The 72089-nt window shown below is 42.7% G+C and overlaps 3 protein-coding genes and 1 pseudogene across 6 annotated transcripts; 1 reads left to right on the forward strand and 3 right to left on the reverse strand.

Annotated features, from left to right (window-relative positions):
- Positions 1-12479: 12479 nt before the first annotated feature.
- On the reverse strand, positions 12480-30625 carry LOC106589390 (phosphatidylinositol 3,4,5-trisphosphate 3-phosphatase and dual-specificity protein phosphatase PTEN). Of its 4 annotated transcripts, none has more exons than XM_014179297.3 (10): positions 29685-30624; positions 26650-26734; positions 22096-22140; positions 20715-20758; positions 20346-20584; positions 19840-19981; positions 18347-18415; positions 17773-17939; positions 17317-17541; positions 12480-17101 (listed from the first exon to the last, which is right to left on the reverse strand). In XM_014179297.3, exons 1-10 carry the CDS (start codon positions 29761-29763, stop codon positions 16916-16918), a joined length of 1281 nt encoding a protein of 426 aa, XP_014034772.1. In that variant the 5' UTR covers positions 29764-30624; the 3' UTR covers positions 12480-16915. The 4 variants fall into 4 exon arrangements, with proteins under 4 accessions (XP_014034772.1, XP_014034773.1, XP_014034774.1 ...); XM_014179298.3 differs by having other exon boundaries at positions 17326-17541; positions 29685-30618; XM_014179299.3 differs by lacking the exon at positions 18347-18415 and having other exon boundaries at positions 29685-30625.
- A 915-nt stretch (positions 30626-31540) lies between these two features.
- LOC106589392 (outer mitochondrial transmembrane helix translocase) lies at positions 31541-39322 on the forward strand. Its single transcript, XM_014179301.3, has 10 exons — positions 31541-31619; positions 35195-35380; positions 35512-35610; positions 36202-36322; positions 36449-36649; positions 36778-36884; positions 36976-37065; positions 37192-37242; positions 37328-37464; positions 37641-39322. Exons 2-10 carry the CDS (start codon positions 35207-35209, stop codon positions 37759-37761), a joined length of 1101 nt encoding a protein of 366 aa, XP_014034776.1. The 5' UTR covers positions 31541-31619; positions 35195-35206; the 3' UTR covers positions 37762-39322.
- Positions 39323-40230: 908 nt separating this feature from the next.
- LOC106589189 (bifunctional 3'-phosphoadenosine 5'-phosphosulfate synthase 2-like) lies at positions 40231-43849 on the reverse strand (annotated as a pseudogene).
- Positions 43850-56133: 12284 nt separating this feature from the next.
- Positions 56134-62382, reverse strand: LOC106589393 (multiple inositol polyphosphate phosphatase 1). The gene is made up of 5 exons (XM_014179302.3): positions 61467-62382; positions 58364-58558; positions 57873-57970; positions 57621-57751; positions 56134-57252 (listed from the first exon to the last, which is right to left on the reverse strand). Exons 1-5 carry the CDS (start codon positions 62056-62058, stop codon positions 56877-56879), a joined length of 1392 nt encoding a protein of 463 aa, XP_014034777.1. The 5' UTR covers positions 62059-62382; the 3' UTR covers positions 56134-56876.
- Positions 62383-72089: the final 9707 nt, after the last annotated feature.

The raw sequence follows: 72089 nt of genomic DNA on the forward strand, positions 1-72089 counted from the left end.
CAAGACTCTTCCTAGTACTGGCCGCCCGGCCAAACTGAGCAATCGGGGTAGAAGGGCCTTGGTCAGGGAGGTGACCAAGAACACGATGATGGTCACTGACAAAGCAGAGTTCCTCAGGGGAGATGGGACAACCTTCCAGAAGGACAACCATTTCTGCACCAATCAGGCCTTTATGGTAGAGTGGCCAGACGGAAGACACTCCTCAGTAATAGGCATATGACAGCCTGATTGGAGTTGGCCAAGATGTACCTAAAGGACTCTGACCATGAGAAACAAGATTCTCTGGTCTGATGAAACCAAGATTCAACTCTTTGGCCTGAATGCCAAACGTCACGTCTGGAGGAAACCTGGCACCATCATGGCAGCATCATACGGTGGGGATGTTTTTCAATGGCAGGGACTGGGAGACTAGTCAGGATTGAGGGAAAGATGAACGGAGCGAAGAACAGAGAGATCCTTGATGAAAACCTGCTCCAGAGCGCTCAGGACTTCAGACTGGGGCAAAGGTTCACCTTTCAACAGGACAACAACCCTAAGCACACAGCCAAGACAACGCAGGAGTGGCTTCGGGACAAGTCTCTGAATGTCCTTGAGTGGCCTAGCTAGAACCCAGACTTGAACGCGATCGAACATCTCTGGAGAGATCTGAAAATAGCTGTGCAGTGACGCTCCCCATCCAACCTGACAGAGCTTGAGAGGATCTGCAGAGAAGAATGGTAGAAACTCCCCAAATATAGGTGTGCCAAGCTTGTAGCATCATACCCAAGAAGACTCGAGGCTGTAATCTCTGCCAAAGGTGCTTCAACAATGTAATGAGTAAAGGCTCTGAATACTTAGGTAAATGTGATATTTAGTTTAAAAAAAAATTATACATTTGCAAAAGAATTTACAAACCTGTTTTTGTTTTCTCATTATGGGGTATTGTGTGTAGATTGATGAGGGGGAAAAAAACTATTTAATCCATTTTAGAATAAGGCTGTAACGTAAACAAAATGTGGAAAAAGTCAAGGTGTCTGAATACTTTCCGAATGCACTGTACCCGTGCTGTTGACCAATTTTCAGAGTGCTGAGATGAAGGTAATGCCTAGAGGAACAGGGGCCAGAAATATCTGACAGCTGTTCCAAGCCTGTAATTGTTCTTTAATCTGCCTGGTTATGATGCATAGCTCTCCCCGGGCTTTAAACAAATGACATGGCTGCTTTTCCAGGCTACACAATCATCCTGGTACACTCCCCCAGATAAATAAATAATGGAAATTAATGTACACTGGCTGAGGCTACGGTACAACTGCTTGATTGCTCTCTCTCTCTTCTCTGTATTTCTTTTTTTGACAGTGTTTTGGCCCCGTGAAAATAGTATTTTCCACGAGCTGTCAGAAGACAGGTTCCTACATATTTGATAACTTACAGGACCCGGTTTTTCAGCCCCTTGTTTAATTTCCACTTCCTGCTTTATTCTTGGCTTAATCCAAACGCAAGACAGCTGTGCAGTGAGGCGGCAGGGGGAGGGTAGGGGAAGGGAGAGAGGAGGGAAGAGGGGGCGAGGAGGGCCGTCATGGGGGACGCTGGGCCGAGGAGCACGCTTCAACTGCTTTAACAGATTGTGGGAACCAGGGAGTCGTAGTGAGAAGAGCAGCACTCACAGTGCAAGTGCTAGAGAACCGTGCACGCCATGCTACTGATACAGGCCCTGCCGCAAACACTCACCAGGTTAGAGCTAAGGGCCCAAGGGTTTTGTACTGCTCACTCACCATATGTAGGCTGGCTGAATAGCCCACAAGGCTTTTTCACTGGAGTCTGAGGGGTCCATCTGGGCTACAGTGATCTTAAAGATTTAGGGGACACTGATGTTAAATCATTTTGTGATCTAAAAGCAATACAGTATTTATATTTTAGATGTTATCTGCCATTTCGCAATGTAGGAGTGAACTGATATTGTCTCATTTCACATAGACTTATCTATATTTTGAGACAATGTTTTATTCGTTTGAGTGGATAGATGATCTTGACTCAAAACAATTCAATTGGTTGAGAATAATACAAAACCTTCTCCATGCTGTGAATGTTTCCCTGCTAACGTCAATGTTCTCGCAGGGAATTCTCAGCCAATGACACAGAAACCAGTAGAGGGAAAATATATTACCAGGGACATAGGTCTTAAAGGCAGGGAGAACAATTGACTCATTGAAAACTTCAGCGACTAACACATTTCTGCTTGAAATACGAGCCTCCTGTCTGTTCCTATCTGCTCCGTCTCTCACAGAGCTTTTGATCCACTGCACTGCCAAGGTCATACGCATGTAGAAAAAGAACGATAGAGAGTGGGGGGAGGGGGGAAACGAGAAAAACACTGCCACACAAGTTTCCCCCTTTTCCCTATTCATGTTTTCTATTCATAGCATGCCTTCATAGAAACAAACCAAGATAAATGGTCTCTTGCCGAGAAGTTAAAAGGACTGCTGTAGGACTCCTTAGAGGGAAGCTTCTGTGGAAAGTCTAGGATCCTCCTACCCTCCATTGGCTGCAGCCATACCCATTACCCTCTTCAGCTTCTTCCTCGGGTTACTGGGGCTGCTAGGGCTGGGGCAGGACCTGGTAGAGTTTTGGCCAGACAGGACTATCTCTCAGGGGCAGCACTAAGGGGCCTCCTCAGACCTCGGGGTCCCATCACACTGATATATGGCCTACAGAGGAATCCAGCCCACTGGGCCCTGGCCTGGCCTGCAGCAGATGTTCCTGTTCTGGATAGAGACTCCTGAGCTCACAGCTCCTGGGCCACTAGAGGTCTGTATGGTCTTCATGGTCCTTATGGTCAATCACAAGTCACTTGGTCTCCTGGTTAAATAAAGATTACATTTCAACAACAAAAAATCTAACAAGGATTTGCCAAGTAAGTAGCTGTGGTGAGAACCTGTAGAGGATCGTAAACAACAGGCAGAAACACAGAATGCAACCATATGGCTCCAGCCGTTTGTTGGGGGGATGCATAGAACATGTGACATTATCCTAACAAGTCAGTGTTGTAGGCTGCTTTCTGTAACCATAGCACCATCTAACAGGGAGTCTCAAGGCGTCACGGAGAACAGAAAGAACATCAAAACTAGTTATCGGATTCCTTTACATGTAATTACAAAAAGTTGCTGCACAAACACCCGGAGAAAGCAGATCAGAAGAGATTATTGCTCACTCAATGTGCAATAATCAAATGGCCATTGTGCCTGATGAAGAATTGTCGATAAACAGACGTGGTGAACTTCAGCAGTCAGTCACATCAGCGTTGCCCTGCCTGCGCTCTTATTGTGCAGTAAATGAGATTCATTGAGGCAGAGTAATGATCAGGATTGACTTTGACGTTGCTCGTCTGTCAATTTCGTGCATCGAGCTCCCCTCTGCTCATGAGGTGCAACGATTGGGCCAGTCAGGACAGTCAATAGCGCCCAGGGGCACACGCCTTCCACAATCCATACCCGAGCATGGCAGGCTTCTCAACAAAGCTGCCAGCGAGAATTGATCTCACTAGGACGCGCAGGCGGGCGTACAAAGTGATCTTAACCTGATTTGTGAACTCATACTCAATCTTCAGGCTCAGCATACAGCACATCTAAAGCGTTTCATCTCAGTACGAGATAGAAATGTTGTTTTGTAAATGCTACAGAGTGAGATGACTGGAGAAAACAGACATTGGAGAGCCGGTACATAGTGACTGTCTTCTGTCTAATTAAGTATAGTACCTGAGGTCCGGTTCTAGACTGTTCACCAACCTGTGTGAGTTGAGCTATGTGTGCGTTGCCAGAGCCCCTGTGAGCAGTATGTGTAGAACAGCTGTGTGTGTGTGTCTGTTTCTATGTGTGTGTTGCCAAGGCCCCTGTGAGCAGTTAGCAGTGTGTATAGAGCGGCACAGACGCCGGGCTCCCTCCCAGACTTCCGCCATGCTGGCAGCCGGGAACTCTGATGACTCGGCAATGTTCTTTCGACAGCAGGATAGGGGAACAGAGAGGGACTGTGACCTACCTGTGTGTGGTCTGGCGGGCACCTGACCCGCCCCTCTGCCAAGTTCTTCTACTGTGCCATAACACACACCATTAAACCTGGCCAACCATGCTAGGGGATGCAGGGGTGTTGACAAAAACACCAAGGTGCAGGTAAAATGGTTTACTTTATAAACATGGGTGAGCGATGACACAGTGTCTAAAAACACACCCAGTCACATACGTGCACGGACACACACACAGTCAGAGATGTGCAGTCGTACACACACACACACACACACACACACACACACACACACACACACACACACACACACACACACACACACACACACACACACACACACACACACACACACACACACACACACACACACACACACACACACACACACACACACACACACACACACACACACACACACACACGGTTTAATCCCTAATACCACGGGAGGGGCATCATAAAGATAAAGAAAGACAACATTGCCCATAAATGAATCTTCATTCTTAAAGGGAGCCCATACTGTACATACAGTAGGCTACACGTTTCATTGACAGTTGCTACAATGGACCTCAGCAGATGCTTGGAGAATCAGGTCCGCACGCAGCAGATGGCTTTAGCAGGCTCTCTGGATCTAGACTTCTGCATGTTCACCCTTCCCCTCCCCCACTCTCTCTATTTATCTCTCCCCTCTTTTTCTCTCTGCATACATCTATCTCTGTATCTCTCCCACTCTCTCTCTGAGCCTGTGGATGCTGGATCGAGCAAGGCGTGTGGGAGTCAGTTATGCCACAGGCCTCTCTGGGAGTTTACTTAGTTATGCTGCTGCTTTCAGGGCCGGCCCTGGGGATAAGCAACATAGACTATTGAGCATTAGAATAGTATACACAAAGTGCAATTTCGAAATTTGGTTGTGCATCAGCAGTTTTTCTCTTGTTTTTCCTCTTATTATGTCGGTCACTCATGTCAGCCAACACATTTTTGATTGGTAGTTTAGTCAGCTATCTAAACTTGTAGTAATCATGGCCAACTTACCAACCGGGAACGAAGGACATGTGCCCAGGGGCCCTGACCTCCAGCAGGCCCCCATTGATTTTGTTGGTCACTCTCAGTCAGATATCATATTAACATGGCATATGTCATGGCAAAATGTGTCGAATTTAGGGGAAATCAGCTGTAGAACTTCAACATTTTCTCTACGCCCCATGGCAAAATGTGTAGAATTGCAGGAAATTCAATTTAAAACGCGAGAGCCGTCAAGAGGTTGGCCACTAAAATGTTTTGCATGTGAGCTGCCCACCCCACAACCAAATCTCACATAGGGCCCACCAAAAGGCTAGAACCGGCCCTGGCTGCTGTGTTTGGTTAGGTAACTCAGCCTAGCCTAACTCCGTCACCTCTCAAACCAAACATGCCTGACTGCATCGGGAGGCAACCAGGCCACATTTTATTCGGAGGCTGCAAAGCAGCATATACTAAAGACACCCTGCTCTGTTTTGAACTTGGTAGGAAACCATAGAAATAGAGGGGGGAGACAACATTACCAGCCAGATTCCATGGAGGGTTAGGTTAATTGAAAGCTAATTTGCTGTGACATGGGGACTTCTGTTGTGTCCCCGTGTACCAGTGACTTCCATTGTCATTCCCTTTCATCCTCCTCAGTCAAATCAAATCACATTTTATTGGTCACATACACGTGATTAGCAGATGTTATTGCGGGTGTAGCGAAATGCTTGTGCTTCTAGCTCCGACAATGCAGTAATATCTAACAAGTAATATCTAACAAATTACACAACATATACCCAATACACACAAATCTAAGTAGGAATGAATTAAGACTATATACATATGGATGAGCGATGTCAAAGCAGAATGGACTAAGATACAGTAGAATAGTATAGAAAACAGTATATACATATGAACGAGCGATCTCAGAGTGGACTAAGATACAGTAGAATAGTATAGAAAACAGTATATACATATGAGATGAGTAATGCCAGATATGTAAACATTAAGTGACTAAGATACCGTAGAATATTATAGAATACAGTATATACATATAAGATGAGTAATGCAAGCTATGTAAACATTATTACGTGACTAAGATACTGTAGAATAGTATAGCATACAGTATATACATATGAGATGAGTAATGCTAGATATGTAAACATTATTAAAGTGAATAGTATTCCATTCCTTAAAGTTGACAGGGATTTCTAGTCTATGCCTATAGGCAGCAGCCTCCAATGTGCTAATGATGGGTGTTTAACAGTCTGAAGGCCTTGAGATAGAAGCTGTTTTTCAGTCTCTCGGTCCCAGCTTTGATGCACCTGTACTGACCTCGCCTTCTGGATGATAGCGGGGTGAACAGGCAGTGGCTCGGGTGGTTGTTGTCCTTGATGGTCTTTTTGGCCTTTTTGGCCTTCCTGTGACATCAGGTTGTGTAGGTGTCCTGGAGGGCGGGTAGTTTGCCCCCGGTAATGCGTTGGGCAGACTGAACCACCCTCTGGAGAGCCCTGCGGTTGTATGTGGTGCAGTTGCCGTACCAGGCGGTGATACAGCCCGATAGGATGCTTTCAGTTGTGCATCTGTAAAAGTTTGAGGGTTTTAGGTGACAAGCCAAATTTATTTAGCCTCCTGAGGTTGAAGAGGCTCTGTTGCGCCTTCTTCACCACACTGTCTGTGTGGGTGGTCAATTTCAGTTTGTCAGTGATGTGTACGCCAAGGAACTTGAAGCTTTCCACCTTCTCCACTGTGGTTCTGTCGATGTAGATAGGGGGGTGCACCCTCTGCTGTTTCCTGAAGTCCACGATCATCTCCTTTGTTTTGTTAAGTGAGAGGTTGTTTTCCATGCTCCACACTCCCAGAGCCCTTAACTCCTCGCTGTAGGCTGTCTCATCATCGTTGGTAATCAAGCCCACTACTGTTGTGTCATCTGCAAACTTGATGATTGAATTGGAGGCGTGCTTGGCAACGCAGTCATGTGTGAACAGGGAGTACAGGAGGGGGCTGAGTACACACCCTTGTGTTGCCCCAGTGTTGAGGATCAGCGGAGTGGAGGTGATGTTTCCTACCTTCACCTCGTGGGGGCGGCCCGTCAGGAAGTCCAGGACCCAGTTGCACAGGGCGGGATTCAGACCCAGGGCCTCGAGCTTAATGTTGAGCTTGGAGGGTACTATGGTTTTGAATGCTGAGCTATAGTCAATAAACAGCATTCTTACATAGATATTCATCTTGTCCAGATGGGATAGGGCAGCGTGCAGAGTGATGGTGATTGCATCGTCTGTGGATCTATTGGGGCGGTAAGCAAATTGAAGTGGGTCTAGGATGGCAGGTAAGGTAGGGTGGCAACATGAGGGTGACTTGGGCGTTTGCCTGAAAATCAGACACCATCCAGACAGGCAGTGTCTGTGACTTCTGCTGAGACTTTGGTAGCGTTGCTGCAACAAAACATCAACCTGGAAACTTTTTATGGGCTCCAACAGACATCAATAAACAGTCTTCTGACAATATTTAATTTACATTCTGTCCATATGGATTGTAAAGACATACAGTTGAAGTCGGAAGTTTACATAGACTTAGGTCATTAAAACTCGTTTTTCAACCACCACAAATTTCTTGTTAACAAATTTTTGTTTTGGCATCTGTTAGGACATCTACTTTGTGGATGACAAGTAATTTCCAACAATTGTTTACAAACAGATTATTTGACTTATAATTCACTGTATCACAATTCCAGTGGGTCAGAAGTTTACATAGACTAAGTTGACTGAGCCTTTAAACAGCTTGGAAAATTCCAGAAAATGATGTCATGGCTTTAGAAGCTTCTGATAGGCTAGTTGACATCATTTGAGTCAATTGGAGGTGTACCTGTGGATGTATTTCAAGATCTACCTTCAAACTTAGTGCCTCTTTGCTTGACATCATGGGAAAATCAAAAGAAATCAGCCAAGATGTCAGAAAAAACAATGTAGACCTCCACAAGTCTGGTTCATCCTTAGGAGCCATTTCCAAATGCCTGAAGGTACCACGTTCACCTGTACAAACAATAGTACGCAAAATATAAACACCATGGGACCAGGCAGCCGTCATACCGCTCAGAAAGGAGACGCGTTCTGTCTCTTAGAGATGAACGTACTTTGGTGCGAAAAGTGCAAATCAATCCCAGAACAACAGCAAAGGAGCTTGTGAAGATGCTGGAGGAAACAGGTACAAAAGTATCCACAGTAAAACGAGTCCTATATCGACATAACCTGAAAGGCCGCTCAGCAAGGAAGAAGCCACTGCTCCAAAACCGTCATAAAAAATAGACTATGGTTTGCAACTGCACATGGGGACAAAGATCGTGGTTTTTGGAGAAATGTCCGCTGGTCTGATGAAACAAAAATAGAACTGTTTGGCCATAATGACCATCGTTATGTTTGGAGGAAAAAGGGGGACGCTTGCAAGCCGAAGAACACCATCCCAACTGTGAAGTACGGGGGTGGCAGAATCATGTTGTGGGGGTGCTTTGCTGCAGGAGGGACTGGTGCACTTCACAAAATAGATGGCATCATGAGAAAGAAAAAGTATGTGGATATATTGAAGCAACATCTCAAGACATCAGTCAGGAAGTTAAAGCTTGGTTGCAAATGGGTCTTCCAAATGGACAATGACCCCAAGCATACTTCCAAAGTTGTGGCAAAATGGCTTAAGGACAACAAAGTCAAGGTATTGGAGTGGCCGTCACAAAGCCCTGACCTCAATCCCATAGAAAATTTGTGGTCAGAACTGAAAAAGCATGTGCGAGCAAGGAGGCCTACAAACCTGACTCAGTTACACCAACTCTGTCAGGAGGAATGGGCCAAAATTCACCCAACTTATTATGGGAAGCTTGTGGAAGCCTACCCAAAACATTTGACACAAGTTGAACAATTTAAAGGCAATGCTACCAAATACTAACTGAGTGTATGTAAACTTCTGACCCACTGGGAATGTGATGAAAGAAATAAAAGCTGAAATAAATCATTCTCTACTATTATCCTGACATTTCACATTCTTAAAATAAAGTAGTGATCCTAAATGACCTAAGACAGGGAATCTTTACTAGGATTAAATGTCAGGAATTGTGAAAAACGGAGTTTAAATGTATTTAGCTAAGGTGTATGTAAACTTCCGACTTCAACTGTATCCGATGCTAGAAGATAACCACAGACGCACAAACCCATAACTCACATGATGCGCAATCATTGGTTGCTGCCAACGTGGATCAGTTGAAAAAAATGCATTGGGAAGAAAGGCAACAAGGAAAGGGGAACTGACTTGAGCTGAACTGGTGCAGTTGAGTTGAGGGGAGCTGCATGGGGAATTTGATTATCAACAGGCTAGAGAGAGAGACAGTCTCGTTCGTTAATGAGAGGCACACCACAATGTTCAAATCTCACTTCTTCTTTTTCACGCTGCTGAAAATATCAGCTTCCACCGGGGCTGTGGTGGTGTTGTCTAACGACAAACGGACGCAGAGCAGTCAGTTCTACATTTTTATACAGGAGGGGAACGTTCATCTACTGACTGTCTGTATCAATGTCTTTAACACCATTTGGGGGTTTCTGTACACATACACACTAGTCTGGCAGCACACACTTCACCACATACTTGGTATTCACAAATCATGTCTGTACGGAAATGTCACAAATGACAATGCCATAAGAGATGTCTGTCTTTCCTATCATTTCAAAAGATCAGGCCACACAAATCGCTGTCATTTGTGGGAAAAGCATAGTATAATTTCTGCCACATCATAGAACAAAGACAAACAATATACAGAATGATGAATCCTTCACACTGACAATAGGAACCCTCGAGGATATTAGCAAACAAAGAGAACACAGTTTCCTGTGTTAAAGAATCAGTGGAGGACATTCGATGCATATATTACCAAGCAACGAATGTGCTCAATATCACAGCACTGTCCTTGAAGGTATGAAAATGTCATCTGTATTCTATTATCAGATCATACTTACAAAGTACGGTGATAGCACCATTATCTTTGGATAAAGAGGCTTAATGTTTCCAAAACAGAGGTCATTCAGATTTACAGGGCTTGCAGTCAGAGTATACAACCACTTCATTACCCCACTCATATGTTGACTAAGCGAGACCATTGACATGACTGCTCGCAAACTTCTGGCATCTTAAAAGCAAGCTATTTACACACAGCAGTAAACATTTCCCAGCCTTGAGAGAATGCGACGCCACAATGACCATGGCTGTCCCAGCCCTGGGACCTAGAGGCTTTGCACACAATCTCACACTTAGGGTCATCCTACAACCCTCTTCTCCATAGCTAGCACTGCTCATTATCCATTTCTACTTGAATCAGAATGCATCAATATACACTGCTCAAAAAAATAAAGGGAACACTTAAACAACACAATGTAACTCCAAGTCAATCACACTTCTGTGAAATCTAACTGTCCACTTAGGAAGCAACACTGATTGACAATACATTTCACATGCTGTTGTGCAAATGGAATAGACAACAGGTGGAAATTATAGGCAATAAGCAAGACACCCCCAATAAAGGAGTGGTTCTGCAGGTGGTGACCACAGACCACTTCTCAGTTCCTATGCTTCCTGGCTGATGTTTTGGTCACTTTTGAATGCTGGCGGTGCTTTCACTGTAGTGGTAGCATGAGACGGAGTCTACAACCCACACAAGTGGCTCAGGTAGTGCAGCTCATCCAGGATGGCACATCAATGCGAGCTGTGGCAAGTAGGTTTGCTGTGTCTGTCAGCGTAGTGTCCAGAGCATGGAGACGCTACTAGGAGACAGGCCAGTACATCAGGAGACGTGGAGGAGGCCGTAGGAGGGCAACAACCCAGCAGCAGGACCACTACCTCCGCCTTTGTGCAAGGAGGAGCAGGAGGAGCACTGCCAGAGCCCTGCAAAATGACCTCCAGCAGGCCACAAATGTGCATGTGTCTGCTCAAACGGTCAGAAACAGACTCCATGAGGGTGGTATGAGGGCCCGACGTCCACAGGTGGGGGTTGTGCTTACAGCCCAACACCGTGCAGGACGTTTGGCATTTGCCAGAGAACACCAAGATTGGCAAATTCGCCACTGGCGCCCTGTGCTCTTCACAGATGAAAGCAGGTTCACACTGAGCACGTGACAGATGTGACAGAGTCTGGAGACGCCGTGGAGAATGTTCTGCTGCCTGCAACATCCTCCAGCATGACCGGTTTGGCGGTGGGTCAGTTATGGTGTGGGGTGGCATTTCTTTGGGGGGCCGCACAGCCCTCCATGTGCTCTCCAGAGGTAGCCTGACTGCCATTAGGTACCGAGATGAGAAGCTCAGACCCCTTGTGAGAGCATATGCTGGTGCGGTTGGCCCTGGGTTCCTCCTAATGCAAGACAATGCTAGACCTCATGTGGCTGGAGTGTGTCAGCAGTTCCTGCAAGAGGAAGGCATTGATGCTATGGACTGGCCCGCCCGTTCCCCAGACCTGAATCCAATTGAGCACATCTGGGATATCATGTCTCACTCCATCCACCAACGCTACGTTGCACCACAGACTGTCCAGGAGTTGGCGGATGCTTTAGTCCAGGTCTGGGAGGAGATCCCTCAGGAGACCATCCGCCACCTCATCAGGAGCATGCCCAGGTGTTGTAGGGAGGTCATACAGGCACGTGGAGGCCACACACACTACTGAGCCTCATTGTGACTAGTTTTAAGGACATTACATCAAAGTTGGATCAGCCTGTAGTGTGGTTTTCCACTTTAATTTTGAGTGTGACTCCAAATCCAGACCTCCATGGGTTGATAAATTGGATTTCCATTGATTATTTTTGTGTGATTTTGTTGTCAGCACATTCAACTATGTAAAGAAAAAAGTATTTAATAAGATTATTTCTTTCATTCAGATCTAGGATGTGTTAAGTGTTCCCTTTATTTTTTTGAGCTGTATACTTAATGACACTTAATGATCATTTGACGTGTCAAGGACCATAATAGGATACTTCTATAATTAACACCTTTCATCTAAAAGCAAATTTATGCTTGAGCCGAAAATCTGTCCAGTCTCCGTACGGAGGGTGTGATGCAATTGCGCGGACCCTCCGTTGGCATGCAGAGACCAAATTGAGTTCTGTACCGCGTCGCCATGCACATCCCAAATTTTCCAACAATGCGGAAGGCTACGTTTAGCTCCGCATTGACATGATTGGTTGATTGTAGGTGGGGGGGGCGGGAGGTCCTGTATAAACACAAACTCTCTTCCTTGACAACTTCCTTCATAACAGCTCTGCTCAACTCCACGAAGCATAAATGTAATGTAAATGTAATGAATGCCCTGCTATCTGCTGAGGCCGTATCACCGTAAACACTGTCAACGCAGATGTCGGATTGACCATGCAGCACCTTTTAATAATGGAGATGAATAATTCTCATCTTACTGGTCAGCATAAGATAACAGTGGATCACAAATCAGGTATCTCACACAAACAGACAAGAATGAGACTTTATTGGACTTACGTGAAGTTTATAACACTAAGATAATGGGCAGTTTACACATACAATAACAAACAGACATCTGATTTGTATGAGCATAATTATAACCTGTACAAGTCTTTCCATACATTGTTGGTTGTGTATTCTCAGTGCATAGCATTACACACAGAGCAACTGTTGCACAGCACAATAGTATCCGAACAGGCTGAAATGGAATAAGGCTGTTTTTTTTTTGTTTTTTTTTAAAGACTGAAAATAGAGTGAGTTAACATACCTTTGCACAAAATTAAACCCAGGGAGAAAAAAAATCCTAAACAAAAAAAAATGGCAAGTGGCAGGAGCCAGGCGGCTAGCCCTTGCCCACTTTTGCAGGTAAAGCCTATTTTGATTTATTGCACCCCTTCCATCTGCATGCATGACATGTCCTACAACAGTATTTAACAAGCACTTTTTTTTATTTTTTATTTATTTTTCTCAATAGTAAACAAGAGGCACTTTGTGGCAACCACAGACAGGCATCATAACATATTGCACAAATCAGCTAAAAACTAGTGACATGAATCTTACACACTGGTACCTTTAAGATGATTTTAATTCTTTTTAGAGCTGAAACTAAATTTTTGATGCCGCCCGTGAACTCCACACAGGTTTTAGCCCGTGCCATATAAAAAAGGTTCCCGTAGGTTTCCCCTTTACTATATTTGTACTTTATGTTAAGGTACTGTGGCAAAATGTTTTTCAAGTGGGGCTACAGATGTCTAGGGGATGGCTTATGGCCTTAACTTGAAGTAACTGTCCAGTGTTTCCACATTTCTATGAATGATGTCCTATAATTAAATTACAATGAATGAAATACTTTTCCTTACAAAAATTGGTAATTAAGCATGTTAAAATGTAGCTTTTCTGTGTTGGAATGGTGTGGGCATGTACCGGTCATTAAAAATATCAAAACGCAAGTAGACAGCTGATTGGCCAGCTCAGCCAATAAGGCAGGATGACATTCTCTGAGGAAATGGCAAGCATTTTTTAAACAGTCCGAGACAAGTTTTAGGTGTTGAGTATTTTTTTCCCTCCAATGTATGCTTTTGCCACAAATGAGTATAAGACGAGTCAACATTTTACGGATAGGAGTTAACTTTTTTTTTTAAAGTTAGAATTTCACTGGACAGTTACTTTAAAATAAGCTCGTTAACAGGGATGCCCTTGAATAGATTCATACATTTAAGCTGCTGAACATCCAGAATAGTAGCACATGATCCAGATCTAGTAACCGGGCTAATAATAAATACTACCTGCAGACTGTCTTTAACAGAATACTGTCAGAAATAGTTTATTCATTTTTTTACTCCAGATTTTTTTTCATTTTTTAAAAATGTTTTATATAATAAAAAGGGTCAGGACGTTTTTCATTCAAAGTAACACCTTTTGGTTTCTATGGGGGGATGCATGGATACAAGATTGAGGTACAACTAGCCATATTATTCCACCTTCTTTCACTGATTGCAAGGCATTTGTTTTACTGAGGGGAACAACGGAGGGGGGGGTGAAATACTGTGGACCACTGACTGAAACCCTGCAAAAACCTGTAACAGTGCAAAAGTCTAGTACAATATGTTGCTCTAATAATAGTAGCTTTAAATACGTACTTGAACTATCAAGTCAGTGCTTGGGCAGAATGGTAGATTTCAAAGCAGTAGCAGAGTAAGCATTGTCAACTTCAAGTAAGGCAAAGAATACCTCCATAGGCCCCGCCTCCAAGAACAAAGAAAACGTTGAATAAAATAAGCTTACTTTTGGCAGGTTTTCAGTGAAGTAATAAAATGTAAACAAAAATATAACATCTAGATTAAGTGTTCCTGGGTTAGCTAGTGTACATTTAGCAATGAAGAAGTGTCTCTTTTCGACACCTTCGGGAAAGTATTCTTTCGAAAAACAAGTGGAGATAAAACAGAATGTGTGATGGGGTTGTGAAAAGAGGGAAGCCTTAATGTCAAAAGTACAAGAAAAGGCAGCTTACGTCACCACCCACTGAAGATTCTGGCCCGTGGCATGCCACAGGTCAGGTGTTACAGTTTTTTTTTTTTGGCATGCTTAAAAAGAAATGATGCATAATTAAATATGCTCATACAGTTTTAGGGATTTTTTTATATATTTCTGAAGCAAGCACAAGACTTTCTGTAAAATCTGTAGCTGCGCTATTCTCATACCTCCACGAAATGAAACCTGTTTGTAAAAAGGAAAAGAACAGAACAAAAAAATAAACTGAAAAAGAACCCCAGCCAGTTAGGGACAGCAACTGCAGAAGTGTGCACGTGGGCGTGCACGTTAACAGTTCTCACACACAGAAGTAGTGTGCGCCACTGAAGTTACTTGCACCATATGATTGGAACAGATTCTTGGCTCTGTTGGTATTATTGATCTTAAGTATGCAGTTTGGCAGTTTGTAAGCACCTTTTGTTGGATATACAAGTGCAATTCCACGGTAACAGAATGATGCAGAGTCTAAGAGTTTTCACTTAGAATGTCCAACAAAAACCAATGATTGCAAAGTTAAACAGACAATACAAGTCTATGGACAAGGACAACTTAATTTCCACTGAATTTTACAAAAACATATTTACTTGAAGGAAAGGCTTGGTAACAGAATGATTTGTGATGTTGGCGCAATCATTCTGTTAACAAACTTTACACCTGCACTTCAAGTAAATGTGTTTTTGTAACATTTTCTGTGGAAATCGTTAAGTAGTCCTTGTGCATAGAGTTGTATGGTTTGTTGAACTTTGCAATCATTGGTTTTTGTATGACATATTTTAAAGTGAACAATTTGAGTCTCAGCATCCCTCGGTTTCCGTGGAATTGCCAACAAGTGATCCGGATCTCATTGGACCAAGTACGATAAGGCTGCAAACAAGTCAGTCAAGGAGCCAAAGATTTCACAAGAGAAAGATACCTAGAGAGCCTAAGTTCACATATTATCCACTCCTGGGTTGATCAAAACCTGCATTAACACCCTTGGATCGGTTCAGAGACAACGCTTTACATTCAATACCTCTGCTCCCACGGTCTCTGACCAAGCATCAGCTCTAAGCCTATGGGCCTTACAGAACTCAGAATAGGTCAACATCACCACCACTTCTGGTGTGTCCAGACACATACTAAGATGACAAAAGTGCAGATTGTCAACAACAACAAAAAAGACACTTTCTAGAGACTGGGGAGAAACCGACACAATCACTAATGCAGGTTTTGATACATGTTCTAGTACGGCATGTTAAAAAAGGTACACATTTGGAACAGCTTACCTCTCTATAAGCACATGACACACTGAAGTAGTCACCAATTCAAAACATGAACCATCAAGTCAGTCAGCACTCTATACTATTGTCTTCTGTGATGATCCCAAAACTATCTGGTTACCATTAAAATGAGGGGAAACGCCATGTACTGTATCATAAAAACAAGGCCCTTCTAAATGGCTTGCCAAAAGACTGAAATCATGCCTGCAGATACCATGAGAATAAAGTATGTCATTTTTTACCTCCTGGCTAAATACAATCAGATCTTAAATGACTTTAGAAATCTTCGTTTTTTTGTTGTTGAAAAACATTGTATACAATTTATTAAACAAGATGGACATTGATTCCAATAACATGCACACTGTTTGTCGTTTAACTATAGTGTTAACGTTATTGCAACACTGGCTTCCCTGCAGTTCTCTGTTATATTATTTATCTTAACATAAAAACATCAACAATACACGGGATACTGCTTTTCTGCATACCTTGAACAGAAATGGTAGAAGGAATGGACATTGGTTAGATGTCATGTAGCTTAATAATAATGACAATAACAATAATCAAAATTCAACTGGAGAAATTCTAACATGCAGTTTATACTGCACAAACTCATGTGAGACAGCCTGCAAAAAGCACAAGAAGCATTCACAGTAGGTAGGATGAAAGGGGTGGTAAGGGTGTGGTGGAGGACAATGGATGAAGGGGGAGAAAGTGACAGAAGCACTGGCCTTGGTTTCCACAGGAGATGGAGCAGCCAAATGTAGATTTCCAATAAGCCTCTCCCATACCAGATCTCCCATCTCCTGATCGTGGAAATCTTCTCTAGTCTTTGACAACAAAAAAGGTATATTACATTACAGCTACTGAACCTTTTTCCACTCAACAACGGTGTCAATACTTTTCGGATGAAAGAGTGGGGGCGGGGCAAAAAAGTAAAAAAATAAAATAAAATTGGTCAGCATTATTGTTCTTAAATTGGTGGCATTTTCCATGACGCAAATGTCTTGCTGCCATAGGTTGGTGAGGAAAAAAAGTACTTGCTTTTCAGTTTATATTCAAGTTCTCTTTTTTCCCCCCTCTTGAAAGCAGTATTTTTTTTCTCTCTTTTTTTCTTTTTCACTTCCCATAGAAATCTCTCACACTTTTGTTATTTGTGTGAGTTGCTCCTCGTCAAATGGTTCATTCTCTGGGTCAGAGTCTGTGGTGTCAGAGTATCGGTAATGGTCAGGCTCGTTGTCACTAACGTCTGGCGTTACCGAGGTGGAAGTGCTGGCCTCAGAGTTGAAGGGGTCCTCCACAGTCTTGGTAAAGTACAGCTTCACCTGTAATACCAGAGAAAACAATGTCATTATCCACATTCTGAAACATGGTAACAGAGCTATCCCAAGCGGAAACATTTTAATCTAATTACAATTTTTTGCTCTTATGAACTGCGGCAAAAGTTCATGAGAGCAATTATCTTGGCACAGTCAAATTCTTTCCCAATTATTAATCAAAAGGGTATTCCCCCCCCCCAATGAAATTAAGTCTTAATCACCTGACTGACCTTGAAGTTGGGGGAGAAGTATCTGTTTGCTTTATCCTTGTTGGCCTTATCCAGGTCGTTCTTCGTCAGTGAGAGGATCAGGCATTCCTTGTCGTTGTCTCCCGTTCCTCCTGTGGTTTGGATTCCTTCCTGCTCCTTCGGTAACGTCCCGTTCTCCACCTTCTCGTCTGGTCCAGGGATGAAGAAGGTGTTCACCCAGAAGTGAAACATCTTGTCCTGATAGAAAAATACATGGGGGAGGGATGAATACAGGTAAGACATGACTCCAAAAAGCAGTTAGATAATCTCAACCGCAAAACAAATGTAGGCTATACTCCAAATCCAAAACCAGAACGTGTTTTTCAGTTAAACCCTGACATTCCTCATAGTGAATCGGAATAGGCTGCTAAAACACCTCGTTTAATATGCACATAGAAATCAAAATCATACAAAAATCAGGAACCACACCTTTTTCATCATTTTGTTCTGTTTGTGGAAGAACTCCACCTTGATGTCTCCACACACGGGCAGCGGCTGGGGCAACTCGAAGAACACGTACTTCTCCTCCCGCCGCGTGTTCACCGGGTTGGACGTGTGGATCTTTACCTTGAGCTGGAACACCACAAACTGAGGATCTGTGGGGGAGCACAGCAAGTTAACGCCAGTCACTCTCCTGGTGGGTGGAGAGACCACATCACAGCAGCTATAACCAGGTATCTATTATTTACATCTAGGCAAATGATGTTAAGAGGACAGCAGAGAAAGGGACAGAATTACATAGTACCACTGCCAGGAATATTAAATATAGAAAAGACTTACAGTAACATGCGATAAGGGCCCTACTCTGAGAAGAGTGGAACAAAACCAAGCTCATTTAAGGGAGCACTTCTAGTCTAGAATCAGTCCACTGAGTTGTGCGGGATGCAGAGTTGATTGTTACCATATTAAAAAGTTCCACCTAGTCCAACAAACACTGACTTCTAAATCTACAACAACCTCCTAGTGAACATGTAAACATTGGATGAAAGCTGCTTATTATTACCCCAGTGCCAATTCCCTTTTCTGAAACCATGTGGAATCTGCTCACTCTTGTTTTTAACGGAAGTGTCCCCTTAGAGAGAGAGAGAAAAAAAAATAATAAGAGATTAAACACAGAGTTCTGCTGCCCTGCCTGGGGAGGGAGTCGGTTGTTATCACCAGGGCTCTGTACCAACATACTGTATACAGGCTTACAACCACCCATAAACCGATCCTGACTCACCATTTCAACATGCGAACAGCAACTTCCTGTTGTCAAGTTATTAGGAGCTTAACCAGTAGAATAATAATTACATAATGGCCCTTAAAAACAAATCCTAATATTCAGATTAATGCATCTCCTAACATATAGGCCTAAATAAGCATCAGCTAACATTCTTCTAAGAAACGGACAGAAAACACAACTTTTACATCGCTCCTACTCACTAAGATTTTATAAAAAGGAGAGGGGCGGGTGCTTGGCCGTTGATTAAATGAAACCACTTCAATATTTTGTGTGTTGTGTCATGGGACCTGACCACGTCATGCTGTGTGTGTTCAGAATTGGGCCAGGGATTGACAAAGTCTGAAAGGCACTTGCCAATCGAGCAAAGTCAGGAGTGTGTTTTGATTTGCCCGAAAATGTCAATTCATTATTTACAGGAAGAAGTGTCATATATTGCTTGCCTATCACCTACACACAGTGGGGAGGAATCAGAAATATTATAACTGGAATTCTTTGTATTTTGGTTGTTATCAGTCAAATAAATCTCAGAGCTGGCTCAACTTGCCAGACTGATGTAAGTTGTCCGTATTTCGCTTAAACAATGGAGAGGAACCAGAATGCTCAGTTTCAGGCTACTGGAATTCTTTGTTGCTTAGTCGTTTTCTCTTTTTGAAAAAATATCACCTGCCCAAAGGTGCAACCTCAGAGCAGGCTCAACTTGAGCGACTGCTCAGTTCACTTGCCCAAGGCATTAGGTCATCCCTGTAGGGCCCGCTAAAGGGACAGGTGAAGTGTCAGAAAAATGTGGATAAAGGAAGTGAAGAGGTGAAATGCCAGACACAGCTGACAAGAGCAGCCACTGACGACAGACTCACGCAAAGGGAGTTATATCATAGGTCCTTATAGGTCTGTAGTCGTCTTCTGGCTATCCAGCAAGGTATAAAACCCCTTATCTGATGATGCATGCAGCCAAGTCAAATGACCAGTGAGCCAAGCAAATAATAGCAGTGAAAATAGACCATGCTGTTTTGACTAGCATAACCATAATTGCAAAACGATACACTCCACTGTGATTAATGTCAGTGTTGCATGGAGAAAATGGTTCAAAAATAAAAAGAGAAAAGAATATGCAACATTGAGAACCAAAGCTGTGCAGAGCAAAGGAGATAGGAGCAGGACAATCAACTGAAGATCCCATTGTGAAAGTGTGTGAAAGCCAGTAGCACACAAGCCCAAGGTAAGACAGGATACAGAAACAGGATTGAGACCAATGACAAGGGGAAAGCTCTTACTACACGTTCCACCACTGAACATGGGCACCGTCTCGAACACCATCTTGTGGAACAGCAGAGCCACTGGTTTGTACTCCAGCTGGTTCTTCAGAAGGTGGCTGTAGTAGTAGACATACCGCCTCTGACTGGGGATTGTTACTCCCTGTGGAATGGGAAAGAGAAACACTTAGTGAAACTGAAGATTTTCACTGGCAGTAAAGGGGATGACGACAAGCCTTTATGTGATCCTAAGAAATGTTTAAAGCCTGCAACTATTCATCATGTAGCCTACAATTAAAACAAAGATTAGCGATACTAGCAACACCCATGATGAACAGATCTATGGTGTTGATATTATCATCATTTTATCGGTTTAACCCTTATCTTACCAGCGAGGTAAGTTGAAAATGGCCTTGGGGACGAGTTTGAGTGTAGATGAGAGGGGTTGAATGAGCCAACTAGAAAATGGGGATGATCAGTTTCCATGACAGTAGGATGGCCAGACTGGAACAATAAAAATGTTTTACCTTCTTATCTCTGGTCCTGACTTCGCCGTAGAAGTCGAGAGCATCTTGTGCTTTGAGGAACTTGCCCCGGTGTAACAGGTAAGCACAGATCATGACACCCGTACGTCCCTTTCCAGCTTTACAGTGAATCGCCGCCACATGATTGTCGTTTTCACTTAACCACTGGTCAAGATCTTCGCAGAACGGTTTGATCAGCTCCAGCTGGGGCGGATTGTGATCCTCAAACGGATATTGTGCAACTGGAGAGAGACGGACAGAGACCGGGCTCAGTTAGTTATTGTCACACGTGGGTTTTTAGTGAAAGATTGATTCATTCACTGACTGCCTGAAAGACAGTGATAATGGTTTCACTCTGATGTAATATCTAACCTCTGCAATTGAATTTGGTTGCGTCATAATGTCGCTCAGCGCACCTATAAAAAGGGACAAACAAAATACGTTGTTATAGTACTGGAATTCAAACGGCAGCCTTCTTTCTTTTGTACAATCTGTCAGCATATTACATGTTGATGTAAGATCCCTCTGATGTATGCTAGAGTGTTACAGCAACCTCAACTTCCACACAGATTCATGGAAAACTTCAATATATATTTTGTGTCTACTGCACTTCCCCTCTGATTCTCATGACCACTAATAAGATAAATGTGTTAACCAGTAGATATGTTTCCATCCAATTGCCAACAGATTTTCAGGATTATTTTTTTTTTTTTATTATTTTTAATCTGTATAAAAACAATGACAATTTTTTCATCAGAATTTAAATTGTTGCAGATAAAATGATGATGTAGTGCACGTAAAAATAACTTGTGGTTAAATTCCCATGTACCAAACAAAAAATACAAGTTAAATGGGGTTCAAATCGTATTTTCAACGCTACTGATGGTTTTGTCCCCCCCAAAAAATTGGTCTTGGCACGTGCATTTTAGCCAACAGCTCAGTGCGAGTATAGCATACAAGATGAGATTGTTATAGACAAAAATAGCAAGATTTGTATTTGTCAAACAGCAACCCAGCATTGATAATCATGTCACCAGAATAAGACCTTCAATATTTATTGAAAAGGAGCATCAAGCTCATCAACGTTCACTTTTACCGCCCTGTGAAGTTCATCTTAACTTATCTGTAGCATAATAAGCTGCAAGCTTGTAGTGGGAGGACCACAATATATCATTGTGTGACTCCAAGTTTACTTCAATATGGTTATTTTATCAATATTTGTGCATTAAAAAAAAATCCCACCATGTCTAGCGTGTTTTGTTTTGTCGACATTTGGAAAGCTCACGATAGATTTGCTGTTTCTTTTTTATCCGGCATATACTTTACTACGGACATAAAAAAGTTGGATGGAAACCTGGTTAATGAGAAACCTGTGGTCTTTAGTATCTTTGTAGCGCGCAGTGAGTCATTCAGTTAATGCCAGTCTACTAACTAAACGACTTTATACTGAGTGAGGAAGACATTGTCGTAAATTCCCTTTCCAGGGTAAAACTATGGCAAAGGTTACCATGATATGATTGTTCTACCCCTTCATCACAATGCCTAGGCCTATCCATCAAGAACCACTGATGACTAAAGGCAAATAAGTGGCTACTGCGGTTTGCATTCTCAAAAACATGAGGACTTTTCTTCCTCCAGGCCTATACTCCACAGACATTTTCTGCATGCATCAGACATAACTTTGCAGCACAGCAACCGCCGCTGACCATACTGCATATGCACAAGCAAAATAGTCAGATACCAGGGTACTCACAGATTATATATCTTGTAATGATGTTTGTGTTTAGAGTCCAGAAACCTGAGGAGAGAAAGGGAGGAGAATTACTTTTCCATCAGGCACAACAAAAAAAAAATCACAGATTCTGGTCCGATCTAAACCTTTCAACACTAACTAACTGCCGTCTAAATCACTAACTTACACAGAATGTAATGACAGCATGTCATAGGAGCAGACTGACAGGCTCTCAGAAGAGCTAAATAATAGTGTTACAACACTGACTATCCAGGGTTCTACATTAACTTTTTCCAATGGCGACAATGGTGCTACCAACTTTTTCAGTTTGTGGCACCAGCACATGATTTGGTCTCACAAGTTTTTTTAATATACACTGCTCAAAAAAATAAAGGGAACACTAAAATAACACATCCTAGATCTGAATGAATGAAATAATCTTATTAAATACTTTTTTCTTTAAATAGTTGAATGTGCTGACAACAAAATCACAAAAATAATCAATGGAAATCCAATTTATCAACCCATGGAGGTCTGGATTTGGAGTCACACTCAAAATTAAAGTGGAAAACCACACTACAGGCTGATCCAACTTTGATGTAATGTCCTTAAAACAAGTCAAAATGAGGCTCAGTAGTGTGTGGCCGCCACATGCCTGTATGACCTCCCTACAACGCCTGGGCATGCTCCTGATGAGGTGGCGGATGGTCTCCTGAGGGATCTCCTCCCAGACCTGGACTAAAGCATCCGCCAACTCCTGGACAGTCTGTGGTGCAACGTGGCGTTGGTGGATGGAGCGAGACATGATGTCCCAGATGTGCTCAACTGGATTCAGGTATGGGGAACGGGCGGGCCAGTCCATAGCATCAATGCCTTCCTCTTGCAGGAACTGCTGACACACTCCAGCCACATGAGGTCTAGCATTGTCTTGCATTAGGAGGAACCCAGGGCCAACCGCACCAGCATATGGTCTCACAAGGGGTCTGAGGATCTCATCTCGGTACCTAATGGCAGTCAGGCTACCTCTGGCGAGCACATGGAGGGCTGTGCGGCCCCCCAAAGAAATGCCACCCCACACCATGACTGACCCACCGCCAAACCGGTCATGCTGGAGGATGTTGCAGGCATCAGAACATTCCCCACGGCGTCTCCAGACTGTCACATGTGCTCAGTGTGAACCTGCTTTCATCTGTGAAGAGCACAGGGCGCCAGTGGCGAATTTGCCAATCTTGGTGTTCTCTGGCAAATGCCAAACGTCCTACACGGTGTTGGGCTGTAAGCACAACCCCCACCTGTGGACGTCGGGCCCTCATACCACCCTCATGGAGTCTGTTTCTGACCGTTTGAGCAGACACATGCACATTTCTGGCCTGCTGGAGGTCATTTTGCAGGGCTCTGGCAGTGCTCCTCCTGCTCCTCCTTGCACAAAGGCGGAGGTAGCGGTCCTGCTGCTGGGTTGTTGCCCTCCTACGGCCTCCTCCACATCTCCTGATGTACTGGCCTGTCTCCTGGTAGCACCTCCATGCTCTGGACACTACGCTGACAGACACAGCAAACCTTCTTGCCACAGCTCGCATTGATGTGCCATCCTGGATGAGCTGCACTACCTGAGCCACTTGTGTGGGTTGTAGACTCCGTCTCATGCTACCACTAGAGTGAAAGCACCGCCAGCATTCAAAAGTGACCAAAACATCAGCCAGGAAGCATAGGAACTGAGAAGTGGCCTGTGGTTACCACCTGCAGAACCACTCCTTTATTGGGGGTGTCTTGCTAATTGCCTATAATTTCCACCTGTTGTCTATTCCATTTGCACAACAGCATGTGAAATTTATTGTCAATCAGTGTTCCTTCCTAAGTTGACAGTTTGATTTCACAGAAGTGTGATTGACTTGGAGTTACATTGTGTTGTTTAAGTGTTCCCTTTATTTTTTGGAGCAATATATATATATATATATGATAAAAGCCTGGCCTGTCCCCCATAATGTGCCTGCATTCCTTCCAGAACCTGGCTAACAATGACTAGATCTTTTAACTTGGCATGCCCTTGTGTTCTTACATTGATTCGGATAGATTTACTGTAACAGCAAAGAAGAGACTTCAAATAAAGTGCAAAATTAATTTATAGAAGATTTCAAAGTGCCATGTGTTCTTTACTGCTAAATCCTCTAAGGGCAGAATTTGACAAAACGATACTTAACGACTGCAAAAATAAAATAAAAGCGGGGAGGACTGATTTCCCTGTTTTGGGGCGCCAGTGTTTGGCACCAGTTGAGCGCCAGTGTTTGGCTAGCAGTATTTCTTATAGCGCACTTGTGCTACATAAATGGATACTGGATTGATGCAAATAATCATGATTCTGCCAGGTAGGCATAAAGGCTATTTTGTAGTTACATTTGAATTGCCTTTTCATCTATCTGAAAACGGTTAGGCCATCATTAGCATCACTAACAGCTACACAAAGTGGTAATGTATAGGCCCAACATGCACCACACACAGCAGGGCTTGACATTCAGGTAAATTTGCCGGTGGCACACCGGGCCAGTGTCAACTTAAAGCTACTGGTCCAAATGAAAAAAGAAAACTGGCCTGGGTCAAGACCTGACAGGAAAGCGAATGATGTGTGTATAATTTCAAAAGCAGGTGATTTTCATATTTCATTTGCAGGCTGAGAAAGAAGCCTATACAGGGTTCATACAGACATTGGTAAGTCAAATTCAAGGATTTTCAAGGACTTTTCCAAGCACTTAATTGAAATCTTCAAGGACCTACATTTATTTCATTGTTGTAATAGCCTAAAGAGAAAAAAAAAGCTCCCTCCAATGTATGCAAACAAAAGTATGCATTGCCACTAAGAATAATGCATTTTTAATAGGCCTATCCCAATGGCATTATGCATTGACATTTTTACATTCTAAAATATGCCAGAATAATGTGGGCATTGCCTGACGAAATGGACAGCATGCTCCCAACACACTAATTATATCTCCATGTGGTAGCTAGTCAGTCTCGCCATTTGAAATGTTTAAGAGTTATTGAGGGGTTACTGTATCATGTTTTAAAATGAGAAGGCAACAACAACAAAAATCTGGGTATCCTTTGTAATGGAACACTTTGTATGGAAAACCAAGTTGAAGCCAACATTTGTTGTGATGCTCATAACTGCACATGGATTTACCACAACAGACTAGTGCAACACTCTTCAATTGAAACGGCGGGAAAACAAATGAAAGTGCTTACTACTCTCAGAAAAACTGATTTGTAATGAAATCACGGAATAAGTATATTGTAGCAGTAGAACTTCTAAAATCAGCTACCATAAATGACTTTTCAAGGACCAAAGAGCCTAGAGGAAATGTCTTATTTTGAAGGTGGGCTATTCTATGATGACTAAATTGCACTTGGCAAATATTCTACCAAGACTTCAAACTTTTTAAATACCTTTGTTTGCATACCCATTCTTGCCTTAGCATTTACTGGTAGATATAACTTGGAACATATTTCCTACCACTACCGCTGTTGGTCTGCTCCACGCAACAGCCAGCTGTTGGAGAGCTGCGCGCTCTCTTTGCCTGACAGATTATCTATAGGCTGTGTGTGCGCAGCAAGCGTGTGATAAATAAACAGACATAACGAACGCTTCGGGAATCCATCTGTTTTCTTAGCAATTATAGCCTAGATTAAAAATAGCATTATTACAATATTTTTCCTCACTGGCCCAAGCGGGCCTCTGACGGGGATGATCGACTGGCCCGTAGGGTTTCCAAAACCGCCCCTGTATGTTGAGCCCTGACACACATACAGACAGACAGGGGCATTCCCGTGCCGTTGTTGGTTTATTATTGGTCAATTGAACATCACTGTTTGAATAAATCATGATAAAAAAAAGCTAATCGTGAACCAAAGACTAAACGTGACCAGGTAAAAAAATAAAAATACTGGCACCCTTGCAACCAATTAAAAATGTGTGTCGCTCGGCCAAGTCAAACGGTTACAAATGCGACTGTTTTGGTCGCAGTATTGAACCCTGCTATCAGTAGGGCATGTTCGTTATGTCGGTTTATTTATTTAACAGATTGGTTAACACATCTAAAAACTACAGCGTCGGGGAAATGACGAAGGCTGCTTTTTTCTGTTCAGATTTCCAAAAGCCCACAACTTTCTGTGTCTACTACAGTCTGCGTAAATCGAAGGAAATTGTTTGGACAATACAACAAGAAGGGGCAGGTTAAGTTCACAGGTGGCTTGCAGGTCACGCTTTGGTTTTAGTTGACTAATCAGGTAAACCTCTGCAGCTGGGATGACAGAATGCATTTCAAACATCCTATTCTGACCACTGTCGCCCATATAATGATAATCCGTGAGAAACAAGATGAGACCAAAGATAGGCCTAGTTTACCAAAGGTTGTGCAAATTCTGTTATAGAATGGGTTTGGTTAAGGTAGTTAGGACATGTTAACTACCTGCTGTTTTCATTTACATGTAGCCCTTCTCATTGCTTTACATTCTAAGAAACCCCTTCATTATTTTGACTGGGACATCCACATCTTTTTTTTTTCTTTTTTTTTAAGTACTTACCGTACTACGTCATCGATGTTGTTTCTGTAGACACCCTCAAGTCTTTCAGCAGGAAAGCCCATAGCAATTATGTTTGGATAAATATCTGAACGCAGGAGTCAAAGAAACCAGGAGTTTGGCTGCTGAGGTCAGAGACTAAAGGGAAGAATCACACCTAGGCCAATATTAATCACCAACATACACATACAATTATGATTGTCTAGCAATCGTCGTTCAAGTCGCATATCTCGACAACCGTCGCACACAAAATCAAATCACATTTATTTATATAGCCCTTCGTACATCAGCTGATATCTCAAAGTGCTGTACAGAAACCCAGCCTAAAACCCCAAACAGCAAGCAATGCATGTACACACAAACAACTCCTTGATTTGCCCAAACATAGATATCGTATATATCACATCTTACACCATACTGTACATGCATTGCTTATTATGCCAGACCAATCATGACAGAGCTGTATGGAGAACAGGACAGAGCATGTGTAATATGGAACAGATGGTGCTCTCTCTACGAGACCCAGTGACGGACATCTAACCTACCAGGCCCCACAAGGGCACCAAATAAATCACATTGTGCCACAGCCAACGGCCCCCGCCCTTCCCCATCATCTCTCCGAAAGAGCATTACATCACTCACATCATCACTTAGATATATGTATAATATAAAACGCTCACGTCGGTCTAATTTCCTCATGTCACTTGGGAAATATATCCATGCACAAAATAATTGAATTCTTCATACTAAAAAAAATGACCTATTTTGTCAAACAATTCATCAGAAATAGGCTACTACTATATGAAATACAAAACGTGATCTCTAAAATGATTATTCTATTAATGTTAATTTACTGAGACCCGGGCCGTCTCGTCACGCACTCAACTCCTCCGATAGCGTACTTTACATTTGAACTGGCATAACATCACAATGACATCATGCTCAAAAAGTACCCGAGACTACTGCAATGACAAATGCAACGTCAGCATGAGCCTCACATCTAACTGTTCCTATCAAATAAATAGTCAAATGGACTGAATGGGATCAATTAAATTGTTCCAGAACATAGGTCGTTTATAGGCCTACTGCCATTTTCCAGCAACACCATTTAGGAAATTAATGTTGAATTTTCATATTCTTAAATAGCATAGACGTAGGCCTATAAAAAAATATTTAAAAAAAACCTAACATATCATTACAAAAACCTCTTCGAGTCCCATGAAGACGAGGAGTTTCAAATGGCAGTTAAGGCCTAAAGGCTAATCTTTAAACCTCTGCTACTAGTGTGGTGGGAAGGCATTGCTGCTGATGCGAAATCGCATCACAATTTTAAGGCCAATCCCTAGAACTGAATTCATTACATAACCATGGCTACATTGCCTTCCCAAACACTGACCAACAATGCCTAGCACTATAGATATATCACATCAAAACAAAGTGATTTAGCTATAATACCACGTTTCACTCATAAAATATCTAACTCACACATTATCATAGTTGCTTAGTTAGGAAAATCCTAATCCCTTGGTTCCAAAATTTGGGGTCCACTTAAGAAATCTGTACTCTTATCAAACAAATTAATAACTTTCTCTTCAAAATGGGTATAGAATACAACCTTTTAGTGTCAACCAATGGCGTTTTACAATATGTTGGGATGGCCTACAGGAACAACAATTTTGTGAATATGAACACAGGGCGTTTACTAGGGAATATAATGTTTCCAAATGGGGTCCCCTGCATTTTCTTACATCAATTTGTGTTCGAGTGCAAAAAATATGGGAATCCCTGCCCTAAACCCAATTCCAGTTCTGGTTTTTGTACAGAGCTTTCTGAGACCACTGAACCAAGGGGCCACAGGCACAACAAAATGGCTTTGACCATTTCAAGTGCAAGACAAGAAGACATGACAACTGAACATGCCAATATTGCACTACAGTAGTACAAGGCACTTCCTCCAATCACGCTCATAACCTTTACCTGGCTTTTATTTGTGCATTCTACATGCACCTATACTTTCACCATTTGATTGCATACCTTGGTTAGGTGACCCATTTCAGACAAATCTAACATCTGAACACTTGTCTTTTAGAGAATGCTCTTCTCCGGTCATTCGTAACTAAACACTTTATCCCTAACACTGCTCAAATCAATACAAACAAGCTGACCTCATTAAGACGTCAAGACAAGCAAACCAACGGTCTACTGATTACGTTCATTCTAGCACCATGAAATTAGTACATCCCACTAATGAGCAAGTACTATTACCATTTCCCCTCACGCTGATAATGATTCAATGCTTTTGGTCTTTATCTGGCTAGCAGCAGCAACACTGATTGTGAATATAACGTTAATCCATTAGCTATAGTTTGCTAGATTATTTTGTAGGCCAGAGAACTGCAATAATGCGTCGCAAAGGTTGATCTCTTTGTTCCCCATCCAGGAGTTAGCTGGCTATATTAGCTAACTAACCAGTTGACCAATTTACAGTTGACAACTAAATAATTAATCAAGACTTCACATTATCAACATCAATTAACTAGACAACATTAGCTACCACGGGATTAGCTAGCCTAGCTACATTTTCCTTATGTTATGATGTTGAATCTCCCATTCAATCATGATGATGTGCAAACTACTAGCTAGCTAGCTAACGTTATGCAAGTTATGGGATATATTTAGCTATCAAGACGGCATTTAATTTAACAGGACAGACACCTTTATCAAATAGCAATTTAGCAAAGAGTAGGTTAGTGTCATTAGCTCCCTAACGTTAACTAGCTAGTTATTATTTCACATATAACGTTAGCTAGCTAACGTTTTAAATAATATATATATAAGAAGTAATGTTCACCGACTACTAGTACGTTAGCTAGCTAATCATCTTATGGATAAAGGTTAAGTTATCAATATAGGCATTCATGTGTTAGCTACAGTAGCTAGCTAACTGGATACAGTAGCTAACAATTTAATATAGACAAAGATGAAGAGACAAATTACTGTAGCTAGCTAATAATACAGACATTGAACAAAAAGGATACAAGTCAAGTCCAAGTCAAACCCATCTTCCTGGTATCTCCTTTTGTTTCGGCTGACAATTTCCTTTATGATTGCAGCCATATCTGTGGCAGGAGTCTTTAACGTTTTTAAATTAAGAGAAAGTATCGTTGCCTTTGTATGAAATGTTGCCAATATTTTTCTCCCTCTCAATCCCCTTGGTGTCAAACGTTGACAGCTAGCTAAGCTAGCCGTGCTAGCTAGCTAGAATAGTTTCTGCTGCCGATAGGTCATAAAGGAGGGCCTCACTCCGTTCCGCCACAGGCCCGGCTTCACAGGTCCCGCAATTTCACATAAAATCCCCCTGATGAATAGGTGATTAATTATCCAGCCCTCGGAACGTTGTATTTCAAGAGAATACCAAGTATCGGATTTCGCCAAAAGCGCCGTGATTATGCCAGAAAAGCGGAGAGAAATCTCCCCGATGTTCCTTGCCCAGAAAAGTGACTGACACACTCGATCTCAGCACACACGTAGCTAGATATGGCTAGCGCATAGCATGTCAATTCTTAAACCAAAAAAAAAAAGCTGTCTTCCGAAAAAAAAAAATCACAGCCTCCAGTTCAAAGACTACAAATGTGTTTGATTTTTTTTACATTTCATAACACGCCTGCCGTTGTTCCCTGAAACGTCCCTTTCCCAGTACTGACTCGTTTCTCCCAGCCCCAGGCTGCACTCGCGAGCTTCCATCATGGCTTCCGTAAATTCCGTTCCAATTGAAAAACGCTACGATTGGACAGAACGTTATGCCGCAGTGTAAAATAGTTCATCAAAGGCGTCTCTCCGACAAAACGTATAAAAGTGTAGAATACATTGACAAAGGTATCATTAAATGTCTCTTTAATATAATCATTTCATTTAGAATGAATTGTTTTAATCGGTGTTGGAAGGACATGGGCACTGAACAGCGACCCATCTTCTCTATCTCGTGTTTCTGTAATTGGGGAAGTTACCAATATTTAATTTAGGATTCATGACATTGACATTGATATGTATATAATCAAATCAGAGACTTTGCGTTGTGCAACTATATACTCGATGTGCTGGATGCATTTGATGTAGCCTTTTTAAATAAGTAAATTCCATTGTCTCATGGCATTGTATAAACTAGATGTCTATGGAACAAATTGCAGGTGTATTTGATGAGGAATAAATACATTGTCTGTTGCCTTTTCACTATGCATAGACTAGGAAACAAAAACAAACAGTACTTGTCACTCACTATGCATTGCGCTTCTCACCATTTCAATGTTTTGATACTTGACAACTTCAGAGTTGTTGCACATTATGCATATTTTCCACAATGCATTACAGACTAGGAAACAAAAATAAACACAGTTGTTGCAGTGTGAGTATCTTGACTTTCCCTAGTTCTCTACCCGGACAGGAGTTTGTAAGCCAGTGTTGATGACAAGTACTAGTTATGGTCACTGGACTTGCTGTGTTAGGGCGCCTCCTGTCAGATTTGCATGGAACATGATGTAAAGTACCTACATACACATTAAGTAACAATAAAAAAAAAAGACGTTTTATGAGACGGGAGTACCTTCATTTGCACAATATGTGTTGTAGCCACCTCATTAAATCTAGTTTAACTTGTGTTGTTATTTACCTTAAAATTGCATCGGTCTGTACTTTACTATTTATATTTTTGACACCTTTTACTTTACTACGTTCCTAAAGAAAATAATGTACTTTTTACTCCATATATTTTCCCTGGCACCCAAAATTACTCGTTACATTTTGACAGGAAAATGGTCCAATTCATACACTTATTGAGTACTTTTTTCCATCAGTCCCATGCCACAGAAATATTGAGGAAATTATTTTAGTGTCTATTCCAAAACAGTAGGGGGCACCTATCACGCCGAGCCTCATGCTGACCACCCTCGGACAAGAGTAAGAGTCGGAAGCGAGAGGTGAGTGTCACACCAGTCCACATGAGCAAACTGTGATGGTTTATTTGTTTTTCTAAACATGTTAAATGTTCGTATTAGAAATAGATGGATTAATCCAACACATTTCACAAGGTGTCCGGGCTAGCAGGATTTTTTCCCCCTACAAAGTAACGACTAATTGTGGCACGAGGCTGCATGCTAACTGGAAGGTCAAAGCTAGCTCTCGAAAACCCTTCTCCATTTGTAGGGTTTTCAGCGGTTATTTTCGCCCACATTTGGCTCCATGTGAACTACAATTCCGACGCTGTGTTTAACGTTTAGAAAAGGGGCATATCAGTAGATTGACTTATCTTTCATATCAGCAAGACAGAATCATTCAAATAAAAAATATACTTACTGCACAGAGCCACAAGCTGTGTGTGCCTCCAGTTGACGAACTAACTTGGGTATACACAAAGGTGTTCGGCTCATGGTAGATATCTAATTAGCACAGGTGGCCGCCTATGTCTTCCTTAATTAAATAAGCGATGTAACGTTAAGATATGGCCATGTGGGAATACTAATGCCGTGTTTACATGGTAGTAGGAGGTAGATGGCAAACCGGATGTCATTGTTTTCAATGAGAGCACGACTGTAAATGCCGGCGGTGAATCCCGTCAGCCGCCACGGTAGACTGGACTTGCCGCCAAAGTTCAAATATTTAACGTCTGCTGTCAGTGGTAGCATTGTTTTCTACCGATGTTGATTTGCACTGATTGTTTACTGAAATCACTATAGCAACACATGCCTTGTGTTGGCTTGGCTTTGCTGTCACCCTCTTTCTTACTTGCTTGATCCGCTATGCCAACAGGTATGATGGTTTTTGCGTCCCTCGTCTAAACGCAGCATAACCCTAACCTAGCTTTCAAACTCTGAGGCATTCTGCATTCTTCTTACAGTTTTCAGCCATTAGCTTCGCCCACTTCTACCTCTTGTGAACTACAATCCGATACTTCAATAATCATTGCTTTCAAAACACATGGCCCTTATCTTTCATCAGCGAGAAGGAATCCTTCAAATAAAAAAATATGAACTTACTGTAGCAGTTTTGCATAAATCCATACAGATTAAGCATTTCCAATCCAAAATTAAATCTAGAATCGGCTTCCTATATCGCAACAAAGCATCCTTCACTCATGCTGCCAAACATACCCTCGTAAAACTGACCATCCTACCGATCCTCGACTTTGGTGATGTCATCTATAAAATAGCCTCCAACACTCTACTCAACAAACTGGATGCAGCCTATCACAGTGCCATCCGTTTTGTCACCAAAGCCCCATACACTACCCACCATTGCGACCTGTACGCTCTCGTTGGTTGGCCCTCGCTTCATACTCGTCGCCAAACCCACTGGCTACAGGTTGTCTACAAGTCTCTGCTAGGTAAAGCCCCGCTTTATCTCAGCTCACTGGTCACCATAGCAGCACGCGCTCCAGCAGGTATATCTCTCTAGTCACCCCCAAAGCCAATTCCAATTCCTCCTTTGGTCGTCTTTCCTTCCAGTTCTCTGCTGCCAATGACTGGAACGAACTTCAAAAATCTCTGAAGCTGGAGACTCATATCTCCCTCACTAGCTTTAAGCACCAGCTGTCAGAGCAGCTCACAGATCACTGCACCTGTACATAGCCCATCTGTAAACAGCCCAACTGTAAACAGCCCATCTATCTACCTACCTCATCCCCATACTGTATTTATTTATTTATTGCTCCTTTGCACCCCAGTATCTCTACTTGCACATTCATCTTCTGCACATCTACCATTCTAGTGTTTAATTGCGAAATTGTAATTACTTCGCCACCATGGCCTATTTATTGCCTTAACTTACCTCATTTGCACTCACTGTATATAGACTTTTTGTTTTCTTTTGTTCTACTGTATTATTGACTGAATGTGTTGTTTATTCCATGTGTAACTCTGTGTTGTTGTATGTGTCGAATTGCTATGCTTTATCTTGGCCAGGTCGCAGTTGCATATGAGAACTTGTTCTCAACTAGCCTACCTGGTTAAAGGAAGGTGAAATAAAGTAAATAAACAGCTATGGGTGCCTCCATCCTACAAAACTACACTTCTGCTACACTTCCAGAGTTACGCTTATACACAGGTCTTCAGAGCATGCTAGGTAGCTAATTAGCACAGCTGGTCGCCTCTTGTCTTCTGTAAACAAGCGCTGTAACATGGAGATTTGGCCTTGAGGGAACACTAACCCGATAAATGTGTAGTAATTTAACTTTTCGTTTTTTTAAGTATTAATTGGGGACTTATTTGTTGGGGGGTGTAACTGTTTTTCTGGGTGATTTGTGATGTTTTATGTAGAGGTCGACCGATTATGCTTTTTCAACGCCGATTATTGGAGGACCAAAAACAGCCGATACCGATTAATCGGCCAAATTTGTATTTTTTTTACGTTTATTTATTTGTAATAATGACAATTACAACAATACTGAATGAACACTTATTTTAACTTAATATAATACATCAATAAAATCAATTTAGCCTCAAATAAATAATGAAACATGTTCAATTTGGTTTAAATAATGCAAAAACAAAGTGTTGGAGACGAAAGTAAAAGTGCAATATGTGCCATGTAAGAAAGCTAACGTTTAAGTTCCTTGCTCAGAACATGAGAACATATGAAAGCTGGTGGTTCCTTTTAACATGAGTCTTCAATATTCCCAGGTAAGAAGTTTTAGGTTGTAGTTATTATAGGACTATTTCTCTCTTTACAATTTGTATTTCATTTACCTTTGACTATTGGATGTTCTTATAGGCACTTTAGTATTACCAGTGTAACAGTTTAGCTTCCGTTCCTCTCCTCGCTCCTACCTGGGCTCGAACCAGGAACACATCAACAACAGCCACCCTCGAAGCAGCGTTACCCATGCAGAGCAAGGGGAACAACTACTCCAAGTCTCAGAGCGAGTGACGTTTGAAACGCTATTAGCGCGCACCCCGCTAACTAGCTAGCCATTTCACATCGGTTACAACTGCCTAATCTTGGGAGTTGATAGGCTTGAAGTCATAAACAGCGCAATGCTTAAAGCACAGCGACGAGCTGCTGGCAAAACGCACAAAGTGCTGTTTGAATGAATGCTTACGAGCCTGCTGCTGCCTACCACCGCTCAGTCACACTGCTCTATCAAATCATAGACTTAATTATAATATAATAAACACACAGAAATACGAGCCTTAATTCATTAATATGGTCGAATCCGGAAACTATCATCTCGAAAACAAAACGTTTTTCCTTTCAGTGAAATACGGAACCATTCCGTATTTTATCTAACGGGTGGCATCCCTAAGTCTAAATATTCCTGTTACATTGCACAACCTTCAATGTTATGTCATAATTACGTACAATTCTGGCAAATTAATTCGCAACGAGCCAAGCGGCCCAAACTGTTGCATATACCCTGACTCTGCGTGCAATGAACGCAAGAGTAGTGACACAATTTCACCTGGTTAATATTGCCTGCTAACCTGGATTTCTTTTAGCTAAATATGCAGGTTTAAAAATATATACTTCTGAATATATACTTTTTTCCCCCATCCTGCAGACATCTAAGAAGATGGTGTTGAAGGAGATTCCAACTGAAAGTGTTGCCCGGCCCTTGGGCCGGAATGAAGTTATTGGTTTACTCTTCCGACTGACTATATTTGGTGCAGTCACCTACTTCACCATAAAGTGGATGGTTGATGCCATTGATCCCACAAGGAAACAGAAAATGGAAGCACAGAAACAGGTGAAGTTTTCAAATATAGACAAGTTTGACCTGTTTGATTCTGAGCATCTTCTGTGGATTATGTATCATGTTTGTTGGGACTGTATGGTAATGTGCAAAGGTAGATGGCTATTTACAGTTGGGGTTTTTAGGCAGAGAAACTCATGAAGCAGATCGGTGTGCAGAATGTCAAGCTCTCAGAGTATGAGATGAGCATCGCAGCACATCTGGTGGACCCATTGACCATGCAGGTAAGAGAGCTGCATCAATACACAATTTCTTGAACCCAAAACTTCATGACAATATTCTACAGAGTATACGAAACATTAGGAACACCTTCCTAATATTGAGTACCCCCCCAATTCGTTGATGCATGAACTCTACAAGGTGTCGAAAGCGTTCCACAGGGATGCTGGCCCATGTTGACACCAATGTTTCCCACAGTTGTGTCAAGTTGGCTGAATGTCCTTTGGGTGTTGGACTATCCTTGATACACATGGGAAACTGTTGAGCGTGAAAAACCCAGCAGCGTTGCCGTTCTTGACAAAAACGGGTGCACCTGGCACCTACTGTTCAAAGGCACTTAAATCTTTTGTCTTGCCCATTCACCCTCTGAATGGCACACATACACAATCCATGTGACAAGGCATAAAAATCTTTCTTTAAGCTGTTTCCTCCCCTTCATCTACACTGATTGAAGTGGATTTAACAGGTGACATCAATAAGGGATCATAGCTTTCACCTGGTCTGTCTGTCATGGAATGAGCAGGTGTTCTTAATGTTTTGTACACTCAGTGTATGCTTATGCCTCACAACTAACCAATGTGATGCTCTCTCTACAGATCACATGGAGTGACATTGCTGGCCTAGATGAGGTCATCACTGAGCTGAAAGACACTGTCATACTTCCCATACAGAAGAGACACTTGTTTGAGGGATCCAGACTGCTTCAGCCACCAAAAGGTGAGTCTCTTGTTTCATAAAATATTAGCTTATTGAGACCGGTAATGATAGACACAATGCATAAGAAGGTTAAACAGACCACCGTCAGTCTTTAACACTCCTCGTACATATTCATTATGATAACAGGTGTGCTGCTGTATGGACCACCTGGCTGTGGAAAGACGCTGATTGCCAAAGCAACTGCCAAGGAAGCTGGCTTCCGCTTCATCAACCTGCAGCCTTCCACCCTCACAGACAAGTGGTATGGAGAGTCCCAGAAACTGGCTGCTGCCGTCTTCTCTTTAGCCATTAAGCTCCAGCCCTCAATCATCTTCATCGATGAAATTGGTAAATGCTTATTTTACCATTGCCCTTCAGTTGGTATACAGTACTTTGAAATCTTGTCTTGGTACTTCAGTTAAGCCAGTTATGTAGTGATAACCACCTCCTGTTGGTCCTGTAATTTTCTGTTCCAGACTCTTTCCTGAGAAGCCGTTCCAGCTCTGACCACGAGGCCACAGCCATGATGAAGGCTCAGTTCATGAGCTTGTGGGATGGGCTGGAAACTGACTACAACTGCCAGGTGGGTCCATCATGAATGAAATACAAGGATCACGTGACACCTGTCTGGTTGAGTTTGTTTCTCACTTGGCTCTCACCTTTTCCACATGCAGGTCATCATCATGGGGGCCACTAACCGTCCACAGGATCTCGACTCTGCCATTCTGAGGAGAATGCCCACAAGATTTCACATTAATCAGCCTGTGAGTATATTCACAAACTGTACACATGTTTATCAGTACTATGAATATGTTCTATGATTATACAGTACTATATGAGATTACCTGAAATATATTTAATTCCGGCTAAAAAGTATTGTTTTCTTGCAGAATGTCAGGCAGAGGGAAGAAATCTTGAAACTCATATTGGACAATGAAAATGTAAGTTCTACATCTAAGTCAGGCTAATTAAGTTATGCTTTTTGGCAGTGTGTGTTTTCACTAAACTTCCCCTTGCATTTCCCAGGTTGAGCCCACTGTTGACTTTGTTGAGATAGCGAAGGAGACTGATGGATTCTCAGGGAGTGACCTCAGAGAGTTGTGTAGGGACGCTGCTCTGCTCTGTGTGCGGGACTTTGTCCATAACACCCATGCCAATGACAGGTACCACGCCCCTTATTGAGCCCTTACTCGATGACCATTACCACCGTCTTACACTGGCTTTACATATGAGCATTCATAGTGATTAGAGATTTCACACAATTACAGTGCCTTCTGCAGTTACCAGCAATATACTGACCTTTTCTTTGTCTCCTGGCTCCCTCCCACCCCCCTTCCAGTCTAGAAGAGGATTGCATCCGGTCCATCCAGCAGCAAGACATGCAGAGGGCCATCCAGAAGATGAGGAAGTCCAAGTCTGCAGGGGGACAGAGTGTACTGATGCATGCTGCTATGGATTGAGTCTTGATGTGCAAAAGAGAACTATTAAGCCTCTGGATATGTTTTCCTTATGTATAAAGAGTACTGATAGAAACCATGAAGAGATACACACAATGTAATGTCTATCATAAAATCACTTTGTAACATTTTACTTCAATAATTAATTTAGAACATTTGGTTCATTGCATTTACATTAAATATTTTGGTCAAAATGCAATTTATTATCTTGAAGTTAGGTGTTACATGATACTTCTGTTGGTATTAGTTTCTTATCCATATCTGCTCAACCAAGGTCTCACCGAAGCATGCTCTCAGACTGCAAAATATGAGTACAGCTTTGGATCCGTTCAGGTTTGACAATACACATGCTTGTCCTTATTACACGCACAGCCATATTGATTTAGCCTTGGGCTTTCACCTTCCATTTTTATCTGAACATCAAATGTTTCTTTTGGTATTGTATATTTAGGGATATTCAGAATTTATTTTTATTTTTTCCAGGAAAGCTGTTAATCAAACTAGCAAGTGTAACATCTGTAATAAAATGTGCTACTTTTAGTAGGCACTCATCTTTTGACTATTAGCTAAGTGTTATACAATGAGTGGTTCTCGGATGTCTGAATTATATGAGTTAGATCATACATTTTATCATGCATGATAAAAGTTTCTATATCAGAAAGAGCAATTTTTCATCGAAAGTGAATTATCGCTGTGGATGTTGTGAAGAGATCACGATGCAAAGATGCTTGGGGTAAAGATTACAGTGTCCTGGCCTTCCATTTCTTTCTAGTAAATACATAAGAGTAGGTTAGAGCTGTAATATCGTGAGCTGCTAATGTTAAGGTATTTATTATTCATTTATTATTCAAGTTTACTTTTGTTTTTAAAACTTCAATAGATCAGGAAACCTGTGTGACAGGTTGTGTGTCTGTTGTGCTTTCAGGTCCTTTTTATGTCCCCTTGTCAGTCCAGGTTTCATTAACAGTAGAATATAGAAACTGCTTGTGAATACTTCCTGTGCTGATTGTCGTGTCTCTTACGCTGCATTCATGTGCTAGTCGGAACTAGGAAACTCGGAAATGTCAGACTTGCTAACTGGTTGTAGTTATATACGTGCCGCCTTCAACCAGTTAGCAAGTCGGAAATGTCAAGAGTTTCCTAGTTCTGACTAGCACGTGAACACAGCATTATAGTTTCTGTTTATCTCTTATGGTGACCAGAATGCTTAATTGTTGGGTGATTGATTATTTATTCATGACAAACTTCTAGTATCTCTCACAAGCAACAGCCGTTGGAACTTGTAAGTCTATTGAATGTGTGATTGCCAATTCATAGTTTACTTGAATGACATGTTCTGTGGACATAAAGTTTCGAGGATTGGTGGAAATATATATTTTTTAACTTTTGTTTAGATAAAATATGCTTGCTTTTCTTTTTTCTTTTAAATAATGGTATTGTTGATAAGTTCCTGATTGTGACTAATATGTTGAATAATGTTTTTTCAGTTAACAAATCGGCCAATGCGCTTCGTTTGTATTACCCTGCATTCTGGTGTCTGCTAAAATATATTACACAAAATACATCTTTTGATGTCATGTAATTTATTTGCTTGACATTTCCTATACTCTGAAAAGTATTCTGAAATATAAAAAGGTAAATACAGTCTAAGAACATGAGTTAATATGGCATCACTTGATATAGTTTCATTCTATTATACAAGGATAGTTAAAACCCCTTCCACTCACATACCACAAACTTCTTGGTCACTCATCTATGGAATTACATCATTTGTCTTCTCACAGCTTAAAAAACATCTATCATAAATGTTTTAAGTTACTACCTTGGTTGTTAAGATGCATAGATGGGAAACAAAAGTGATCTGTTAATAAAATATTCATTGATTTCTCCACAACTCTCAATGACTTCAACTTAGGTGCTTACAGATTCCCCTTTGACCCACTCATAAAACTAAATGATATACAGTTATTTAAAAAAAAAAAATGTTTTTAAAGCTCTCAGGCATGTATTCCATTTATGCCTAGATTTCTACAGTACTTGTTTTAAAATGGGAATATAAAATAGGAAGGAGTGATCCGTCTGTTCAAACCAGGATGTGTAGGTGTTCATTTGTCCTTCTGCAGGGAGCTGTAGTACTCTGAGGACCTTCCAGGCCTTATTGGCCACCCAGAGGGTTTTCCCCACTGTGCTTCCCCAATCCTCATCTTGGTCACAGACATTAACTCAAATTCCTGGTGTCTGGAAAGGAAGGTAAGAGAAAAAAAAGTGAAGCAGCTTGACTCTCAGGGATAGAAACGTTTTTCCTGAGCCCTAGTTATTGCTTACAACTAGATCCCAGAGATTTTCCTGGTCAGGCCACATACAGTAGTCTGGAAAAACATGGCCCAAGAAAATTGCTATGTCTATGAACCTCTCCTTATCATAGTCCACAGCTCTTTGAGTCTTGTAGGCAGCCACTCTGAAGGGGATGATCTATACAGAGGTGAGGCCAGGGGCCATGGTGAGCTCATACAGGTCCTGTTTGGTTTCTGGGTGAGGCATGAGCGCAGGGGCCCGACCCACGATGTAGAAGTTGGCACCAGCTATCATCCGTGCCCGGCAGTGTGGCTCAACTGATGTGAGCTGATTCTACTGAATAAAACAATGCTTAGAAATACTTTACAGATTAGTGTCCAGTAAGTACAAACAGTGTAAGTTAAAATATATTTAAGATGTAGTGCGGGTGGAAACCATTACTCTACCTCAGTGGGTCCAGTGTACATCACGGGGGAGGGGAATAAGGACCAGTACAGGCAGTATTACCATCCAGAAGAGTGTTGATGTGCAGAACCTGCAGGAACTCCCTCCAGAAGCCCTTGAGGGGGCTGGCCCAGCCCTAGGCCAGCACCTGCACCCACTGGAGGTCCAGCCACAGGAAATACAGAAGAAAAAAACTGCCATGAGGGTGAGGTCAAATCAGGTGTTAACTACTCAACATGTACTCAAGATTGTACGTATCAAACCCAAAAACATGCACACGAGAAGGATTTGTTACCTTGGTAATGCTGACCGTGGGCGGCGTCGCTCAGTGCCAAGTCAATCTTTTTCTCTGGCACAAAGAGCTCATTAACTTCCTCTGTTACACTAGTTGGCACAATACAAAACAAAGGGATCCATGTGTTAGTACATTAACAAGTTCACACTGTTCAAAGGAGCCTGAAAATACTCATTTGAATAATTTCGTCCAATGACTAGGACATTTTGGTCATGGTAGAGATAGGGCAGTACCAGTAATTGGAAAATACTGAATTAGCTACACCACAGACAGACGAGAGCCCAACAAGGTCTCAGGGACCATAGATAGACAGTCCTGTTACTTCAGCAGCTCGTCTACCTGCTGGATGCACTCATTCGCTGAGATCTCTCCGCTCTTCAGCACAAGCTCAGGTAACCTAGGCTTCTCCAAGGGTGAATCGTTGCCCTTAAAGCCTAAGGGGAGACGGTTAGGATACCTGTTCAGGACCTTGTCAATAATTGACACTACTTTAGTGCTGTAGCTGTACATTCTATGACCCACTCTCTTTGCTTGTTTAATAGCATAGCCATGTAAAGTAGTAGACTGAAGCCATGTGATCTATACTATTAAATGTACCTCTGTAATGTAATGTAAAAGAGAACTGGAACACTAGAGGGCAGAGTCAGTCAATCAGTCAATCACATTTATTTATAAAACCCTATTTACATGTCACAAAGTGCTGTACAGAAACCCAGCCTAAAACCCCAAACAGCAAGCAATGCAGATGTAGAAACACTGTGGCTGGGGAAAAACTCCCTAGAAAGGCAGGAATCTAGGAAGAAACCTAGAGAGGAACCAGGCTCTGAGTGGCCAGTCCTCTTCTGGCTGTGCCGGTTTGAGATTATAACAGTACATGGCCAAGATGTTCAAATGTTCATAGATGACCAGCAGGGTCAAATAATAATAATAATCACAGTGGTCGTCGAGGGTGCAACAGGTCAGCACCTCAGGAGTAAATGTCAGTTGGCTTTTCATAGCCGAGCATTCAGAGTTAGAGACAACAGGTGCGGTAGAGAGAGAGAGTTGAAAACAGAAGGTAGCACATCCGGTGAAGAAGTCAGGTTCCATAGCCGCAGGCAGAACAGTTGAACCAGGAGCAGCAGCATCAGCAGGTGGACTGGGGACAGCAAGGAGTCATCAGGCCAGGTAGTCCTGAGGTATGGTCACAGGGCTCAGGTCCTCCGGGAGGGGAGGGAATGGGAGAGAGAGAGAGAATTAGAGGGAGCATTCTTAAATTCACACAGGACCCCGGATGAGACAGGAGAAATACTCCAGACATAACAGACTGACCCTAGCCCCACGACACAAACTATTGCAGCATAAATATTGGAGGCTGAGACAGGAGGGGTCGGGAGACACTGTGGCCCTGTCCGACGATGCCCCTGGACAGGGCCAACCAGGGAGGATAACCCGCACCCACTTTGCCAAAGCACGGCCCCCACACCACTAGAGGGATATCTTCAAACCACCAACTTACTACCCTGAGACAAGGCTGAGTATAGCCCACGAATATCTCCCCCATGGCACGAACCCGAGGGGGGCGCCAAACCCGGACAGGAAGATCACGTCAGTGACTCAACCCACTCAAGTGACGCACCCCTCCTAGGGATGGGATGGAATAGCACCAGTAAGCCAGTGACTCAGCCCCCGTAATAGGGTTAGAGGCAGAGAATCCCGGTTGAGAGAGGGGAACCGGCCAGGCAGAGACAGCAAGGGTCGTTTGTTGCCCGCAGCGCCTTTCCGTTCAACTTCACACCCCTGGGCCAGACTACACTCAATCATAAGACCTACTGAAGAGGTGTGTCTTCAATAAATGTGTCTTCAATAAAGACTTAAAGGTCGAGACCGAGTCTGCGTCTCTAACATGAATAGGCAGGCCATTCCATAAAAACGGAGCTCTATAGGAGAAAGCCCTGCCTGTAGCTGTTTGCTTAGAAATTCTAGGGACAGTAAGGAGGTCTGTGTCTTGTGACCGTAGCGTACGTGTAGGTATGTATGGCAGGACCAAATAAAAGATAGGTAGGAGCAAGTCCATGTACTGCTTTGTAGGTTAACAGCGACTGCAGTTAAACGGCATAATGTTAACGTTACTACATAGCTTCGGCCTGTGGATGTCCTGTAGGACCATGTCCAGATAAAGCGTCCGATGTGAAAAAGTTGAATGAAAAAAGTAGAGCAAGGGAAAAATAAAAATATAAAACAGGTTATTAAAAATGTAGAAAGTAAAAACCGTATAGTTGGCAGGTAGCAAAGTAACGTTAGCAACAAACCGCACAGCAGCACGTAAACAATTCCACAAGTTGTGACCGGAAGATCTGCCCTACGGCACTGAGGACGCAGTCACCACCTAGAGCAACAGGGTACTAAGACACACACAGTCAGTCTGATCAGGACCTTTAATCTCTCCAGCACAGGCTTTCTTTAGAGGCCTTTGACATCCCTGCTCTCAAACACCTCCCGAGGAACGTCAATGAACACCTCGAAGAACGACAGCCCAGAGCACCCATGGATCTTCCTGGATTCATCTCGGTCCTACGCACAGGAGGAAGAGACTGGGTAGCAAAAATCAACAGGTTTGGTATCTTGATTTTACTTCTATAACAAAAACAGTTTTTCAAGACCAGATAGTAACAGAAGTGAATGCAGACACACAGTATAGCAGCTATACAAGCCAGAGCTCAGATCCATCACAATGGATGACTTAGAGATGGCCCTTTAATAAGTTTCCAACTAAGTACCTCATATCAATTCCGAATTGAACAGTGTCTGTTCATCTGTTTCCCTCACTCACCTTAGTGAATGGAGCAATGAAGTTGGTGATACAGATCAATCCTGCGTCTGCAAACAGCTTGGCCACCTCAGCAATGCGCTTGATGTTGACCTCCGTGTCCACAGAGGTGAAGCCTATGTTACTATCCAGTCCCTGTCGGATGTTATCCCCGTCCAAGGAGTAGCAGGGAATACCAAGTACTCGTCCAGGGCAAAGCCAACGGTTTTCTTTCCAGCACCTGACAAAACCTTAGTACACAGTGACATAGTCAATATTGACAATACATCCATTATCCAACAAGGCTTATGTGAAACTCTGTAGTGTAGTATTGAAGAGAGGGTTTTCTTTGCTTACCTGTGCATTAAGTCATTCCCAAGACAAGTATACCTTCACATATGTTTAATATCCAAGCAGAACAATATGTCTGTCTTTGTCTAGTTTTGTTAAGAGAAACTAGAGAACAGCAATTCATTGTTCCTTTGGAAAGGGCCCTATGCATAAATGAGAAGGTGGTGAGAGAATGCAAGTGGTGAGTGACACCCAATGAATGTCATATGATCCATCTATAACCTTATGTATGTGAAATAGCTGAAAGAAGCCATGCTACAGTGAGCTGCACTACTCTGTACTCCCCTGTACAGCTGGCTACTGTCTCATGACATTGGCCTGTTGGGGGAGGTTTATGACCCCCATGACCCCCATCTCTCTCTCTACTCTACAGAGTTGACTCTTGAAAAGCCCTTTGTTAACATAAAGATTCTGGGAACATCAAAAGGTGGGAAACGGAACCATATTTCGGTAATCCAACCAGTTGAAAATATGCGTTGGTACTTTATGAATATGATGTCAGTTCAGTTGGTGTCTGAGACATGATTACTGATGATAGGACGACATAAACTGTATCTTGGAAAATCGACACATTCTAGATATCAGATTCACACGGAATTGTTTTGCAATTGAAATGTTTAAATATGAAACTATTTGTGAAAAGATGAAATGTAATTTTAGCTTCTTAATGACAAAACGGTTTGTCATAAGAACACCATTCTGCTCACTCAGAGGCCACGCCCATGTGAACAGACATGGGTTGTAACTCTAAAACACGCCCTTCTTTCACCACTATATAAACCCGTTGACGAAAATTCAACTTCCTGTTCCAAGGACGTGCGGACTTGAGGTCCCCACATTGAAAGGACAAAGATCACCTACAGAACTAAGCCAACCTCAGCGTGAGCTCCGGTTGAACGACAAGAACCTAATGAAATTAGCATCGAATTTCAACGTGAAGATGACGGTCAACAGGCCGAAAGGATGAATTTTGACGATACCAGCCAGAATATAGCATGAGCTTAAAAGTGTGGCAACTTGGTATGAACTTTAAAATCTTATTCACTGCCCTCTCCGCCCGCTAAACATGGCCTAGGAGAGGACGGACAGCGTATCAATTTTACCACGCTCCAGTTCACCACTAGACATTCTTCAGAGGACCAGAAATCCATGCTGGACCACCCCGCCTTCTATCTATGACCAATCTACCGAAGCGCAGCTCAGAGTAAATATTTATTGCATTTTCCTTTTTCAAATGGGCGGTTATTTAGAATGCATAAGATACTGTATTTACGATAGCATAGCTGCCTACGGCCCGATAGAGACAAAACCTTTTTGCTCCTCAGTCTTCCCGCTCTTCCCGCTCTTTCACTCAAACCCAACCCCCTTTCTTTGTGTAACCAGCTGTTGTATCTGTTCCGTCCTCCAGGGACGTTTTCCTTTTTGACATCATTTGTAATCAATGTATGATACATTCTGTGTATATGTAATTCTGTGTGATTATTTAGGTATTTAATAAATAAATAAATAAACCACATTTTGTATTGCTGATTCAATTTGTTAGCCAGGGTTCGTGAAGATAACCAAGAATTTACAACTTTCAGATGAGACTGAATAAAGCGACGATTAAATATTGACTGCTACTGATGTAAAAGATGACTAGGTCTTTCACAGTTTATTTGGAAGATAACAGCTCTATAAACATTCTTACGTGGTGCCCGGACTTTCTAGTTAATTACATTTACATGATTAGCTTAATCAGGTAATATTAATTACAGAGAAATTATTTTATAGAATAGCATGTCATATCACTTAATCCGGCATAGCCAAAGACACGACACTACTATTACTCTGAATGCAATGGGAAGGATTGTAAAGAGTTTACAGCTCATCGGGTCCTTGTTAGAAGTAAAAGGGATCTGGCCACTGACCACCAGGCAGAGACTAGAATGACATAGATAACCCAAACCCAGGGAAGCTTTAATTGGATAGAATGGAAGTCTTTCAGATCTGGAAATAACAAGGTACACTAATGTCGCTCCAGCCTTTTCTAGTTATTCTGTCCAGCCTCACTAAGTGCATCTCTGTGGCTTCGCACGCTGTGTGCAGGCGGACCAGGTTGGTGGGGGCTGCAGAGGGATAGGGGAAAACAAAAAGGCCTATTCATTCATACATTCCTGCAGTGTGGCAGTCAGGCCCACTGCTCGCTGGCTGCAACCCCTCATACACAGGCCTGGCTGTGCCTCTCCCAGGTCTGCCCAGAATGAGCTTCATTCATTTGGCCCATGGGCTCAGTGACTCCCATAGTACATAGCGGCTTACTGATACTGTTAGACACAACTCCTCAATGAGCCCTTGTTAGGGACATGGATAAGCTTAATCAAAATTGGTCCAACTGGCACAACTTTGCGCACTGTTTAGCAGCCATAACCCAGATCCAGGTGTGTAGCCTAGATACCTGTCATTAAATATGCCACAACCTGTAATAGCACACATCTCAGCTATTTGAAACAGTAAAACACATCATACACTATCATATCATATAGTAAATCATAATACATTCTATACAATAACCTTCATTACGTTGATACAGAACAGTCTCAATTCGCCAGGGCATGGACTCTGCAAGGTGTCGAAAGCGTTCCACAGTGATACTGGCCCATGTTGACTCCAATGCTTCCCACAGTTGTGTCAAGTTGACTGGATGTCTTTTGGGTGGTGGACCATTCTTGATACACATGGGAAACTGTTGGGTGTGAAAAACACAGCAGCGTTGCAGTTCTTGACACAAACTGGTGCTCCTGGCACCTACTACCATACCCCATTCAAAGGCACTAAAATCTTTTGTCTTGCTTTTTCATCCTCTGAATGGCACACACACAAAAATCCATGTCTCAATTGTCTCAAGACTTAAAAATCATTCTTAAACCTGTCTCCTCCCCTTCAATCCACTGTTTGAAGTGGATTTAAGAAGGGGCAACAATATGGGATCATAGTTTTCATGTCATGGAAAGCACAGGTCTTCTTAATGTTTTGTACACAGTGTAAAACATGGGTGGCATATTATTTAATGTGGATGTTTAATATTCTTATTGTTATTCAAAAGGATTTATTTAGCCAAGAATCAGTTTTGCATTGCAGTGATTTCCAGACAGGCAAGTGTTGAGTCAATCTACAGGTCTACTGAACCCCCAACGCTGACCTGTGGCAGAAACTGGGTCACTTTCTTGTGTAGGCTCCTGTAACTAAAATCTCAGAAACTCAGGTAAGAATTCTTCTATTATATATTTTTTCAAACAGCTGTGACAAGAAGCAACGCCAGAATCGACTCCAATGTATCTCTTTCTGTGATCGACACACAAAGCCGAATGTTTTGATACAGTGTAGCAGGAGAACGTTTTCTGTCTGCCCGCCCCAACCACCACAGATCCAAATGAAATTATTAGGCTGCATATTAAAAAGTAAAACAGAATGACACACTAATAGAACTGGCATTGCGGTGGGTCCAATAGGGAAGTAAATGAAAATACATCTATTTTAGCGTCATACCCAAGACTTGAGGCTGTAGTCGCTGCCAAAGGTGCTTCAACAAAGTACTGAGTAAAGGGTCTGAATACTTATTTAAATATATTTCCGTTTTTTATTTTTAATACATTCACAAAAATGTATGAAAACCTGTTTTTGCTTTGTCATTATGGGGTATTGTGTGTAGATTTGAGGGGGAAAAAACTATTTAATACATTTTAGAATGAGGCTGTAACTTAAAATGTGGAAAAGGTCTAGGGGTCTGAATACTTTACGAAGGCACTGTGAAGTGAAGACGGGCTCAAACTGAATAACACGTTGTTCGGAGGTAAATCTCAGGTATTTTCAGAGTGCTGGCAGAATGGGGATATGGAAGTATGCGTCTTTCAGGTCCACTGTACTGACCTTTTTCTAGCTGGAAAGGTGGTGCTCGAGGAAACAGTGTTGTGCTAGCGAGTTAGTCCCATCAGGACAGAGGCTCTCTGCATGATGTGGTGCATAGGGGGCGCGGCCTGCATATGGTGCACCTCTGCCTCTTTGGGGATGCTGCGCTCCACCTCTTTGGTAGGGCCATGATTGTCTGTTCCTCCACTCCTGAGCAGGTACAGTGTGAGTCTTTAAAAAACATTTTTTTTTACCTCTTTTTCGTGGTATCAGTTACAGTTTTGTCTCATCGCTGCAACTCCCGTATGGACTCTGGAGAGGTGAAGGTCGAGAGCCTTGCGTCCTCCGAAACGCAACCAAGCCGCACTGCTTCTTCACACAATGCCCACTTAACCCGGAAGCCAGCCGCACCAATGTGTCAGAAGAAACTCTGTACACCTGGCGACCGTGTCAGCGTGCACTGCGCCCAGACTGCCACAGGAGTCACTAGTGCGCGATGGGACAAGGACGTCCCTGCTGGCCAAACCCTCCCCTAAACCGGACGACACTGGGCCAATTGTGTGCCGCCTCATGGGTCTCCTGGTCGTGGCCGGCTGCGACACAGCCCTGGTCTGTAGTGACGCTGCAGTGCCTTAGACCGCCGCGCCACTCGGGAGGCCCTTCTCTGAAATCTTTGCGATGGCGTACAGGAACCTCAACGTGGTTTAGGGGAGGGTTTGGCCGGCCGGGATGTCTTTGTCCCATCGCACTCTAGCGACTCCTGTGGTGGGCCCGGGCGCATGCACGCCAACACGGTCGCCAGTTGTACGGCGTTTTCTCCGACACATTGGTGCGGCTGGCTTCCGGGTTAAGCGAGCAATGTGTCAAGAAAGAGTGCAGCTTGGTAGGGTTGTGTTTCAGAGGACATGTGGCTTTACGACCTTCACCTCTCCATAGTCCATACGGGAGTAGCAGAGATGGGACAAGACTGTAACTACCAATTGGATATCACAAAAAAGGGGTAAAAATAAATAAATACGATTTCAGAGAATTATATTTTCTGGTTGACCGTCACTGCCAGGAAGGGACTGGACGATGCTAGAGCTGTGGTACAGAGCATCATCAGAGTGCTCATAGTCTGTGTCATAAGAGTGGGAGGCTCGTGGACATTATGTCAGTGCCATCTGATTCCACAACCACGCTCCGTTCAGAGGTAGGGGTTGGGTTTGGTACCAGCGAGGGAAGCCTGGCCAGGATGTGCTCGAGGCCAGACTCATTGGTTGCCATACGACTGTCCAGTTACAATCTCCTTGTATCTCAGTCGAGATTTGTGCCCAATTGAGAATGAGCGATGGCGTTTATTGGGCAGTGACTTGGAGCGTTTGGAATGATCATTGACCTGTGTGGCAGACTCATCTGATGAGAATCCAGAGGCACCACCCCAAAGCTCACAAGTCAAGAATTCAATGCTCTTGGTTAGAATTTCTGACAGTGAGTCCAAGAGCTGCTACCCTGTGCAGCCATTTGAGCATGTTAATTTCCCAAGCCAAGAATGCAAAATGTGTGCTCATCTGAGGCTGGGAGTTGTTTTTCACACTGTTGCTTTTCACATTGTTGACATTGGTGGAACATCAGCCTGTGTATAGCACTGAATCAGTGTGCAATGAACAGATTTTCACATGAAAGAAGTCTGTTCCAAGAAAAAGAATAATGACCCCAAAAAATATTTTTGTTCAGGTGTATGCGTTGATTGCTCTCGGTATCGGCTTCAGATCCTTTGAGAGAAAGTTATATTTACCGTTGGCTCCAACCAGTCGTGCTTGGGGGTCGAGACTCCCACCTAAATATGTATCAAGGTCCGGGTTCAAAACTCCCACTTATATGAAGCCATCTGACTGGCACAGTCAAGCGTGGACTGTCTCTGTCAAGCAAGGACCGGTAGCCTACATCACTGCTGAGCTCCTTGATCACAGCAATACTCCAAGTGAGGGAGTGGTAATGCTGGATCAACGGGCTGGTGTGGCAGTCAAGCGGGGACTGGCACGACACCGCGGGTCAACAAGCGCCAACAATAGGTACAACAAGCTAACTAGCTATGGTTGCTATGTATGGCTAACTTAGCTAGCTATGAGCGAAATTCTGAGGTAATAGGATAGACTCGATGCTAACTAGCTAGCCAACATGCAAGGATGGAAATGCTAGACAAAAAGCAAAAGCGTTAGCTAGTATGGGCAGGCACAATAATGAGAGAAGTGGGGAGATTGTAGATTAGATAACAAATAAACTACTTCAGCACCTCCGAGTCGTTGAAAAATCCGTAATTCTGTACGAAAGTGATCTAAAGACTATTAATAGCAGTCTCGTAATGTAAAACACAAATGTGAGAGTGAAGAAAAGGCTGTAGGTCACGTCACACTGCCTTTTGCAGTGACGGGTCACGTGGGTTCAGTAAGGGTGTGGCGAAACAGTAAACATATTGTGGCAAAGAAGGGGGTCGAGTGATAAATGGCAGATATGTGAGGGCAGAACTAATAAACGGGCTCTGCCCGATCACAAAATGGCCGACTGCCAAAACTACAATTCCCAGAAGCAAGGGGAACCCTCAGAAGGTGGAGCCGACCCACAGATAAAAGGTCAAGAAAAACCAGGAAGAGAGAGAGAGGGCGGGAAGGATCTATGAACCATAGAGAAAGAGACAATCTACATTGGCTGGATTTACCGTGTACGAGCTGGACTGTTTTGGACTTACCTGTTGGCGTTTAGACCTGGACCTACCGAGAACCAGATTTGTGTACCGAACCCTGCTAGCCTTGACCTTACCTGCGGCCTGGGTGGACCAGGACAGTGAAACAAACACACAGGTACTGTCATGTTCGAAATAACTTTCATTCTGGGCTGACTTTGGTGACAGTTTCCCACTTAATTTGTGACAAACGCTCCTAACTTTGAAGAGGTTTGCCACAATATTTAATATTAATCTCAATCGCATCGCGTGAAGGGGAAGGAGTTCCCATAGGTAATTTGCTGATCCGTTGCAAAATCAAAAGAAAACCATGTAACAGTTTCCCACTTAATTTGTGACAAATGCTCCTAACTTTGAAGAGGTTTGCCACATGTGGTGGAGAATGTGGGCAGTAGATTAACCATACCGCTGGTTAGGTAGGAAAAAAGAAAAAAAAAAGTTTAGTTAGCACTCCAAAGGGGAGTCAGGTTTTTTTTTGTTTTTTTTTTGGCTTTGTTTGGTTAGGACAGTTTTTTCAGGAAAATGAGTATGGAGGGAGCCATACAGGCCCTGTTACAAGCGGCGGCCGCCCAACAAGAGGCAACTAGAGCTCAACAAATAGCTCATCAGGATGCAATGCGAATGTATCAGGACACGTTACAGGTCCAGCACCGCACCAACCAGCTGCTCAGAGAAGAGCAAGAGAGAAACACCCGGGAGTTAAGAGAAGGCCTAAAGGTGCTAGCGGACCAAATTGGGGCTCAGTTACCAGCTGTAAATACCCAAAGGTGGGCCAATCATTTTCTTCAAAAAATGACAGCGCAGGATGATGTGGAAGCATATCTTACCACCTTCGAAAGGACGGCAGAGAGGGAGAAGTGGCCGAAAGAAGAATGGGCAGGGCTTCTGGCACCATACCTGGCAGGGGACGCTCAAAAAGCATATTTCAACCTGGAGTTGAAGGATGCACAGGATTACGATAAACTAAAGGAAGAGATTCTGACTAGACTGGGAGTGACCGATACCGTGAGGGCACACCACTTCCACCAGGGGTCCTACAGACCGGGACAACCCCCCCGAACACAGATGTTCGACTTGATTCACCTGGCACGGAAATGGTTGCGACCGGAGACCCGTTCATCCGCCGAGGTCGTCGAGACCATCGTACTCAACCAGTTTCAGCGAGGTCTACCCCAAGAAGTGCGACGATGGGTTGGCCAGAACGATGTACTTTCCGCCGACCATCTCGTGGGCCTGGTTGAACGGTATTGTACGGCAGAAACAGCTGAGCAGGCGCAGGAGGAAAGATTCCCATTCCCCAGGCCTGGGCGAACCAGCGGACAGGGTAAGACTGTCCCAACAGGTAGAGGGGGAGGAGAGCAGCGTGGGGCCATGAGGAAAGAATCAGAATCGGGCCGAGACACTAAGGGAAAAAACGGAAACCGGGACTGGGGGTCGAGGAGGTCTCCCCCCCGAAACCCTATTATCTGTTACAATTGTAATTAACCAGGACATATTGCAGCCTACTGCCCTATTAAAGAAGAGCCAATGCAATGTAACCTCGGTGAAAAAGATGAGATATGGTATGCATGTCCCGTGGTAACCACTGTACTTGAAAGATCAAGAAACAAACATATGTGCAGGGTGAAGGTTGAAGGGAAAGAGGTTGAAGCACTACTGGATTCCGGCAGTATGCTAACCCTGGTCGTTGCAAACCTAGTGCCGACGCATAAACTGGATACAAGTCAGGATATCAGTGTTACGTGCATTCATGGGGATACCCGTCTGTACCCCACAGCCTTAGTGAGCATACAAACAGAGGACGGTCTGCTGGATTATGAGGTCGGCGTGGTCCCAAAGATGCCATATGATGTAATATTGGGTAGATACTTTCCTAACTTTGCGAAGTTAGGCCAAAAGAATGGCATATTTGAGAAGCCAACAACCCTGACCAAGCAGGAAGCAGCATGGGGCCTTCAACCAAGGCCAAGAAAAGAGGTCTCCCAGGAGCCAACCTCACAGGTACTAGTAGGGGAGGATGAGGATGAAGTGGCAAACCTCGTTGATAATGAACAGCCCAGTACTAGTGGGGCTGGGGTCGATCTGAATCCAGAGGATGACTATCTAGAACCAGCAGATCTGGCAGGGTCCATGACTAATTTTGGGACGGCCCAACACCAGGATCCAACCCTGCAGCAAGCCAGAGCAGACGTGCAGGTCGTAGATGGTACTCCCATAAATGACAGGATGATGCCTAATAGTTTTCCCCACTTCATCATGAAAAATGGTTTGGTGTACAGAGTCACAAAAATAGGGGTTGATGTGGTGGAACAGTTGTTGGTCCCCACCCGGTACAGGAAGACAGTACTGGATCTAGCTCATGGGCACATTCTGGGTGGACACCTTGGTATCGATAAAACACGAGACCGGATTGTAAGGAGGTTTTACTGGCCTGGAATTCAGGCTGAAGTGGCTCGGCATTGTGGAGAGTGCCCGGAGTGCCAGGTAACAGCTCCCCGACCAGCGTTTAGAAGCCCGTTAGTGCCACTCCCCATAATCGAAACGCCATTTGAGAGGATAGCGATGGATATAGTGGGCCCACTACCCAAATCTGCCAGAGGGCACCAATACATTCTGGTCATTCTAGATTATGCCACTCGCTACCCAGAAGCCATTCCCCTTCGGACAATGGCTTCCAAAAATATCGCCAAGGAACTAGTGCTATTGTTCACCAGGGTCGGGGTCCCAAAGGAGATCCTTACTGACCAGGGGACCCCCTTTATGTCCCGCCTTATGGCGGACCTTTGTAAATTGTGGCAGGTGAAACAGTTGAGGACATCGGTTTACCATCCACAGACGGACGGGCTGGTTGAGAGATTCAACCGGACCCTGAAGTCAATGCTCAGGAAGGTAATCGACAAGGATGGGAAAAACTGGGATTGCATGTTGCCATATCTGATGTTTGCCATTAGAGAGGTTCCTCAAGGCTCGCTGGGGTTTTCTCCCTTCGAGCTGGTATATGGGAGGCACCCCCGGGGAATCTTAGACATCGCCCGGGAAACCTGGGAACACCAATCCACCCCGTATACTAGTGTCATAGAGCACGTCACGGCAATGCAAAACAGGATAGCCACAGTCATGCACATCGTCAGAGAGCACATGAGACAAGCACAAGAGCACCAGCGGCACACTTATAACCGGCAGGCTACCTTGAGGGAATTTCAACCGGGAGATAAGGTGTTAGTGCTGATCCCTACGGTAGAGTGCAAACTACTAGCCACATGGAAAGGACCATATGAAGTACTGGAGAGAATAGGAGAAGTTAATTATCGGATCCGACAGCCTGGTCGACGGCCCCAGGAACAGATATATCACATAAACCTGTTAAAAGCATGGAGAGAGAGAGAAACACTAATGGTCACGTACCCCACACACACTCAGGAGACAGCCGAAGTAAATATTTCACCTACTTTGTCCCCAGCACAAATACAGGAAGTAAAGACCCTGATCCAGAAAAACAGAGATGTGTTTTCAGAGGTACCCGGCCGAACTGAGGTTACAGCTCATGATATCGTTTCCCTACCAGGGAGAAAAGTGAGCATGAGGCCATATCGGGTACCTGAGGCTCGACAGGCAGTGATTAGAGCAGAGACGGAGAAAATGTTGACAGCTGGAGTGATCGAAGAGTCACATAGTGAGTGGTCTAGCCCAATTGTGATGGTCTCCAAGCCCGATGGGTCTTTGCGGTTCTGTAACAACTTTCGGAAGGTAAATGAAATCTCCAAGTTTGATGCCTACCCCATGCCCAGAGTAGACGAACTACTGGAGAAAATTGGTAAAGCTTGGTACATTACGACCCTGGACCTGACAAAAGGGTACTGGCAAATTCCTCTGACCCCCAGGGCCAAAGAAAAGTCAGCCTTTGCAACCCCTGATGGTTTGTTTCAATACACCGTCATGCCATTCGGCCTACACGGGGCCCCAGCCACCTTTCAACGGCTCATGGACAAGGTCCTAAAACCGCACCAAGCATACGCCGCAGCTTATTTAGATGACGTGGGGATCTACAGCCCAGATTGGGAATCCCACTTACCCCGGGTACAGGCAGTGTTAGACGCCCTTAGAAAGGCAGGGCTCACAGCGAACCCTGCCAAGTGTTATGTGGGGTTAGAGGAAACTGAGTATCTGGGATACACAGTGGGAAGAGGATTAATCAAACCCCTACGTAAGAAGGTGGAGGCAATTAGAGAATGGCCGAAACCAGTAAATAAGAAGCAGGTTCGAGCCTTCCTAGGGCTGACCGGGTACTACCGGAAGTTCATCCCAAGTTATGCCACAGTGGCCGCCCCACTCACCGACATGACTAGAGCCAGAGGGCCAAACATGGTCAAGTGGGATGAAAGGGCCACCAAAGCATTTAGGACATTACAGGAGGCCCTCTGCTGTAATCCAGTGCTGGTGGTACCAGACTTTGAGAGAGAGTTTGTGGTTCAGACGGATGCTTCAGAGGTCGGCTTGGGAGCAGTGCTGTCCCAAGAGGTAGAAGGGGTGGAACACCCCATCCTGTTTTTAAGCAGGAAGCTGGAACCACGGGAAACCAACTACTCAGTTGTTGCGAAAGAGGCGCTGGCAGTAAAGTGGGCTCTGGAAAGCCTGAAATACTACCTGCTGGGGCGTCACTTCACCCTCATCAGTGACCATGCACCACTCACCTGGATGCATAGGGCTAAAGAGAAGAACGCTCGGGTGATGCGGTGGTTTTTGAGTCTCCAACCGTTTCACTTTGACTTGAAACACAGAGCAGGAAAGGAAATGGGAAATGTGGACGGGTTATCCCGCATGCACGCATATTTTGCTGCGGTAGCCCGACCTAGGGGGTCGGATCTAGGGGGGGAGATGTGTGGCAAAGAAGGGGGTCGAGTGATAAATGGCAGATATGTGAGGGCAGAACTAATAAACGGGCTCTGCCCGATCACAAAATGGCCGACTGCCAAAACTACAATTCCCAGAAGCAAGGGGAACCCTCAGAAGGTGGAGCCGACCCACAGATAAAAGGTCAAGAAAAACCAGGAAGCGAGAGAGAGGGTGGGAAGGATCTATGAACCATAGAGAAAGAGACAATCTACATTGGCTGGATTTACCGTGTACGAGCTGGACTGTTTTGGACTTACCTGTTGGCGTTTAGACCTGGACCTACCGAGAACCAGATTTGTGTACCGAACCCTGCTAGCCTTGACCTTACCTGCGGCCTGGGTGGACCAGGACAGTGAAACAAACACACAGGTACTGTCATGTTCGAAATAACTTTCATTCTGGGCTGACTTTGGTGACAGTTTCCCACTTAATTTGTGACAAACGCTCCTAACTTTGAAGAGGTTTGCCACAATATTTAATATTAATCTCAATCGCATCGCGTGAAGGGGAAGGAGTTCCCATAGGTAATTTGCTGATCCGTTGCAAAATCAAAAGAAAACCATGTAATCAGAGAACCCATGAATGGCATTTGATGCCATTTACAAATAACCACTGTCGTGGAACATTTGAACCATATGACATAATTTACTGATTTTGAAATGGGTTGCTAAATTTGCATTTGATACAAAAGCAAATATGTCAATCAAGGCATTTACTTTAATCTGAAATATTTCACAAACAAATCAAATGACAATGTAGAAAATAATTAAATAAAGTAACTCAGGTAAGGTAACCCCAAATTAAAAGCTTATTGTTCAAAATGTATATTTTGTTCACAATGCAGTCCAATAATGTTTGAGTCCATATTTAAAAAAGGCAAACTTTGGAGTAAATGTTTATGAAAATGAGTGCAACTATAAAATCAGCCCACACAAAATGACTCATATAGAGCAAACATTTTTTACAAACACAAACAATTACAAAGAGTTTTCCAGCAAGGAAACCCAACCAACTGCATCTATCCAGTGGCAGACATTATATTCTACTCATTGTTTCTTTCTGCTTTTGGAAAATGCATACTGTATGAAAACACAAAAAGGCACCTGAAAAATCTGCAATATAATATAAATCAATATGAAACCGTGAAACAGCATAAATATAAAGCTCTCCCTCCTCTAAAAAGAGTGAATTCAATTAAGACCCTGGATGACCCTAGAAAACAAAGCAAGCATCATGATAACTTGTGCTAAAGTGACACCTGAAAGAAAAGGAGCCCAGTAAAAGCTATCTGTAAAACTTGTTACTTCTAAAAAGATTCCATAAAGAAAAAAATTAAAAAAGGAACTGGTTCAGACAAAACCATTAAAACCCCCTCTCTTGCATGACACAGAAGTTTGAGTCTTCAAACCCTTGTATAGAGAGAGCCCTCCACTTTCACATGCTCACAGCTCACAGTTTCTGTTGGGTCTGGACGGCTCGCACTCCTTCTCGAAATTGCAGCCGTGCAGCAGCTCTCTGTAGGTCTCTCTGACCGTACTGTACAGTGGAGCCTGGTGGTTTATATCGGGGAATTTCAGAGGTGTCTCGTTGAGTAGGAACTGCAGCCGGAGGCCTTCGCTGCAGTCATACAGCACAAAGACCAAGTTGGCTGCGTAAGGCACGATGCGGCTGGTGCGGAAGGTGCGGCCATGTTGCAGGTCAAAGTTGTCAGCGGTCAGGGGCGTCTCGTCTCTGAAAAAGCCCATGAGGGCCAACAGGGGCAGCAGGGTCTCGGCATGGCCCACCTGGATGGTCACAGCCTCAGATACATGCCCAAACCTGAACAGGAAAAAAAAGGGGACATAATCCACAATTCAAAAATCATGATAATAACCAGCCACACTTACTTTGTTATTACAGTGTTATAACTACTAAGGGAAGTGCTGTGAAATGCATCAGAGGGAAAAACAAAGGATAAACGATCAATTGCCATGTAGCAGTTTACTTCAATGACTTTCCCCATTGTAGAGAGCCCATTTTTAAAACGGGTACAAAAACAGGAAGTGGTGGATATACCCTCAGGGACCCAATAGTTTTTCAATAACAAGCAAGGAGAGTGACTTGATAACAATGATTGGCCTATTTAAGCACTTGTGTATGATCATGGTAGTCAAAATGACTGTGGACTAACTTTACAACCAACTCACCTGATCTCATGAGCAACCTTATCAAGGCGATTGAACAGGTCATGAAAAAGAGTGCAACTGGACTTGCGGTTGATGTCATGACCATAACCCCTCTTCCAGTACTGTTTCAGGTCATTTTTGTACTCCAGCACCTGAAAAAGCACAGGTGATTGTGTTAATGAAAATGTGAAAGATCGGTTTGAACTGTATGACTGAACTGGGTTCTTCATTGTTTATGAGGCAGAGGCAATAGCTCCCCCGCTGTGAACATACTTGGGCGTCAGTCTCATGAAACAGGTTGCACCAGGGGGAGTTCAAAGATTTGATGGCAAACTCGTATGAGCACAGGAAGAATGCAGCCTCCACCAGATCTGGTGAGAAAAAAGGGAGAATTATTGAATGAATTCAACTGGCATAAGAGGATTGCAAGTTTCAATCGTAATATTATGAACTCCCTCAACTACACAATGTGGCTACGATTTGGAACCAAGCAACAAGTCCAGTTGCACATCTATCACTCCACTGTTAATTTGCTAAATTGTAATTACTTCGCTACTATGGCCTATTTATTGCCTTACCTCCTTATGCCAGTTGCACACACTGTATATAGACTTTCTATTGTGTTATTGACTGTACATTTGTTTATTCCTTGTGTAACTCTGCTGTTGTTTGTGTCGCTTTGCTTTATCTTGGCCAGGTCGCAGTTGTAAATGAGAACTTGTTCTCAACTGGCCGACCTGGTGAAATAAAAAAAATAAAAAAACCTGGTGTGATGTGATTGTATGGAACTTGCAGTTGGTCAGCCATCTTCATCTGCACTATTTTCATCTCTGCTGAGGCCTTGAAGAGGTGGACCTCTTCGAGGGCCGTTTTGTTGTTCTCCACATCGTCAACAAATTTTTTGCACTGGTCAAAGAATCTCATCAACTCATCATTGATTTCGTGGCTGGGTCCAACTTCTGTAACAAGACAAAAAGAGAATACAATAAGTCCAAACATTGTATATTAGTGTTGCTGATCTCACCCCCACCAGACTGTACTAATGGTGATCAGCAGTGCTTAATTTGTAAATCGGGAGGTCCCGGAACACATAGTGAGTGTGAGAGAGGGGGGAGTTATGCGGGGGACTCTGAGGTACCGGATTACATTGAGAGAATGTTTCAAACCCAATGTAGCAGCGCAGCAGACAGAGCAAACATATAGCAGGCTACTGTTATATGGTGGTGAATGGACAGCACTCGCCAAGGTGCTGATTCATTCAAAGCATTTTATGGCCACATACTTGAGTATAGCTGCAGGGCTTCCCCAAGTCCGAATTTCTTATAGCCTAATTTTGGAGACATCAATGTACAGCAACATTTTTTGACGTCACTGTAGAACACCCGCCATATGCATACGCACACATACTCAACTGTGGGGCTTACACGACCCGAATTTCATATAATTTTCAAGACATCAATGTAGCAGTAGAACAAATATCACAATATCAGAATATAACTTCATATAAAATAAATCAATGTATGCTACAGCAGAACACATGAGAATATATAGGCCTCCTGCCTTTGTGATAAAATTAAGCACATACTCATATTAACTTCACAGTACAGAACAAGTTTGTAAAGGAATGATTTTTTTCCTACCTTAGTTTTCAAAACCTCCCACAATGATTCTCCCTATGTCAAGTCCATTTAACTACTGACAATCAACTTCTTGCTCAAAGCCATGAGCTGTGACGTTTAGACTCCTCTGGCTGTAGTGTTGATTTTTTATCTTTTTGAGTGTTAACTATCACCTGGGTGTCCTCTTTAGCCTTGTCTACAAGGCTTGCTGCCACCAAATAATGCCCCATGGGTCGGGCATGTTCAAAAACCTTTTTCTGAGGCAGAGGATCTTACGGTACATTCCACCCACTCTTTTGCTAGTTTAATCCCTCTAGTCATTTCTAGGACCAAGCTCCCACAACCTTTTTGCATGTTGTACAGCCCAACTTTGAATTCCGCATGACAAGCAAGGGGTTATACTTTTGCGTGTTCTTGAACTACAAATTGCACCTGCTCCGAGCACTTTGTCAGTGGATGCACTGCAGGATTAGCAGCGCTGCTAGCTAAGGCATTGCCATCAGGAACAGTTTGCCCCTCACACCTCTCCTCCGGCACTGACAGTCCTCTGGCTGGTTCTGGGTTCGAGTCACCATCTTTCTCTAGATTTTTGGGCTTGAAAAATGTCCTCAAACTCGATTTGCCTTTTCTTATCCATTTTTAAAAAATGTGCCTTTCCCACGTTTCAAATTCAGACTAGCCTAGGCTACGTGACGTGATTACGTAGGGAACTCTTCACTAGCTGACCACCACTACCAAGACCTGTGTGAAGACCAGTTACTTACCCTACCGGCCCTCCCCATAACCTCTATGTACAAATAAGAGAGCAGAGCTGTGTTTGAATACCCATACTAACATAATATGTAGTATATACTCATTAAGTATGTAGTATACAGTATAAGTAAATTTGAGTATACTGTAAACGAACGGTATCCTTTCAGTTAAGTGTACTTACGCTCCGCCTGTCTACTGGAAGTTGATGCTGTTGCAATGCAACTTCTTGCCAGCATGTTAGCATAACAAATTACTAGCTAGACATCTTACGACTTCATTAACAATGTCCATTGAGAACGAACAACGACTATACCACTTAGCTAAGCATGACGTGAATAATCAAGTCCATAAACGTTGGGTAGTTAAATAGCATATAGTTAATAAACTGTCAATAAACTGTTGATTTATTAGTAGCCAAGTAACGTTAGGTAGCTAGCTAACATACCGATACATACAAGCAACTGCTGTAATGATATGCTATGCGGTTCGTAAGGCTAGCGTAGCAAAACAAATTGTCAGCCAACATCACGTGTAACGTAACTTATTTGAAAAGTAATTACTTTTTTTTATTACATTGCTCAACATTTATCATTATTAGTTAACTAATGAACTTTTTGTACTTATATTTGTATCCGCTCTCGTCAGACTTCGGCTGCATATTTTCCACCATTTTCTTAAAATCTGAAATTGTTGTTAAGCTATGCTCATTTCTGAAGAATTGCATTATGGGCCCTAAAAGCACAGAAAGTGTCCACTGTTGTATACTTCAAATTTTGGCGACTGTAGTAAGACATCCAGGAACTTTTGGCATACTAACTTTATACAATGGGTGGGTCTAATTCTGAATGCTGATTGGTTATAACCGCATTCCAGATAGTGTCTATTCCACAAGTTACCACCTGCTATGACATAAATGCCTATTTACTCTGTTCCATCTGCCTCATCAGCCCAGCCAGGCAATTTATAAACATAACTATAAAAAGCATCTAGATATTCTCACATTTCTTTTAGACTAACATTTACAGGGGCCTAACAACACCTTTGCCAATATATCCACCAAACACCAGCTTCTCGGGCATTATTACTTAATGACCAATAAGCATACTACATACTAAAAGTACGTCACAAATAGTAGTTTTCGAACACAGCTCAGGTCTATGGCGCCGACAGACAGGGCAGCTCTGCTTCTAGCTCCTAAGCAACTTTTAAGTATTTGTTTTTTTGTGTGTGTATTATTTCTCACAAGCATCCGCAATTACGTCTGCTACATATGCGTATGTGACCAATACAATTAGATTTAGTATGGATCAGTGTGGCAGGACAGGATGAATACGCTGAAGGATCACCGCGCTTTTACATTACCGTCTTTCTGGGAGCGGGAGGAGAAAAAAAAGCACTGGTGATCAGTGTGAGTGACTGAGTGTGATACCCCCAAGCCTATTGATAATTCACAGAATAAGAAAACGACTAAACTAGCTTTACTCTACAAACTCACCTGTTACTTTCCAAAGGTTGAGTAGGCCTTCTTGGAAAGCGACAATGCTGTCCACGCATCTGTGTTTGGAGCTAGTGATGAAACGGATACGATGGCTCCTGAGGTTTTCCTCTGACATCAAAGATGGAAAGAATGTTGCCAACCTGACAGCCAGATGCCTATGGTCATCTCGCCCCTTTTCCACAAGCTTGCCATCCATGTCTTCAGTGTACCACATTTCCCACTTGGTTTTTATTTCAGTCAGCCATTTATCGGTGTTCATTGCGTCGTTTAGAACAAGGTCGTAAAGCCGTTGCATCCTTTTGATATTTTTGGTCGTTGGATATCGTGTTCCATGCCGAATTATTGCGGTCACATGAATAGCAGTGCAATCGGTACATCCCGGTTTTAAAAGGGATTTGTTTACCGAGAGGATGTCATTAATGAGATAAGGGTTTACTTCCTCATATCTGCCTTTAGTTCCGAAATAATTTGCAATCGCAGGTATGCTTGAATTAACGTTAGCGTTTGCAACTGAGCAGTATGAAAACCGGGTCAAAGCTAGACTAAATGTCGTGAAGAACAACGTTTGTTTAGATAACGCAGATGTCATTTCGTCAAATTAGTTGAGGTAGAAGCAATTGATACTTACAAATTACTAAACTAAGTTAGCTAGTACATTGCCGTCTGCTTTGTTTGTTTCGCTGCGAACTTTGAACTTGGCAACAACAACAAAAATGGAGCTCCACCAGCCGGCCAACCGTATTATATCTCTGCGTTTTCGTGTAGCAAGGGACCCACACTAAACTGCATGACTTAGTTATAATCGGTGTAGAAATTGGACAGAATAAAACAAACCGTGTTCAGGGCTGTGGGATATCAAAATCAATCAAATATCCCAAACGCAGATAGAAACCAAATGATGTTAAATCCACTGAGTCTCAGAAAAATACCACTTCTCCCCACCAGAGGGCGACTGACACAATAAAATGTTTATCACAGTGCTTTTTATGTGCCTGAGCATGAGACACATTTTCTCTTATATCCCAAGATTTGCGAAATTCCAGGATTGTATAGTTCCTTAGCTATTCATCAGCGGAGCAGTAAGAAAATGACAAAAGTAAAATTAGTAAAATTGCTGAAGGGATTTCAGGTGCCTTGCACATTCCATCTTTCGGAGGCAAGGACTTTCCTATTGGACGCCATACACGCGATTTCTTGGTCTGTTTGACTGCTCAGTTGCAAGCTAAATTCCAAATGTTTCCAAATCTGTATTGCGTGCAGATGGCTTCGTTAATAGATGGTATAATGTTTAAGTACATTTACTGTCTATTTGAATATGCTAGCATTATGCAGGAGCCTGTTGCTATCCATAGCTCATTAGAAATATCGCAGGTGTACTTGATAGAGAGGACACCTTTCATCAATCACTCCTTACCTTCATTTTCTAGGCAAAAAAATCCCCGGTGCAGGTGTGTGCATTTCCAGAGATAAATTGCACAGGGTGCAGTGAAAATTTCTAATGGAAAAATACACTTCTTTATTGTTCTTGTTTATAAAGAATGAATCATGCAATGATATGCATATCACATGAGATATATATTATTTAATAGTAAATGTGTATAGTGTAGCCCTAGATATACATGACTTGCATTGACTTCACATTTTTTTTAATTCAAAACTTGTTTTTAAGAAAAACCTTTTAACTGCCTAGAGTGGAAATATTTATGGCCTATTCTACGGCGTATGGGAATTGGTGAACAATTAATATCCATGATTTAAGTCCTTTTATGTAATTTTACATCTTAAAGTTAGTGTGGAAGAGGTGAATTTTTTGTTGTTGTTGTCTATCAACAATGACAAGCCACCAGGGTCTGACAATTTGGATGGAAAATTTTACCTTGGACCTTGTTCAAATGGACACAGCATCGGTAGGTCAGGTAGGCTGTTGTTCTGTACTTGGTAGGTTTAGGCCTAACCATATAGATTTTTTTCTTTCTCTTGGTGGTTAATCCCAGTTTGAATGGGCAAATGATACCTGCATATGTAAACGGCCTATTGTATTTCTATTGTGCCAATAACACTTACCATTGGGTCTCTTAGGCTTGACTGATGGATAAACACAAGACCTGCATGACAGTGAAGGTTGAACTCGATGTCCCTGGTTGGGTACAGACTAACTGTAAATAGAGGTGGTGTCTGTGTCTGGCAGAAGTTCCCGTTGTGTTCCTGCGTTATTCACGGGCCTCATTAGGAAAACCTCAGTGCCACTTTGAGAGAGAAGTTATAAGTTGTGGTAATTTATCCCTGTGTTGGATTGAGTAGACTGCACTCATGGGCGAAGGAGTTTCTCATTACCTGTGGCTGTTATGCAATTAGTTTTTCTCAATGATAATGCCTTCTTAGAGACTGGCTGAAAGGCAATGCCTTTGTTTGGTAGGTAGGCTACTATGCTTTGAAATGTATACATCCACCACAGGCTGGTTTGTCTTTCAGATGGAGATAGAGATTCATGCATTCATTGAATTTAATTTCACGGTCAGTCAAAGGCCAAAGCACACACTGCTGTGTTGTAGGCATCTAGATTGTTTGTCATGACCAAATGAGCACTGATTAATTAGCTTGGCTGTTTAAGATAGAGGTCACACTTTTGGGCTTTAGATTTTGCAATCGTTAAGTTTTGCCCTGGCTCATCTAGCTGATATTTAACTGCTTTTGTTGCTGATGAAGCACTGGTTAGTGCAAATAGGGGGAATGGACTGAGAGAATTCCTGAAACACACATTTTGTGTCTGTTGGTAGTTATCCCTATGAATCACACTACCAGGAGCTGTCCTGGTTGACCCACAAAACAAATGTATTTGTAAAGTGGATGGAAATAAGTTGATCTTGGTCCAGTTGAGTCATTGTTTTCATTTCCATCTGTGCAACAGTAGTGCCTAAAGCACCACGGTTTGTCGAAGAAATTAAGGGAAGTTTGAATTCACCCATTTGTATTGCAATAATGTCATGACTCATTTGTGGCCTGAAACCAGGGGTCAAGATTGAGACAAGTGTGGACCGAAGTCGAGACAAGTTTGAACTAATCTCTATAATATATAAACAACTTTTGGAAAGCTCATATGCTAAGCTAGCCATTAAAAAGGTGTGGTCCACAGATCGAATTGAATCTGAACAACCCTTTAACTAGAACAGAGTATGGAAAAATATGACCTTGGCATCCTGAAATCCAATCCATCAATTTATACATTTGAAGTTTGTTCACAGACTATATTTTATAGTCTGTGAACAAGGAAACATTTTACGATGAAATTGGCCCTAACTCCCAACTGTTCACTGTGACCCCTAAATCAGATAGGCGCATTCCTCCATATGATGTGTGAGTGACCTTCAGTTAAATGCTTCTGGGGAAAAATTATGAAATTTCATGTATGTGCATGTATGCAAATATTCAATGCTTTGCATCTATTACGTTAACTATGATAGCTCTTGAATCCTTGAATCTCTCAATCAGAGACTATTACTGGCAGGCAGCACTGCCGCAAAAAAAACGATGTTGTCTCTTAGATAGCAATCATCTCACTCTCCCAATTCGCCAGTGGATACAGTTACTATTAGAAGTTTTAACATTAGAATTTTCGAACAATTGAGGCATGGACAAATATACTTAACTCTGTAAAGCATATCAGTTAAGCCCAACACATACAAATAAACAATTCATAAAGCCCAACACATATATACAAACAATATACAGTATATGTACTTTACAGTGCCTTCAGAAAGTATTCACACCCCTTTTTCCACATTTTATTGTGTTACCGACTGAATTTAAAATGGATGAAGTTTAGATTTTTGTCACTGGCCTACACACAATACCCCATAATGTCAGTGGAATTATGTTTTTTTAAATGTTTAGATATTAATTAAAAATTAAAAGCTGAAGTGTCTTGAGTAAATAAGTATTCAACCCCTTTGTTGTGGCAAGGCAAAATAAGTTCAGGAGTAAAAATGTGCTTAACAAGTCACATAGTAAGTTGCATGGACTCACTCTGTGTGCAATAATAGTGTTTAACATGTTTTTTTAATGACTACCTCATCTCTGTACCCCACGCATACAATTATCTCTAAGGTCCCTCAGTCGAGCAGTGAATTTCAAACATAGATTCAACCACAACCTCCCTGGTCTTTTTCTGGATAAAGACATTTTGGCTGGGTTGGGGGAATGGGATGGGAGGTTGGGGGTGCAGGCCCATTTATTTTTTATATATTGAATTTACTACCAATTAACCTGTATTTCTTACTGTTTTTCATTTATTTTGAGTGGCAGCCTACTGGTACATGTTTTATAAACGTATAATGTGAAATGGATAATGCCCCCCCCAACAAAAAAAATAACAAAACAAACAAAAATGTTGTAAAAAAAAAAGTGTGTCCCGAAGTCAAGCTTTGTTGTTCGCTTACAAAGAAATGTCTGTGTGAAGTGCACGGGCAGCTTTCCATACTGTCTGAAAAGTATGCAATGGTCCTCCACCGTTCAACTGGAAAGACCACTGCAGAGATAGGCAACTTTTTTTTTTTTATCTCACAGCATACTTCATTCCCAATCCCAACGTTAGTAATGTACTGTATCAGAGAGCAGATCATTTGTAGACCTTGTGTAGTTGCATAATGATTTTTACGGTTGCTCCATTTCTCTCCTTTAATATCTTCTCTGCGAAGAACATTGTCAATAATTATTTCTAGGTATTAGCCTATCTGTTCCGAAGTGTTAATGGGTTTAGATCCTCTACATCTGTCTCATACTTTTAAGGGGATGTGTCATATTCAAGTTCTTTAAAAGCCAGTGTTTTGGTGCATCAGCGCCACTGCTGAATGGTCCAAACCAGTCAACAACCTTTTGGCCTGAGCTATGGTTCTTCTCGCTCCAGCGTGGTTGCGGTGGTGTTATCAGATCAGTGGGGAATGAAGTTATCATCAAGCGATAAATGATGCCAGCTGATCACCAGACCTAGACCGTACAACCCCATGTCCCCTGTTCTAATCCTTTCCTGCCGCCTCTCCTTCGACGTGGCTTTACTAAAGCCGGGTCGTGTGGCTGTCTGACAGCAATGAGGTGATGCTGTGGCCAAATTTAGAGGAATGGCCCCACGTTGTCTTTCGTGAGTAAAAGAGGTCACAAGTCAGGTATGAGGGTAATTGAAGAGGGGCAGTTTCTTGATGAAAAGCTGAGTTTTTCAATTGCCGCAAAAGGGTCTATTGCTCCTGTCTCAATGATCTTAGTATGTCTAATGGCTATTAGATTGAGTTGAGTCACCAGAAGCTGCAGTGAAATAAAATAATAGACACCACAGTGGAAACTTCTCATCACATTTCGAGGAGGAAATGACTCATTCTCTAAAGTAACGTGCTGTCTCTTTGTGGACTCTGTAGTCTGACTTTTTCCTCCAAAAATGATTTGGGCCAAGTGAGTAAATGTCACCTGTTTAGGTGGCTAGAGGCAAATGCTTTGAATGCACATAGGCCTATTTCCATTGAATGTGAATAGAGAGGAGGGTTGAAATGTACATCTAAAGCTACGTGTCATATCGCTTTGTTTCTTGGTCTTCTGATTGTTTTCCTACTTCATTCTTACAAAGCAGATGCTTATTACACATTCAGAAAGTATTCACATCCACTGACCTTTTCCACATTTTTTTTGTGTTATAGCCTGAAGGAAAAAGGAAACCGCACACTGCTCTTGATATTATCACTGATATTTAATAAGCTTTACGTATCGGCCTCACCGCCTTCGTCAGAGCTTTTGTGAATTTTCTGAAAACAGCACCTCTATGTAGACCTAGCCCCAATAAGTGCTACCAAACATAACAATATGCATTTCACAAACACTACAAAAGTGTATAAATAAGACGCATTAAACACGTCCATAAAACCACAATGAGGACATAGCAAGTTATCATTGGGTACATCGTACGAAAAACAGAGTAATCTTAAATAAGCACGTAATTCATGTTCAAATTCACAACATAACATACATAGGCATTTCATCATTAAGTCCTTTAGGAAATAATGTCTGGAGGGTGAAAATCCAAAAACACTCTCTTTTGCTCAGAGTATTATTAATATCACCTCCCCTGTCTGATATCTTGACTTTCTTTATGCCACGAAATCTAAAGGTAGAAATCTCATGTTTTAGGTCATTAAAATGGACTGCGACTGGATAATCCCTGTCGTTTCGCCTGATTGAGCTTTTATGTTCACTAATTCTCTGTTTGAGAGAGCGGGAGGTCTTACCGACATAGCAGAGCCCACATGGGCATTTAATAATGTAAATAACATGGGTGGTGGAACACGTAATGGTATCATTTATTTGAAACCGTTTTCCTGTGTGGGGGTGGCAGGAATATTCACACTTCATCATATTGTTGCACTGTGCGCATCCTCTGCATTTATAGCTACCATTTGGTAGAGGGCGTAAAAGAGCCTGGCTGATTTTCTTTTGTGGCTGGCAGTTGGCATGAACCAATTTATCGCGTAAATTGCGACCTCTCCTATACACAATAAGTGATGGATTTTTAAATTCAGCCGGCAAAGCTGGGTGCGATGATAAAATATGCCGGTGTTTCTTGACCGCATCTCCCACTTTTCGCGAATTCAAACTATATGTGGTTGTGAACATTACGGAGTGTTCTTTTGCTTTAGCGGGTCTTTTTTTGTAACAATTCATCTCGTGTTTTTCCCAATGCCAAATTAAGAGCTTCATCCACACATTGTGGCGAATAGCCGCTTCTTAGAAACCTAATGCGCATCTCCGCTGCTTTTGCTAGATAATGCTCTGTGGAGTGGCATATATGGCGCAGTCTGAAAAACTGGCTTCTTGGAAGTCCTCGTTTTAATGGCTCAGGATGAAAGCTGTCCCCCTGTAATAGACTGGTTCTGTCCGTTTCTTTTCTATACAGAGTTGTAAACAGGGTTCCATTTGATTTCTCAATCCACATATCGAGGTAATGACCGCGTTGAGTGTCACATTCAATGGTGAATTTGAGATTGGGGTCAATGTCATTGAGTAGTGCCATACAATCTGACAGCTCTTGTTCAATTCCTTCCCATATGCAAAAAAAATTCGTCAATATATCGATACCACTTCAGGATTTTATTCAAAAATGGGTTTTCGTTTTCATTATTGACAAAACGTTCTTCAAATAGACCCACATAAAGGTTAGCGTAGCTCGGAGCGAATGTGGAGCCCATCGATGTTCCATTCGTTTGGAGGTAGTATTCATCATCAAACCTAAAATAGTTATACGTCAAAACATATTCTGCCAGCTCTAGAATAAAGTTTGTTGGTGTATATTCATTAGTATCTCTGTCTCCCAAATAGTGAGCTAGTGCTGCCAGCCCCTCCACATGGGGAATGCTGGTATATAGACTCTCCACATCTAATGTGACCAAAATACAGTCTTCTGTTAAACCCGTTATTGGTGAGATCTTGTTTATGAAGTCTAGAGTCTTTTACATATGATGGCAATGCTTGCACATGAGTTTTAATAACACAGTCTACAAAGTACTACAACGGCTCTAGCATTGAGCCTATTCCTGCAACCACTGGTCTGCCTGGATAATTGCCTTTGTTTTTCAACAGGACAATAACCCAACACACCTCCAGGCTGTGTAAGGGCTATTTGACCAAGAAGGAGAGTGATGGAGTGCTGCATCAGATGACCTGGCCTCCACAATCACCTGACCTCAACCCAATTGAGATGGTTTGGGATGAGTTGGACCGCAGAGTGAAGGAAAAGCAGCCAGCAAGTGCTCAGCATATGTAGGAACTCCTTCAACACTGTTGGAAAAGTATTCTAGGTGAAGCTGGTTGAGAGAATGCCAAGAGTGTGCAAAGCTGTCAACAAGGCAAAGGGTGGCTACTTAGAAAAATCTCAAATTAAAATTATTTTGAGTTGTTTAACACTTTTTTGGTTGTGTCCATTATCTTATCTACATACTTTATATCTGGTTTTAGTTGTTAAAAGTTTACACTGAACTGTTTTTTTTGTTTGGACATAGGTAACTTGAGAAAAAAACTACAACACTTAGGATGGTGACTGTTCAGCAAAAACACCCTAGTCCGCAGTGGATGGGCAGGACTCGCTGAAGTGCTCTGCTTAGCCTTGCAGGCCATCACAGCCAGGGGAAATTCAGGGGAGTGAGGGATTAACATTTTCTGGCTGGTGAGGACAGAGCTTTTTCTCAGAGCTGTTTTTGCAGCGCCTCAGATAGAGATGGTGTGTGGGGGGAAAAAAGACCATGGCAGGCAGAGCAAACCCTGGATATCACAAGTAGTGTTTTTATTACACACACACATACACACACCTGTTTTAGTACGAAGGATGGATTCTCCACTGATTTTCCACTCTGTCATCAATAGTTGTCTGGCCATGTGAGGTTACTGAGAATACTCTGTATGCAATACACATGTTCAGTGTTTTTATTATGGTTTGAAGAGACCTGAATAGGAAATAAACTGACGTTTGTAGGGGGTAGTACTTTAACTTTGTTCTGAGGCTAGTTTTTAGTTTTATGGGTCAGACGCACTGAGAAATCTGACTGCCGATAGGTAGGCTACTTTGCACCTCTGCCCAGTGCCGGCAGTAAACGTTTTGTTGTTCACACAGAACAGTTTAACCTCTGATTCATTTAAATACTCCAGGCCACAAGGTGGCAGTAGATTTTCTTTTGGCTTGTGCCTACTGTAGCTAATGTAAGCTAACTAGGAAGCTGTGCTAAGGTTGTTGCTAGCTAGCTAGATACTAACCAGATGGCCACAACTAGATAACTAGCAACATAATTACATCACAATGGATTTGTTTTTGAATGAAGCAACTGCATGTCACCTGTCAAGAGTCGTGGAGTAGCTAGCTACCCACTGGGCACACACTGGTTGAATCAATGTTGTTTCTACGTCATTTTAATGAAATGACGTTGAACCAACGTGCAATTGATGTTGAATTGACTTCTGTGCCCAGTGGGTAGCTATGTTGTCCTAAATGGCGACGCTAACCGTTTTGCTAACGATAGCTAGCAAGCAAACTGAACCTAACTCTGATTGTCTCAAAAGTTCTCGGCCACTGATGAGCATTGCGATTCTACAAGTAGAAACTACAGGTTTGTCGGTACCAGGTCGGTTCACAGCAGGGCGTATTTTGTTCTAGCAAGAGAAGGAACGGCCTCTTACTGTGCTAAGTACCTATCGGCAGTCAGATTTCTCAGTGTGTCTGTACCATTAGGCTTAGGCTTCCTGTAACGACTGATTCATCATATGACGCAATCAGTGCTCCTCATGTGATTTTTGACTGTTATCTTGAATGATGTTGTGAAACTACTTGACCGTGTTAAATCTTTTAGATGTTCAATATAGACTGTGGCTCAGATTGATACTGTAATCACTAAATTGCAAGAATTAGCCTCCTAGATATCCCAAATCAATCACTCTTGCCTCACATAACTATTCAACAAGGGGTGTGACTTCGTTCTTTGATATCCTCATTTGTTGTACGGTCAAATGCACTGGCCTATGAGACCTACAGGGTTGAAGACTTAAAATCTGTCAATGGATGACAGAACACTTGGGCCACCCCTAATGTCTTCCCTGTGGCTCAGTTGGTAGAGCATGGTGTTTGCAATGCCAGCATGGTGTCCAATTCCAGGGTTGTGAGTTCGATTCCCATGGTGGGCCAGTACAAAATAAATAAAAAATGCACGAAATTGAAATGTATGCATTCACTACTGTAAGTCGCTCTGGATAAGAGTGTCTGCTAAATGACTAAAATGTATTAAAAAGTAAAATGTTTAGAAAGATAACTACTTTCCCTGTTGTAGGCCTATATGTTATTACTGATTTCAATGGTGGTGGACATCGCTAAGTCGGACTCTTTTGGCATTCCGGTTTCTTTCCCACGGTTCCTCTCTGTGGCTCTGTCATTCACACTGATTTGAGAGCACTTCTACGTTGTGGCACGTACAATTTTGAATAGGCCACGTCATGGTCACAATAGGCCCACAATTTATATTCTGCTTTATAATGACGTTCTAAATTAGACTCATTTTGTTGATTCATGCTCTTGACTACTCTTCTTCCCGGGGGACTTAAGAGCTCCGATGTTCGGTCTGAACGTGAACACTCATTGCTTGTGGTACGCCTTTGGAAACATGAGTAAGGTATCTATCATATCAGCGAGGGGGGGGGGGGGTCTCTGTTTAAAAGTTGACAGTGTTTTTATATACTTTTATTTCATTTTGGATCCTGCGTCTCTGTTTGGCTTAATTGCTGTGAGCACTGCTATCTGTCCCGGGATCCTGCCAGATTCCGCATAGGGGGAGAGACACTAAAGCCCATCTTTACTAATGCTGCAGAAATGTGCTTTAAAGCAGTATCCAAATCCATAGGATGTAGTGATCACAATATAATAGCCATATCTAGGAAAACCAAAGTTCCAAAGACTTGGCCTAATATAGTGTATAAGAGGTCATACAATACTTGTTGTAGTGATTCATATGTTGATGTAAAGAATATTTGCTGGTGTGTAATGAGGAGCAACCATACGCTGCACTTGGCACATTTATGAAATTGCTTATTCCAGTTATTAGTAAGCAT

The sequence above is a fragment of the Salmo salar genome, chromosome 28 (genome assembly GCF_965601325.2).
Source record: "Salmo salar chromosome 28, fSalSal1, whole genome shotgun sequence".
In the NCBI taxonomy this organism is placed as follows: domain Eukaryota; kingdom Metazoa; phylum Chordata; class Actinopteri; order Salmoniformes; family Salmonidae; genus Salmo; species Salmo salar.

Excerpts from the sequence above, each read along its gene's own strand:
- LOC106589392 (XM_014179301.3), top strand. The coding sequence starts at position 35,207 with ATGGTGTTGAAGGAGATTCCAACTGAAAGTGTTGCCCGGCCCTTGGGC. Across the intron at positions 35,611-36,201 it reads TGGACCCATTGACCATGCAG|ATCACATGGAGTGACATTGC; the intron begins GTAAGAGAGCTG and ends CTCTCTCTACAG. Across the intron at positions 37,465-37,640 it reads AACACCCATGCCAATGACAG|TCTAGAAGAGGATTGCATCC; the intron begins GTACCACGCCCC and ends CCCCCCTTCCAG.
- LOC106589390 (XM_014179297.3), bottom strand. The coding sequence starts at position 29,763 with ATGGCTGCAATCATAAAGGAAATTGTCAGCCGAAACAAAAGGAGATAC. Across the intron at positions 22,141-26,649 it reads AACATCGATGACGTAGTACG|GTTTCTGGACTCTAAACACA; the intron begins GTAAGTACTTAA and ends TTCTCTCCTCAG. Across the intron at positions 17,940-18,346 it reads AAAAGGGAATTGGCACTGGG|ATCCTCAGTTTGTGGTGTTC; the intron begins GTAATAATAAGC and ends GCTCCCCCACAG.
- LOC106589393 (XM_014179302.3), bottom strand. The coding sequence starts at position 62,058 with ATGACATCTGCGTTATCTAAACAAACGTTGTTCTTCACGACATTTAGT. Across the intron at positions 58,559-61,466 it reads CAACCTTTGGAAAGTAACAG|AAGTTGGACCCAGCCACGAA; the intron begins GTGAGTTTGTAG and ends GTCTTGTTACAG. Across the intron at positions 57,253-57,620 it reads AAGGTTGCTCATGAGATCAG|GTTTGGGCATGTATCTGAGG; the intron begins GTGAGTTGGTTG and ends TTTCCTGTTCAG.